The sequence below is a fragment of the Gossypium hirsutum genome, chromosome A11, assembly GCF_007990345.1.
Source record: "Gossypium hirsutum isolate 1008001.06 chromosome A11, Gossypium_hirsutum_v2.1, whole genome shotgun sequence".
NCBI classification, from domain to species: domain Eukaryota; kingdom Viridiplantae; phylum Streptophyta; class Magnoliopsida; order Malvales; family Malvaceae; genus Gossypium; species Gossypium hirsutum.
The window spans coordinates 13,234,063-13,301,747 of record NC_053434.1 but is presented as its reverse complement, the minus strand read 5'-3'; the positions used below and the strand labels follow the sequence as shown (position 1 = coordinate 13,301,747).

The following is a 67,685-nucleotide window of genomic DNA, read 5'->3' as shown; positions in this document are numbered from 1 at the left end:
TTTTTTTTAATGTTCAATTTCTAATGGTGTTGAAAAACGCATTTCAAAACTTCATTTTCATAAACTGAGCCCATAAATAAAAAATAGGAATATTTACGAAGTTCATATGAAAATATGAAAATGATCGGTTAAGTAAATTATCCGAGAAAATAGTTAATTAAAACTCATGGACTAAATTGTAAAAGTTCAACCGCTATTAAGTTTTTAATTTAGAAAAATGCTTGGGGACTTATATAGCTATAACACCCCTCGTCCGACCCGATCATCGAGTCCAAGCTATAAGATGCCATATTTGTTGTCAGAGTAACTACAGTCAAAATCAAAGTAAAAAATCATTCACACGTGCAATTAAGTGTCAACCACATTCAAATAATGTTAAACAATCAATTTCAAGTCTAAATCAAGCTTACGAAAGCTCTTTTGTCAATCCAAGCACGAAATAGGACCAAATTGCAAGGTTTTAGAAATTCAAGGCCAACATCGTGAAGCCGCCAAAACAGTATGTCACATCACAACCTCAGGCTACTTGACATCATGACATCACTTACTATCAGCCAACGTTGCAACAAGAAAGGTTGATCGTCAAGACGTGGCCCATATTTTTGGCAAAAATAGACCATTTGATACCTATTTTAAAGCTTCCAACAACAACCCTTCAATAAGTTCACAAATCACCACATTTACTTGATTGAAAACTTACCAAATCATGCTAAACAAGCTTAGAACATCTTACATGATAAACAACACTTGTTCATCAATTAAACCTAAACATTTCTATGTTATTTCAACCTAATAATAAAGTCATGAAATTTCCAAACTATACTTATGCCATACCATTTTGAAACTTACCTTTCCACTTCATTTGTTTAAACTTGTGAACCTTATGCACATATATGGCATAAAAGCCTTAGATTTAGCCATCAACCATAAAAATTAAGCAACATTTTACAAGCATGTTTTAAGTTACAAATGTTTAAATGCATTTCCATTTCATACACCAATCAAACAAGCTACCATTTCTATCGCGTTTTATACAATTCCATATGTCATTCTTGTAGTTATAGAACATCACATCTTCTGCATAGGAGCACATATATGTCAACACCATAGACAATCCAATTTATCAATTAAATATAATAGGTAGTGATTAAAACAAACTTGCCACAAGTAAACACATTCACGTACTAAACTACACTTTGTCACCTATATTTTATATATATGCCACAACCTTTGACTCAAAATGACCAAATAACTACCGATTTGGGGATAGTGTGAGCTTCGAGATAATCCGATTTGATGTGTTCTGCAAGGTGATGATCTACAAGAAGAAGGGAAAACAAACTAGGTAAGCATATAAAATGCTTAGGAAGTTCATAAGCATTAAACAAAACTTACCTTATCATTCAATAAAATACAACAAGCTACCACAATTTGACATGGTTTGGCTAGGCATGACAAACCACAACATCAACAATGTGAGTTTTAACATATAATCAAACCATATGATATCTCAATTATTTATCATGTCAATTCATATGATTTTAAACAACTAATCTCAAAACCCATTCAATCAAGGAATGATTCAATCACATACATTTCAAAATCATGATTCCAATACATTGTTCAATTCAAAATTTTTATATTTGAACATTAAGTTCATTTTATCTCATTTCAATTTCTCGTTTCATAAAAACTATTTCACCTAATGAACCCTAGTAAACGGACTCGAATACACAAGTATCTACACCACACCAGTTGCTCATCCAAGTTAAATATGTATTTATGTCAAGTCACTCGTTTGAGCTAAACCTTTAAAAACGATATTAGGTTAATCGTCCAAGCTAAACTTGTGTCATATATATATGAGAATCCGCAACATATGTTGGACTTCAGTAACATCTGTAATCAATTTCATACAAGCACACACAAGACCCTATTGGCATGCCAGTCATATTCTAACATTTACTAAATTCACACGGGCATCTATCACACATATTAACATTACTTTTCAATTTAGTCCAAAACTCAACTTTTGAACCAATTCACAACCAAACACATATAATTACAAATCAAATACACAACAACCTATAAATAAATACCATATAAACTTGTCTGGAAAAAACATTAAATAAGTTGAACCTTCATGGACTAATTGATAATTTTGACTTTTCATTGATTATCTATCGTTTGATTCAAGTCTTGATCTATACAATTAATCCATTCAACCTGGTACATGTGTTAGCTAAATCAAGTTTCCATGATCTTAAAAACATAAATATTACAAGAAAAGGACTTGAAATTGCTTATCAATCAATAGTCAAATACTTTGAGTTCAAAAATGATTTTTTCCTTTAAGTTTTAAGCTCAAACGGTGGATAAGAAGAAATAATGATGAAAAATTTGCACTAAATCACCTTTTTATGCTTAGATTAAAAGTTAATTAACCTTAATTAATCAATTAAACCTTAATCACAATTAATCAAAATTAATGGAAGTTAAATCATCATCTACTATTTGATGTAACAAAATGGTTTTTTTGTCATTTTCAGCCTTTAGCTAAATAAAAACTTATAGTTATAAGACTTTTACAATTTAGCCTCTGCATACTAAATAAGCAATTAATAGACAAAATTGAAGGACCAAACATTAATATTCTTTTATATCAACTCTTTAATATTCATATTTAATATTTACAGACTCAATTTACAAAGATGGCGTTCCAAAACTATATTTTTTGGTACCACTGAAAATTGAGCTATTACAATAACAATTGTTCAAAGGACCAAAATGATAATTTAACCATTATTCAATATGAGATAGCGGATGAATATTATTTTCCCACATAGTTTAATTAATAATAAGACTAATATAATACAACATTAATTAAGTTAATTAAACCAGACTAATTAAAGTATAAATGCCAAATAGTGGAAGATAAAAGCATTTTATCATTTTCCTCGTTCCTTTCTCATCCTCCATTGAAGAAGAAAAGAAATAAAACTTTCAAACTTTCAACCATTAATCAAATAAGGTCCCCAAGCCATTTTTTTAATTTTATGGAAATTGAATCATGGGAGCTTGATCTAGCTTAGCCCGTGTATCAATTTATTTAATTGTTAAGTTTTTAGCAAGTTTCCATTATAGATAAATTAATAAATTAGGCTTGAAATTGATAGATATTAAACTTAAATCATGATAATGACTAAATTGTAAAGTTAAATAAGCTTGTTGAATAACTTTCTAATATTGGGGACTAAATTGAATAAATTAAAAATATAACATGAAATTATACTATGAATAGAAAGTATAGGATCCCTAATGAATAAATGTGAAATCGAATTTGGACTCGAAGCTAGATATAAAAAAATGCATATCCCGAGTATCTAGACTAAATTGAATGAAATGCAAAATATGTGTGGTTATGCATTTGAATGTGAATTGGATAAAATTCGATATGGTTTTATTTATTGAATTATCAAACGAAGCTAAAGAAGACGTCGGGCTGTCACGAGGAAAAGGAAAAGCAAGAGTCATTAACGAGTGAAGAGAGAATTCAGTTTGCACTTTTATGATTCTATATCATTATATTTATATGCACATACATATTGAATGCATGATTGACTATCTAGGTAAGCTTATGTTTGTCGTATGAATTGATTTGTATTGAATGATATTGAATATCGAGAAATTTAGATTGAATTGAATATAGTATAAAAGAGTACGATATAATTGATAAATGATTTGTAATACAAAATGATGATGAATTTGGTATGAATTATGTTATGTTGTATTGGATATATATATATTGATGATGAGATGAATTGAGAATGATGTTATATGAAATAGATTATAGAACGTAAACGGAACATTGGTATCCTATTAACTGTTCGGGTAGATTCAGATATAATTGACATGTCGTAGGATTAGATTGTGTGCGAGTTTTATTCTGGTTATACCAATGAGCATTGGCTGTATATTACTTTGAATGTTCCAATAAATGTTGGGCACACCTTTTTCTTCGGTTATAATGATGATTGTTGGACGCAATTTATATACTTCAAGCATTCCAATGAGACACCGGGTGCTAGATTGTTGTGTTGGTTGGATGATCCGTGTATCCATCCCGAGTCCAAGTCAAGTCAATAGGAAAGTAGGAATTCGATATATAATATTGGATCGAAAGAATATGTAACACCCCTTACCTTTATTCGACACTGAAACAAGGTACGAGGCATTACCGGGCTTAAACTCAAACAAACATTCGAAACCGAGACATGAATTTCCACTCAACTTTAAAATTTTTCAAAATATTCATATTGTCCCTTAAACGAGCCTACGAGGCCCAAAACATGCTCTGGAAGCGGTTCGGGACTAAACTGAGAACTTTAGAAAACTTCCCAACATTTAGAAAATTTTTCATCAAAACATGGGTCACACGCCCGTGTGGCTTGGGACACGTCCGTATGGGTAGGCCATGTAACACCCCCTAACCCCAAACCGTCGCCGAAACAGGGTTACGAGACATTACCGGATATATCAGACAACTTATGGATATTTCACAATTATTATAACATTCATAGTATAATTGAAGAATTATGTCCCTATAATGGACTTTTGAAGCCCAACACAAGTATTAAAAGTAGAATGGAACGGGACTTGTTCGAGTATTCCGAGATTTTTTTTTACAAAAAAAATTCGACAGTATTTCTTCTTATTTTTACATAAAGCCCCCTGCAAATTCAAACCGGAAACCAACTAATCCAAAACCAATGGCACAATCAAAACAATTTAAACCTAAATATATCTAAATCATAACCAATTCATTAACATAGTCATTTAATAACTAAACATTCATAATATTAATCCAAATTAACTAATAACTTCACTCATTTTTCATTCCAACTTAATACCAAATTATATAATATAATATTTACCATTTTATCAAACTAATAACAAAATATGGTATACCTTTCTTATAACTAACATTACAAGCATATCTATATAACTTATACAACACCTGGTACATGCCACTTTCAATTAAGAAAGAAAACATCACCAAAAATTTGCTGGAGTCGGGATCGTTCAGATGCTGACCAGGATACTAGACTCCTATTAACCTGCGCACGGAAACAACCGCACGCTGAGTATTCCATACTCAGTGGTATTACCATAATTCAAATTATAATAGCAATAAAGAATTTTAATTACCAAACATGTAACTATCTAATTTCACAAATATCAATTCATTCTTAAACTTTTATTAATTAATAATAACAATACAATTTTTAACTATTTTTCAATTTCCATCACATATTACATGTAACAATTTCAATCACTACATGAACATTAAGTCAATACCTTTCATTTTCAATCTAATTTCAATCCATTATTCAACTTTTTCGTTTCTTTCAATATTTCAATAAAATAATCAATCAATTTATTTTAAATTTCTCATTTTAGATGTTCACCCTATTAACAAACCTGGACTTTGACGGATACACAGATTCCAACCCAACACACTATTATGGCACATTGTACCTAAAACAGTACATAGCACCTAATCAGTATACGACACATAAAGTGCCTAAAACGACACACGAGGTGCCTGATACGACACACGAGGTGCCTGAAATACGACACATAAAGTGCCTAATCGGTAAAGCCGGCAAATCCCGTACATTTTCAGATCCTATGGCATGCCAACTATATCCGACTTAGCCCGACTAGTTAATAGGGTATTTTAATCCTCAATTCACTTTCATTTCCAATTCAAGATCACTTCTCAATTACAATTTCACATTCGACTCAAATATCAATACTTATCTTATAACTCACTTATTAAATATAGAATTTATATAAAACATATAATAAAAAGTAATTTGAATTATAGTAATACAAACCGTGAATTTCTCGTTTTAATCCTCAATAGCTTTCTCCTTTCCTTTGTGCGCCGATGTCTTGGGTTATTTGTTGACTACGAAAATAATAATAATTTATAATCATCAATACAACACAATTCAATTTAATCCATGAGCCTAAACATGCAAATTTAACCATTTTTATACATATAATTCCACTATTTACTTATATGTTCATTCAAAGCTGTCTACTTGAGTCATTGTTACTAAATCATTTATATCCTGAGCTAGAAAACTCCAAATTAAGATCCACTAATTTTCCCTTTCTTTCTTTTATTTTCTTCTTTCCTTCCCCTGTTCGAATGCTTTCTGTTCTCTTTTCTCTATTCTTTTTGTTTCTTTTCTTTATTCTATTTCTTTTATTTACTTTAGTTACTAATAATATATAATAATTTATTTATTTATTTATTTTACCATCCACTTGTCAAAATCATACTTTATTACCAAGTAAAATATTAGATTTTTACTCCTTTTGCCGCATCATCTTCCCAAATAGGCTTAATTGCCTATTTGGCCCTTATTATTTCCTATTAATTTATAATTAGACTTTTACACCTTATTCAATTTAGTCATTTTTACTAATTACTCTAAATTAAGCTAAATTCACCTAATTTAAACCTAATTAAACACATCGCTAAACTCATAAATATTTCTAGTAATTATTTTTAAACTCGATTTACTAAGACGGAGGCCCGTTAATGTTCTTTTCTGATGCCCGTGAATTTTGGGTCATTACAGGCCATGTGGTCACACGCGCCTATGTCTCTAACCCGTGTAAGTCTCTGTTTATGACATCATCAACAAATTAAAGTCATACGGGCAAGTCACACGTGTAACACCCACTAACCCCGTCCAATCGCCGGAACAGGATTATGGAGTATTACCGATCATTATAGTACATTTACACGTAAAACAAGAATAATATTGTACATCAAATACATCTTAATATACGTTTAATGGGTCCTCGGTACTCAATAAGTACATTTAAAGCAAACCGAGGCTTGATCGAAAGTTTAGAAAAATTTTCGTGAAATTTCAAAGTTTCCTCCTATGAATAGTACCACACGCCCATCTGGTCTAGGGGGACACGCCGTGTGCCCCTTTCAACATGCCCGTGGGAACCCCTCGCATCGTTCATACGGCCAGGGCACGCCCGTGCCCTCTACCTATGGAACTCTCTGTCAATTTACTCATGGCTAACTAATTTCATAAGGCCAAGACACACGCCCTTGTGCTTAACCCGTGTGGATTTATTTTTGATTCGAAACAAGTGCAGTTTTCACACGGCCATGGCACATGCCCGTGGTGTATGGCCATGTCTCTCACACGGCTGAGACACACAACCGTGTCCCTACCTGTGTAGCAACGCCTGAGCATTCTGTTTTGGATATTTTTAGGTGCAAGGGACACATGGCCTAACAACATGCTCGTATGTTAGACGTGTGTCTCACATGGTCTGGTCACACGCCCGTGTGCCAGGTCGTGTGGACTCAAAATGACCCTTTTATGATAAACTTACTGTCCCTGCAAAACTTAAGCTTCAAGCTAGTAATTTTCTTAACTTTCAACATTAAATCATCCAACCGATGTACCCTTATTGGTACCACAATTTATATCAAATATACTAGATCACCACAACAATTAAACATACTTAGATTTAACTTCAAACATATATATATTCCATACATAGTCCAACAACTTTAATACCATTTACTATAACTATCATGTATAAAACAACAACTTAATAGCCTAGGTACATGCCATTTTACCAAAAAGAAAGGTACTTCACCGCTTTGAGTCCAAGATTCGCTTGGATGTTGAATCCATAACTCTTTAGTACCTAATCCTACGCACGAAAAACAAAACCGTACGCTGAGTATACACTCAGTGGTATTTCTATAAACTAGCACTTAAATCATTAATAAACGGTTTATACATTTAAACCCTAAGTCTTTACTTTCATGGTTTTAACGGTTCGTTTACTCATCTTTATCTCTTAGCCTTTAAATGTCATTAAATAATTCTATACACATTTCGTATCATTCTATACTTTTCAATAATCATACATCAGTAGTTATTTATATTCACTAACAATCAACATTCAGTCGTAATCATATAATCGGTAACAGTCAGTCTTCAGTACCTTCATTTACCCCTATTAACATAACTCAGACCTGGACGGATACACGGATCCTACCCACACACTGGGATAGTATATAGTGTTTCATCGGCTGAAGCCAAAATACACCGTAAGGGTAACAGTAACAGTAACGGTACACAGAGTACCTTATCGGAACAAATCCGGAACAATAACAGTGGTCGACACTTATAGTGTCTCATCAACACACAGTCGGAATATCCCTGAACACTTCCAATCCTATGGCATGCCAACTATATCCGACTAGCCCGACTCTGTTAATAGGGTTTACATAGCTCGATAATAGATATACTTACCTTTACTTTCATTCATTATACATTTTTGGAAGTCACATTAATAAATATGCAATAAGTTTAGTTTATAGAAATACAAACCGTAATTTTCGAGTTTATTCGATATCCTCGTTCACTTTCTCCTTTCCCTTCTTCGATAATGTTTCCGGTGCTACGTTAGCTACATAAAAGTTAACATTTAAAATTATCAATGTATGTTATTTAATAACACATTCTTTATTTTCCATGTAACTTTCACATAAATTCCAATTTGGTCTTATCACCATAACCATTCTTTCTCTTCAAAATTAATCTTTTATTTTCAATTAATACCTACTATAAGTAAGTTTCAGCTCTTAGTATTCAATATAAAACATAAATTCTGATTTTCTTTCAATTTAATCCCTACTATGTCAAAACTTATTTCTCTTTTTACAAATTAATCCTTCTCATACTTCTAACTTAAATTCATATAAATTAAACTCATAATTCTTAAATTTATCCAACTTAATTAACATTTAACAATTCACTAACTTTCTAATTTTCAACATAATTCATATAAAACCTTGTCGTAGGATTTCAAAAACATCAAAATTGCAAGAAAAGAAGATTAAATTGACTTACCAATCAAGCTTGAAACTTCAAAGCCATAATTTTCACTTTTATTTTTCTTTCCGTTTTTCTTTCTTTCTTTCCCTGCTATTTGTGCCTTCTTTCTTTCTTTTTATGTTTTATTTATTTTATTTTATTTATTTAATTAATATTTTATAATTATATAATATAATATAATATACTTATAATATAAGTAATTACCTAATAATCATACACTTGTATCATTTATTTTAATTCCACATGTATTTCACTATTACCACACAATTGTCACCTTATAGTCTAATTCCTACTTTAGTCCATTAGCTTTTCTTTAGTCTATAATTAAACCTTTATTCTTTATGCAATCTAGTCCCTTTTTCCTAATTAATCTTAATTCAAACTAATTCACTAAATTAGACTCTAATTGATCACTCAACTATCATTCGTAAATATTTTTAATAAATATTTACGAATTCGTTTTACGGAAATAATGACTTAAACCTTCAGTTTTCAATGACCGTAATTGTCGGGTCGTTACAACATGCCTATGTGCTTAGGCCGTGTGGGTGATTTAATTTTCATAATTTTTCCTAAAATAGGTGTAGACTTCACACGCCCTGGGCACACGCCCATGTCATTCACACGGCTGAGACAACAACTGTGTCTTTGCCCGTGTGGCCAATTCGAAGCTAAAATTCAAAATATAGAGGACACACGGTCGGATCACACACCCATAGGGCAAGCCGTGTGTCACACACTGCCTAGACACACGCCCGTGTGTCTACCCTTGTGAACAAAAATAAGGCTATTTACCAAGCAATTTTGCCACCTTTACTTGCACCAACCTACACCACAACGAGCAACACAAGTCCAAGTATATTATTACAACCAATTCAGCCACAACAAGATATCAATGTATCATTTACATGCAACCATCTACCACATACAAACATCACCTACTTATCAATTCAATCCATGCAAATTCACACATCCTTGAAAACATCATCATATGCATATATATATATTTAAGCCAATATTAGCCAATTTCAATGGCCATTTACAAAATGAAATATCAAATAACATAAGACAACACTTTTGGCCAAATCAATTATGACACATAGCAAAAAGACCAAGTCCCTATACATGCTATAACATAAAATATTAAAGTCATTGGTACCCAAAGTATTAAGTTGATAGTGTGAATGGATCTCCGACGGTCTTCGATCCCTAAGCAAGCTTGGCGGCACTGAAAGATAAGGGAAAAAGAAAGGGGGTAAGCTTTAAAGCTTAGTAAGTTCCTATGCAAATAATAGGCATCATAAACACACTTTAACATATATTTAACATAAAGTAAATTAACATAAATGTCATTGTGAATTCATAATCAAGCTTAGCATAGATGATATTAAAACCTTAACATCGTAACTTACTCAATCAAACCTTACCAAGGGTTCATCACATATCGAGCTCATCGAGCATGAGTTTTGTGTACATACCTGTACCAACTTGCAACATACCATTGTCTTTCACAACATGCCATAATCATTCATAACTTTAACATGATCGTTAAGTTACCTGTTGAACCACTTGGAATACTAAAGGATACTCGGGAAATCTCACACACATAGAATCATACCAATGTCATATCCCAGGTATGGTTTTACATGGGATCTTATATCAATGCCAATAGCCCAGCTATGGTCTTACACGAAATCTCATATCGATGTCATATCCCAGATATGGTATTATACGTAATCTCAACTAACCTTAATGTCATGACATTTGTATCCTATCTATTCCTGAGGTTCAACTAGGATATTTCTCACTTGTCGAAACTTTGTCAAATTCATTCAAAGAGCAAATCACAATTCATACAACAATAAAAAAATTAAAGAATAAATAATAATGCATTATTTACATACGAACTTACCTCGGTACAAAAATAGGAGAAATGGATTTAACCGTCAAACACCTTATTCTTTCCCAATCATGGTCCGAACTTCGTTTTTCTTGATTTATAATAGAAAATTTAGCTTATTTATTATTCACATTATTCAATTCAATCCATAAATCATACTATGGAAAAATTACACTTTTGCCCCTAAACTTTGACATATTTACATTTTTATCCCTAGGCTCGTAAAATGAAATGTATCCATTTTCTTTGTTACCCAAGCCTAGCCGAACCATATCCATGCTCATATCAGCCGACATTTTTAATCAAATCAGGTTTTTACTACCCATTTTATAACCTTTCACAAATAGGTCCCTTTTTCGGTATTTTCATGAAAAATCACTTAGTAAAAGTTGTTTATTACACATCAAACTTTCATTTTCTACCATTAAACATCAAAACACATGCATGTCACACTTTGGTAAATTTTTAAACATGAACCCTACTTCAAAATAATGGTAGAAATAGGTAAATCGGGTTACGAGGACTTTAAAAATGTAAAGAACATTAAAAACGGGGCTATAATGCACTTACTATCAAGCTTGAAAGTTGAAAAAAACCCTAGCTATGGTGAGCTTGAGATTTTCAGCCAAGGTAGGAGAAGATGGACACAATTTTGACTTGATTTTCCCTTTTTATTCTTTTATTTACCAAATGACCAAAATGCCCTTTTTGCCTTTTCTTGAAATTTTATCTCTCCATGTCCATTATTGTCCACTAACTTAAAAAATTTTCTAATTACCATCTAAGGACCTCTAATTTAAAGTCTTATAGCAATTGGACACCTTTAACATGTAGAACTCAACTTTTGCACTTTTTACAATTTAGTCCTTTTGACTAAATTGAGTTCCCAAATGTCATAATTTTCGAAATAAATTTTCACGAAATCATTTTGTGAAAATTTATATCATAAAAATATAATAAAAAATTTTACTGCGTCAGATTCGTGGTCTCGAAACTGTTCCGACTAGCCCCAAAATCGGGCTATTACAGAATATGATAAAATGGTACCATAGGTACATATATGTAAACATGATTTACGACAGCATGTGAAAGGTTATGCAGACTGATTTATACAAGCACAGATGATTTATCTGAAAATAGAACAAATCGATAGATTCGAGAATTAAATGAAATGAGGTAAAGAAATAAAAATTTGGTATGTCATGAAATGAATGTATCGACATCTTATTGTTGAATGGTATGACATGACATGATAAGTTTTAATGTTAATGTTCAAGGATTTGGTATACAAAATGGTTATTTGCATACATCACATGTTAATGGAAACTCTTGGTATGAATTGAATATGATTTGATAAATTGTTGAATTTAATTGATTGTATTCATTTGGTTATTGTTAATGTTACATTGACTTGAATCATGAAACTACTACTGAGGTTTATCGCTTAACATACGATTTGTTCATTCCATGTGTAGGTTTAGGTGGATCTCGAAGCCTCGAGAACTAATTCAGTATCCAAACTACAACCCTTGACTCAACAATGTTTGTATAGTCCCTTTTCGTTTTAATATATGGCACGTACCTAGATTTTGAGTTAGTTTTGCATAATATGTGATCATGTTGATATTTAAATGTAGAAGTGGTTGGTTTTGTGTAACTAAAATTGGTATGATAGTTGAAATGAATGAAATGTTGTATATCTTGTAGCATATATATGTATTTGTATCAAATGCTTCTCTGGTATGCAGATTGAAGTTAAATGTTGATTTGGTTGAAAGTTCAATTAAGGTTTAAATAGATTTTTGGTAAATAGATGATCGTGTCGCGACGTCAAACCCTTAATGTCGTGATGAGAAATTGACAGTGAGTTGTGTCGCAACCTAGAACCTTCGGAATCACAACATCAACCCAATACTTTAAAAATTTTATAATTTGATCATTATTCGACCTTGAGTCATCTAAAGAGCTTCTGTAAGCTTGTATAAGATCTGTAATGTTTGTATAATATGTCGTAACCATGTTTTGAACTTAATAATATGTATTAATTGTTAAATTGAACTTTAATTTGATCATAGTGTGACATCTTGTAGCTCGGACCTAGTTATCGAGTCGGATATGAGGTGTTACAATAGATTTTTTTATGCGTTATAAATTATATAATATATAAAAATAACATGGAACATTGTAAACTTTAAAAGAAAATAGGTTAGGCATTGAATGTTCAAGCCCGAGCTCGGTCCATATTTTAAACGATCTTAATTTTTTGTTGAAATATATTTTACAAGCCTAATATTTTTGCCCAAACCATATAAAATTAGAATTATTGTTAAAAATTTCTAAAATATCCATTAGCTATACCTTACGAGGCAAATTAATTGCTAACCCTTTTAAATAATATATCACTTCATCACTTCATTATAAGGTAATGGAAATTAATGGATGAATTAATAAAATGTAACAACATGATAAAGTATGTTATTATTATGTAATTTTTAAAGTTGGATTATCAAAATATGTTGTTAATCATAGTTTAAGGATAATTTATGCAGTTTACCCCATAATTTAATTATTTAAATTTCGCTAAGTTAAAAAAATTAACTATTACTGAATTCACGACACACTCGCAATATAGGTAAAAAAAATTATGTAACAAATATATTTATTAAAAAATCACATCAAAATCAACTAATGTGTTGGTTATAATTGTAAAGTTCATTGTTTATCATGCATGATGTTTCAAATTCAAATGTCATTATAATTAAATTTTTATTGATTTATTATATAAAAAAGACAAAAAAAATCCTAATAGAAATATAACTTAAATTTGTATATTAGAGTATATTTTAAAATTTTCATAATTGGATTGTTAGAGTATATTTTAATAATTTTATAATTGAGTCGGAGTCCAGATGACTTGTGGCACCAATTCAATAAAACAAATAAAAATTATATTCTTTCTAGTTTTTTTGTTTATAAACATTTTTAATTTTTTTTAGTTAATTCTAAAAGCATAGACCAAAAGGCAAAATGCACTGGTTGTAATATTTTTATCACGCTATAATATATACTATTTTTTAAATTTCTGACTGAGTTGATATTGTTATTCTCAATCGGGTCATCAACTCAGTTAGGAAAATGACAAAAATATTCTTTTGCAATTAAAATAAATTATATTATTTCAGAGCATTTTAGTTTTTTTATAAAAAGAATAAAAACATACATATGATAAGATTTGAACCTGAACTAATTGTATTAGTAGATGCTTTAATTTATCACTTAGCTAAAGCTTTATTTTGAGATTTTTATACATTTTAATTTTATTATACACACTTTATTACTTTCATCAATTATATATATATTTTATATTTTATATTTATGGTTTTCACATGGATACGTGTATGATAGAGTTTCTAATATTACTTGATTATTTTGTTAAAAATTTCATGAAAAGCTTTGTGAAAAAATCTTCATCACCAACCTTATAATGGGTTAATAGTTTTACTCTTGTATCTTCTTCAAAGTTTAAACATCTAAATTGTATTCAACAAAATTTTTAGAGAATTGAGTTGAGAGAGGCGAGTATATATCACGTTAGTAAAATTAACAAATATTAGTATTTTATCTATTTTAAGTAATTTGATAAACTATACAAATTTAAAGATTAAAAAAATAAAAATTTAAATTAAAGATTAAAGTAAATTTTTAAAATAAAATTGAAGGTTGAAGTAAATAATTATAACTTTTTAAAATGTCTGTCGTGGATCAAAGTCAAACATCTAATGTGAAACAAATGTTACAAAATTAAACAACTTGAGATTAATAGACTTAAAACAACATATATTCCTAACATGATTTTACAAGCTTAGAGAATACGAAAATCTAGCTTTTCTTTTTACGTAATAATCTTAAAAATAGTAAGGAATCGTGATTTGTGGAGGAATGAAGAGCTTTTTTAGTCCCAACACCAAAATCCGCCTCTAAGAAGAGACCAAAATGGAGATGTGACTGATTTGGGAGAAGAGATTTGAAATTCGAATGTTATGATTTTTGGAGGGAGAATGGATGGTTTGTTTCATCAAATGAACGTTGGAGGTTTTTATACGGCGGCCTGGGAGTGGGCCCATCCTGTCTCCCCCTGCCCTTGCCGCTATTCCTCTTCCATTTTATCACCGTAAAAAGCAACCATATAAACAGTTATTTCTAGGCTTTTCAGCGCTACCCAAATTGTTCCCCGAAGCTTCACCACCCATATGATCTAGGCCGCTCCTTGTCTCGATATTCTCACGTGCCTCTTTCCCCATTTAATTGTCTCCCTGCAATGGCCAAAATCACCTTCCTTAACTAATGCCAAACTCATTTTTCTCTAAATTAATCAAAATCAAGATTTTGAATTCTACTTGGATGATAATAAATAAAAGGGCCCAATCAAAAATTGGCAAACTGTCTTACTTTAGTGTGTCTAGTCAATTCTTTTGCAGGTGAAAACATGGATGGAGTAACTCGCCTTATAAATATATTTCTTGGGTTAAATAATAGCAATTTTTCTTTAAAAAAATTAATTGCACCAAATATCTTAAAATTATGTTTTTTATTGTAAATTGGTCTTCAAATTTTTAAATTAATTATATCTTCGAACTATTAATATTATATTAATAAAGTCTTTTCATTATTAAAATTGTTAATTTAACCGTTAAAATAAGTTATCAAATCTTATGTGACATAATTTAAAATAATCTTTTTAAAAGATTAATGTTGTATTAAAATTTAATTTTAAGATTTTTTGAAACTTTTACTAAAAACTATCAGTCTCCTCTCTCTCTCTATCAATTTTACTTTATTTTTAATTTTTAATTTAAAAAGTTACGCCACAATATTTTATTTTTTCTTTAAAATTTCTATTTTTAATGAGAGTAATAGTTTAAGGATATTTGATACAATTAACTCTTTTTTAAATAATATTTTGAATTCAAATTCTATAAATAAATAAATAATATTAAGAATTTAATTTAGTTAAACCTTAATTCAGATTGAGGTCTAAACAAGTTTAGACTTATATTATCCAAAAAAAATATATAACTATAAGCATCTTCATCGGAAATAAAAAAAGTAATTTCAAATTATATAAAAAACAAGAAAATAATAAGCCTTAGATTCCAGTTTCTAGACAAAAAAAAAGAAAGAATAGGAGTCCTTTAATCACGCCAATAACATGAAAAGGACTTTTTGGAATGAGTATCCTTGGAAAATGCATTCATTCCATTTCTCCTTTCAAAATACATTATTTAATTCTGTTTATATAAAAATATTGTTTAGTGCTACTTAATATTATAATTAATTGGTATTTTGTGTGACAGCTCGGACTGCCTTCATCCTCTTAAATGCCTAACCACCTCTTTCAAGATTTCTATTCACAAATAGTTGGGACATTCAAAATTTTTAGTTACAACCATTAAAAAATATGTTTGGTCCAAAATTTATGTATTAATAGATTAATATGTAGATCAAAGATATGAAACAAGTAAAAGGATGAAAATGGACATTTGGTTATTTCCAAATCATACTGTTAATTAATTGATGCATGAAACACATTTAAATTTATATTATATAGTGCCTATTCTAGCGAATTAATCCAATATTAATTAAATTTAGATTATGTATATGAGTAAAAATATAGATATATTTATAAAAAATTAAATTAGGCTTTTGTTTGAAATGGTGGAGAAAAAATTGTTAAAAATTATAGTGATTTAGATTTAAATTTTATTTTACCTTTTTTTATGTAAAAAAATAAAAATACCTTTAAATTAATATAATTTATTTTGTAAATAAATGATATTTTTAAAAATATTAAATACGATAAACATTAAATGATATTTTTTAAACAATAAATGTTAATTTTATTCAGATTTAGCTTTATTTATTCCTTTAATAGTATATGGACTAATTGGATTCAGTCCCTATAATATAAGGATTTATCTTATACATTCTCCATTATTTAAGTCATTAGTTGAATTTTTGTCACGAGTATAATGGGCATTGATTGAGTTCAATCAAGAAATCATGTTTTTACAAAATAAATTATATTGCTATAAGGATATTGACGTCACAAATTAAGTAGATACTGATTTAATTAAAAAATTATTCAAAAGTTCAATTTTTTTTACAAAATAAATAAGTTGTATTATTATAAGAGTATTTTTGTTTTTATATTTTATATAAAATTTATAAAAACTAATTTATGATAAGATTTGAATTTAAAATATCATGAATTTTAAATTTTACGTTTTCAATTAAAGGTTTATTTATTTTTTAATTTTAACTTTTAACACATTGGATAATTTTTTTTGGAGTTAAAATTAAAATTATATAATAAGTATATTTATAAAAATTAATATAAATAACTTTAAATGATAAAGTACAAATGTTAATAAAAATTATAAGGGTTTGAGTTTAAATATTAATATATGTATTTATATATTTATTTTTTATATTGTAGATATAAAATAAAAAAATACCTTTAAAATAATATAATTCTCTTTACAAAATAAAAAATTATTTTGATCATTATGTAATTGAGTTAGCGTCAACGGACTCATGCTATCACTCATTAAAAGAGTTTAATGTTGGTAAAATATGAGCAAAATTTTAAAAAATGATAAATTACACCACAAATCACTTTAAAATAGCGTCATTCTCATTTTGTCATTAATTTTTCTGTAATTTAGTCACTCTAATTAAGATAATTGTTGGAATTGATCATTACCGTTAAAAATTGCATTAATCCACTAATAGATTGCTGACATGATTTTTTTTTACTTTTGATTAAAGCTATGAACCTCTCTGTAATTATTTCAAAATACTTGATTTTTTGTTTATTTAGTGACAGTGATTGATAGTTCTTATGTTGCAAATAATCCAAAGAACAAGTAATTTAGTTAAAAGTAAAAAAATGCCATATTAATGAAAATTTTAATGGCAGTCACAAATTTAAATAATTATTTTAATTAAAGTGGTTACTTTAACACAAAAAAAACTTTAGAGTGACCAAAATACAAATGATATTATTTTAGAGTGATATTTAATGCAAAATAATCCTTTAAAAAAAATTGACAAATATGTCCGGTTTCGATGGATGCGTTCTCGTAATATTATTTCAATCAGAAGGCCAAACACAAAATATCACAGTAGATAAGTTAAAATTCATAAAAAATGTTTAAAAACAAGTGTCCATTACTAGGGAAACGTTAAATTTTCAGTCCCTGTAATCTTCTCATATTTTAAATTTAATCCTATGAATTTAATATCTCTACTATTTTAATTTAATACTTTAAATCTAATTGATAACAATATAAAAAAATAATTAAATTATATTATTAGGTATTTTTATAATAAATAATAGTTATATGATCAATTTAAAATCATTTGAAAAAATATCATTTAATTTTTTTATAACCCTAGAAAAAAATTGAAAACTTTATAAATTTAAAATTTATCATTTTTATTTATTTATTTGGTATTTAATGTCTGAAACACGACTATTAATTTTTTTAATTTAAAAATGCTACAAAATTTAATTTAATGTTATTTTTTTTATCATTTTTTTATAAATAAAATGATTTAGAAAGTTGAAAGAGTAAAGAGATGAATGACTGGATTAAAAGTAGGAGAATATTTTAAATGTATAAAAAGTATAGGGACTGAGACAAGAATTAGGAAAAGAACTTAAAAACCCATTGCCTTTTTAAAAAAAAATAAAAACCTTCAGACTCGAAAAACTCACTTGAGTTCAACACAACAAGAGAAGACTCCACACAGAATTTAAAGCCTCGTGACCATCGAAGAGAGAGAGAGAACCAAGGGCATTACAGATAATGACTAGTTTAGTAATGGTGACAAAAGGGGGTGGTTGTGGTGGTGGCGGTGGGAAGGGAGGAGCTAAAGGAGGAGTTAAGAGCCGCGAGGAAGAGCAGCAGAACCAGATATCTGTTCTGGCGTTGCTTTCAGCTGCTTTGAGGAAATCCATGCTGTCTTGCCGTGTTGATTCCCGGGATGAAGTAATCTCTTCCACCCTTCAACATATGGAAATCGGGTGGCCAACCAACGTAAGACACATTACCCATGTTACCTTTGATCGTTTCAATGGCTTCTTGGGTCTTCCCGTCGAGTTCCAAGTTGAAATCCCCAGTCGGGTTCCAAGTGCCAGGTTAATTCCCTTTGCTGTTTCTCTTTTTGTTACTTGGTTTCAGTTTTTTTTTAATTTTCTTTTGGGTTAAAGATTTCAACTGGGTTTTGGTCCTTTTTTAAACTGTTTTAAAGTCCAAATGTTTGTGTTCTTGTGCAGTTTAGATCTCGAAGAGTGAAAACGGTACATTTCTAAAAAAATGGAAAATTTTGAAGAATTAAGCTTTTGATTTTGAAAACCATAACCCAGAAAATTCAAAATCTTTGACTTTCTCAAGCTCTGTTCAGTTTGAGAACTTAAAAACGTTGCTAAACTGGGTTTATACTTTCTTCTTTTCTCTTCCTTAAAGCTCTCTGCACTCTAGAAATGGCAGTAAAAATTGGAGTTCCATGGCGATTTCCAGTGAATTTCATGGAGTTTATTAGCATTAAAACAGATTTTGTGGTAATTTAGTTTTTGCAGCACCAACTGTCATTATTATTTAACCCTGTTTTCTGACGGGTGAAATAAATAATACCGTGTTCTTCATTAATATTTTTATTTCCAAAAACTTATTGCAAACCAATCTTCTTCGACAAGGTATTTGGGTGTTTAAAGAAGTTCCCTTTAATAGCTGTAACTCTAATTGATATCATTGAAGTTATTTTTTTTTTCTGTTAAGTTCATTGGATTCTTTGCTGTTTGTTGAAATGACACAATTTCCTGTTTATTGTTTTGCTCTGGTTAGTAAAAGTGGTCCTTTAATTGCAATTGTCCTTTTGTTTACAGTGCTAATGTGTTTGGGGTCTCAGCGGAATCAATGCAATGCTCATTCGATTCCAAAGGGAATAGCGTCCCCACTATACTGTTGTTGATGCAGGAGCGGCTTTATTCACAAGGGGGATTAAAGGTTTTTTAAAATTTCTATGCATATACATAGTCTGCACCCCTATGTATTCGATTTCGAAACTAAATGGTTTTCCACCTCGGTGTCTGGTGATCTGTTTTGTAGGCGGAGGGGATTTTCCGGATAAATCCTGAGAATGGCCAAGAGGAGCATGTAAGGGATCAACTTAACAAGGGCATTGTGCTGGATAATATCGATGTCCATTGTCTTGCAGGCCTTATAAAGGCCTGGTTTCGAGAGCTTCCTTCAGGTGTTCTCGATGGACTTTCCCCTGAGCAGGTTCTCCGATGCAATACGGAAGAAGAATCGGTCAACCTCGTGAAGCAGTTGAAGCCAACTGAAGCGGCACTGCTCAATTGGGCTGTTGGTCTTATGGCGGATGTTATGGAGGAAGAGGAATCAAACAAAATGAATGCGAGAAATATTGCTATGGTTTTTGCTCCGAATATGACTCGGGTATGGGGGCATTACTTTCCTTGAAACTGTAAGAATTATCCAAGTGTTAGATCAGTAGAGATGAACTTGCAATGTTTCTGAAGTTGTTGATAACTTATTATAATTTAGTTTAATAAAAAAAAAATGAAGCAAGCATTCTTAGTTTGATTTTCTGTTGAGCAGATGTCTGATCCATTGACGGCTCTGATGCATGCCGTTCAAGTGATGAACTTGCTCAAGACCTTGATCATCAAAACGCTACGGAAACGTGAAGAGACGGAAATGGGAGGGTATTCACCGATGTCGTCTCATTCATGTGACTGCCCTACAGATGAGGAGTTTGATAGTCAGCCAGAGATGGATACGAGTTGTGAACTGAGAGGGCCAACATCCGATTATGATAACACCCTTTACAGTAACTGTAGTGCAGATGAAGATGAAGATGAAGATGAAGATGAAGATTATGAAATCGAAGCTGAAGTCGAGTCATTGGGTGAAATAGAGGAATGCTTCGTAAGGCAACCGGATGAGCATAAGAACATCACACATAGTTTCTTGGAGGAAGCCGTGGACGAGTCACAGAGAGACGATTCAAGTCCAAGAAGTTGCTCGGTTTGCAGTATCGAGTCTGGTGTTTCCTTTACAGATAAAAAGAACAAGAGTTCTGCCTTGTGTATAGGTAATGGTGAGAACATTAGTGACACGGATATGGTAGACAAACTAGATGAGCCTGCAAAATCGGACACATCGTCTCTGTCTATTGCTGGCTGACCAATGATTCGGCCTCACATTATTTAGGACAATAGTTGCACATTTTGGGTTGTCACCTTTCAAATATGGTTCAGCAAGGGCTGAACCTGAACTTTGTAGTTGTATTTTTTGTTCTTTAATTTTATGTTTAATTAGGACCTCAAAACTGTTGGAACTACTCAACCAGTCTTAGGTAGATTCAGCTTTTAAATTCAGGGAGGGTGTAATTTTGAAATATGGTTGAATTGCAAAGCTAAGGCATCCATTTGAATTTTAAGAGTGCTGACCTGACCATGTGATTGATTTGTCTTATGTATTCTGCAAAGCTGAGTTTGCCATCTTATGCTTGGATTCATCCTTGAAAGTTATTTTTTAGATGCCATAACATTTATGGCGTTAAATCAGTTTTAAGAATATATTCTGATTAGTAATATATCAATAAATCATTTTTGGTACTAATAAAATTACACATCAACCCAGGGAACATAGCAATTATTATTATTATTTAAAAATGCATTCCGATATAAACTTTATTTAAAATGATTTAAAACAGGCAAGAGAACTACAAAAAGCACCACCCACCTCGACGCAAATAAATGAACATAGAGGGCAGCAGAAAGTGAAAATAAAGAATAATGACAATGACACGCCGGGAACTGAGGTATGGGTTTTTACTTCTTATTAATTTTAGTTCTAGTTCCAGCCAGTACTACTTATGGTATATCTTATTTATTTTATGTACATCATGTACATAGCATTTTTTTGAGAAATGGGAAAAAATGGATAAGGATGATAATTGATGGTGATTTAGGACCCACAACTTTAAACGAAAAATGAAAATTCAGGCCTCACCCTTACCCTCATGGTACAATATTTTTAATCACCACTTGGTACAAATCTAGATAACACTAATAAATTTTTATTTTCCTCTGTCACCTACAATTACAAGGGACTTCTTATTTCTTTTTTTAAATTAATAAATTAGATTTTCAAAATTACCTACTTTTAACTATAACATCACGCAGCATAAAAGAAACACCACAAAAAGGAGAGTAAAAAATGAGAAGAGCTTAGAAAATGTATGTTGATGAGGGAGAAATAATTAACAATAGCAGTAAACAAATTGGAAACAGTACATTTAGGGAACACTGTATCATGGATGTCCCCGTAAGATTATACTATCAACAAATCATTTTCAGGAAAAATCAATAAATTAATAATTAGTGCTTAAATGGAATTTAATGATACACAGAATACAAATCGTGTAGGGCACGGATTGCGCCATGAATCACAAGTTTCTGGGATTCTTTTTTTTTTTTTGATCCCATGAAGCAATTACAAGGATGGGTTGAAACCTATACAATCACAGGTTATCCTTAATCCATCCGAAATGCTGATACTGCAGTCAGTCGATATATCCAGGTTCCTTCGACTGCGTGTTCGTTGCCTTCCTTCCATGACTCACCTCCCGATCAATAAGGTTTGTTCTGTTTGTTGTCTCTCTTAAGCTGAACCTTCAGTTTCTTACCTCCTAATTGGCATCCATTCATCATGTTTATGGCATTTTGAGCAGCTGCCGGAGAGTCGTAACTTACAAATCCTGCAAAGACAGGGTTCTTGAGAGAGAAAACTCCTTAATGTTCATATCAGATCAAGAAATAAAAAGAAAATGCACTCACCGAAACATTTGCTAGCCTCCGTTGCTTTGTCAACGAAAACCTTTGCACTTAAAACCCTACCATATCCTTGAAAAGCGTTTGCCAATTCTTGATCTCCAAATTCTTGAGGTATGTGATAAATAAATAGGTTTGCACCAGGTGGACCTAGGTCAGAGCATAGACTAATTAATTAATAACATGCCGCCACCAAGAATCTAGTTTTAGAAAGACAATAAAATCAAGATGACTATAGATAGCAAACCTTCAATCTGACTTCCCGAGCTTGTACCGACACTGGAAGCTGATGAAGAGTTACTGCTTGTATTTGCTTGTGGTAGTGAACCAGGTGAACTGGTCAACGGATGGTGGCTAATAATTCCCCCAGGATATGCCATGGGGTACTGAACACCTTGCACGGCTGGGTAAGCTGAGCCAACATAACTTCCAGGAGGCACAGCATAATTTCTAGGTCCAGCCCTGGGAGCAAGGTCAGGTGTGATTCCTCGCAATGCACTTGCTTGATTTACTGGAGGAATCATGTTGTGAAATGCAGACTGATTCTGCATGGGTGGCATGCGGTCTTGCATAAGTCCATAACTTCCTGGAGCCTAATACATAATGAGATGATGAATCAAATTTAGATATAAAGTAAGAAACAAAAGCTCTGTCAGAACATCATGACTAAAAAAAAGCGCAAGACATCCCCCTCTTAGCCAAAAAGAGGAGGAAACAAAACCACTAATTATTCACGCTAAAGCTATGTTTGTTTTTTTTCTTTTTAAACACCTTCCGAAAAAATAGTTTCCTGAAAAGATTAAAATTATCTAGTGGTGGGATGATTAAGCCTTAAATGTCTTCCATAAGTTGCTTTCAGTTAAACAAACATAGCAAAAGCTGTATTTGATGCAAAACATTATCTTATATAGTAACTATATTTGTTACAAAAGCATTGCTTTTTTACAACCAACTATATTATATAATAGACTTAATAATAACCGATACCTAATTAAAATTTAAAATTGTAATTACATGTATGAGAGTAGATAATAGCATATTAAGCTAAAAGGGATAAATGAACTTAAGAAAAGTTTAAACATATTTATATTATTAAAATATTCATAATATCTTATTATAAAACATTTATTACTATATATTTATTATTAAATATTAATATAAAGGTTTTTCAATAAAACATCAATGTTTTTAGACCAGACCGGTGATTGACCGGCCAGGCCACCTGTTCGTTGATCCGACTGATTCAATTAAAAACTCATTAAATTTTTAGAAAATAAAAAAAATCAGTTCAACCGATCCTTACTAGTTCTCGGTCCAACTGGTTCAATACAATTCTCCGAACCAGTACTCCCAGTCCAATTGGTCCGGTTCAAACATCATTGATGTAAAACATTAAGAATACTAATTGAAATTTCAAAATATTATTAATAATAAAATTTATTATTAAACTAATATTTTCATATTAAGTATTTTTATTAAAATAATAATGAATATTAATTACATTAATTATTTATTATTAAGTATAAATATATATGTTTAATAATATAAAAATCATAATATTTGAGATCAAAATCTTAATATTGTAAAAAAATTTAAATTTAAAATTTTATTATTAACACAATAATATTTAACTAGATTAAAGTTAATTTTTATATAAAAATCATCTTACTCATAAGAGAGATCTTTTTTGGAAATTTTCTTATACTTTTCAAAAGGTGAAGACAAATTGTCAAGAAAAGAAAAATTATTTTTCATTTACCAGTATGTCATTTTTCAAAAAAAACACAAGAATGCAAAAAGCATTTTTTTAAGTCATTTTCCATAAAACAAAAACACCCATAATATGTGTTTTTGAAATTTTAAAATTGCTCCATACAGAAAAGGAAAAGCTACCTGATATCCATATCCATTGTATGGGGGAACATAACCCATTGGCAATGCTCCAAACAATGAAGGATGTTGTGAATCTACATTCAGTTTATTCAATGCTTGAAATTGGGCTTTTTGAGCCCTTCGTGCTAGTCTTTCCTTCTCTGTATCTGCCCATTTGACAACGAGAGGGACACTTGAACCCTAAAATAGCAGAAGATAAAGACCAAAATATAATACACCTTCATTCAAGAATAACTACCACACTACCAGACATGATAAGAAATGACTTAACTCATATTTGGAAGGCAATAGGTAAACATAAGTTTTTGCAATACTTCCATATGCGTATATGCATTTTGCAACCCACTAGGGTATAGAAGGATATTCAGATGTAAGCCTTATGGTATGCTTGATTCAATGGAAAAGTGGAAGGAAAATGAGTGCGCTTAGTAGGAAAAAGAAGAAGTAAAGAAAATAGGAAAGATAACATTTTGCGATAACAAATCATTCCAAATTATACTAATAAGAGGAGAGAAAATGAGAGAGAGGTAAGTTAAATGTGTATATTTACAAGATTATGCATTTCTCAAATTTTCCATTTTCTTTTCTCCCCTTTCTCAACTCTACCACGCAACCATAGAAGGAAACATTTTTTTTTCTTTTTTTTCATCTTTTCTACCACGCATATACTAATGGAAAATCTATTTTTCTCATCTAATTTTTCATCTTTCTAATTTTCTCTTCACCCTACCAAGAAAAGCCTTAGTGCATCTTGATTGCGATAAAATACGGGCTTCTAGTGAGAGACTATTTGCTTGACAACTGTAATACTAGATGCAACATGCAGTTAATCATAACAATGACATTCTTTTAGTGGATTGCAATATAATGAAGATATACAAAAATCATCTTTGCATCTTCAAATACCTTCCAGATTTATATGTGAACCTTAAGTGACTTGAGCTCCTAGAATAAGCTAATCAAGGACTGAGGGATAACTAAATTTTGATGTCATAACTTATTACTCCAAATGAAAAATGAGCATGTAAGATAGTTGATTAGTACATAAACATTAAAGTTCAATCGCATTGAAACATCTAATACCCGAAAGATACCATACAATAAAGGTTAGATACTAGGAAATCTGAACAATGTTTTGGGTAATTCATTGATTTTCAATAGCAGAAACATTAATGAATACAAACCTCCATTCTATGCTTTCCATTAACAGCCTGCAGCGCATCAAGGGCTTGTTCTTTAGTCTCAAATTTCAGAAAGGCACAGCCTGCAATAAAGAAACCAATACAACTACAATTCAAATATTGAAATAAACTTAAGATTGGGGTTTTATAGTTTATACAATTAAGCAAACACCTTCATCTTTAGAGGAAAGGACATCCAAGTTAAAAAAATAAGTACCTTTACTAGTTTGTTGAGAACCTCTTATAATTTGTAGGTCCTTTATGGTTCCATATGTAGAAAATAAATCAGCAACTTCAGCTTCTGAGACATTCTTCGGCAGCATGCCAACAAAAAGTTTGTGCTCTTGATCCCATCGGGCAGTAAAGGAAGACAATAATTCATAGTTTATTTAACAAATTGATTAAAAAACCATCAAATAAGAAGTGGAATTATAAGCAACTAGTTCACTGAAGTTACGTGTACCTAATCTTTCCAACTCGCCATCTGCATACTTCACTTGCAACGGACTAGATGCCTGAGTTATACCAAAAACAGAAACTGGGTTCTGATCAGGAAAACAATAAGACTGACAGGGTAAAAGACTCTCTGATACTCTCCACACAAATATATGACAGCAGACAGGTGATTGCAATAGATAACTTCGAATTGAATTGTCCCTGGACTTTTCATTAAAAATGCGAATGACAGGATTGAGACATCAAGTTATTAATCACTCTAAGTACTAGACCAAGAGATATGCTGTGTTGTATAAACAGGAATATCTTACATCACCACATCAGAATGTATGATGATTAATCACCCAAAAAAAGTACACATGACTTGCCACCATGTATTCCAACACTTAAGGGCATAAGTTAATCTATTCATACATGTAATCATCTTAAGATAGATTGATCAACAAACTTGCTTTCGTTTTCAATCAAATATGAAAGGTATTGACTGAAAATAATAGCAGGAGAGTGTTTAGTGTGATTTCTTACAAGTACAACTCCAACACCTATGTTTGCTTAATTATTAGGAATTGAGACAAATTCATGGTTGAAATCATTAAATAACCCTGTTCATTGCTCAAATTATGTTTTCTGGAACAATACCTAGTATAAAAAGCCCTAGCATCACTCTTTCACATGCTAATAAAATACGGAAAACTTCTCATTTTCGTTGCTTCTAAAACTCAAGATACCAATTTACTTCAAATGAGCTAGTATAAAAAATTATCAAAACTTACATTCTACAGTCTAGAACAACATTATCTGCATGTACCCTAATCAACATAACAGAGCAATTAAGGTAGTTTTAATGTATACTTGAGAACTATATTCTACATGTTGCAGGTTGTCAGTATCAGATACGGTACATGCCAAAGTCACAACTAATGCCCAAAATGCAGTAATAATTTTGAACGTTCCATAGTTCAATAGTAAAATAGGGTGCTACATTTGCAGATTAGCTAAAGGTGATGAAAATTCGCTAACTACGTCCAACTTCGGAAGTAGCATGTCGATCTTCACAAGAGCAACTAACAATGTGGCAACGAATCACTAAAACGCAAGCCAAAACAAGGAAAAATAAATTAAAAAAATTGAACTAACCCCAGGCAAAGTCTTCTTATTGTGACAGGCATTGACCGCCTTATCGGCCTCTTCTCTCGACGGGCATATAACAAAGCAACAACCTTAATCAACATTTAAAAAAACACGAAGAATACCTCAAAATTAGGGTTATAAACACCTCAAATCTCACTCCAAACTAAACGAATCAAACAAATCACCAAAAAAAAAACAACCGCTAAAGACAAAAGAGAAATGTGAGAGATTTGAAACTTGGAAACTAAATATTGAATTTGTTACGAAAAAAGAAAAAAAGGGAAGTGGAACCTCTAGAGGCACGAGTAGCCTTGTCTTTGATGATGTTGACTTCGTCGACCAAAGCGAACTCTTCGAAGATTGCAAGAACTTGAGCTTCCGTCATGTGCTTCGGCACTTGACCGACGAACAGCTTAACGCTCTCTTCGCTTGTCGTGTTCTTCTCCTGTTTTCCATCCGCCATCAATGCCTGCTCTTCTTCCTCTAATTTTTTCTCCTTTTTTTTTTTCCTTTAAATTTCTTTGGAGTCGTCTGGTGGGAAAAAATGGGTTTCTTGATGGCGAAGTTGGATCTTCAATGGATTTAATGTAATAAAAATGAGTGAAAAGTGGGGTTAGTGTTAGGATTTATTTACGATACTGCCCTCAAAGCTGTGCGAGCTCTGGGGTTTGAGCTGGATGTCCTTTGAAGAAACGCCACTAATGAATTACGTAATTACCCTTTCATTTTTTTTTTCTTCGTCTTATTTGACCATATTTATTAGTGATTCCCATCGGCTGTATTGCAATTTGAAAACCTTTATGATTCGCGAAAAAAGAGGACACTGAACTAAAAAAAAAAAATGAATATGATAGGGTGGGCAGTGGATCAAGTGGGGTAAGTTGAATTTATGAGTGTATGGTGACATCAAACCTAAGCCCCTGTCAATTTATAATCTTTTCTTAAATTTTCCGTCTAATGCTCACATGATATATACTGTCAATTTTAAAAATATACGGAGACTGTATAATATAATCTAAAATCATATTAGAAATAGGTAGAATCAGGTTGTGATTATAGGCTAGAAAATTTTTTGAATGTAAAACTGAAATTTTGGCCTCATGTTGAAAGTAGGAATTCTTTTGGAAATTGGTTTGATTTGATTCCTTGATTCTCCTTTCACATCCATTTCCGCTTTTATTTTATTGCAAACCAATTTCTGGAAAAAGAAAAGCAAGTAAAATGTTTTTGGAAATATCCCGTTCGTCAATCATCACGATACCAATAATATATATCACTTTTTTTCAACACCAAATTATTTGCGTCATAATAGCCTCTCTCCTTCTACATTTTAAAGTTTAGATTAATAAAATCCTTTTCGTACTGCTTGATTTATTCACCCAATAATATATATATTTTTAATTTTAGTGTAATGATAATTTTTTTCACTTTCATCATTATTTTTTATTATAAAAAAATTGATTTAATTGTTAATCATTTATACAAATTTAATAAAATACAAATATTACAAAATTCATATATTTAAGCCTCCTATTTTTGATAACTTCAAATGAAACTTGCGTTTAAGATACCTTGTGCCCATTTTTTATAGCAAGGAAAGTACGATATTGGGTTCCTATTAACTTTCCTCAATTTGTGCTTTAATATTTTCATATCAATCCTTATTTAAAACTCTGCTAGTATGAGTTAAGTAGAGAAAATAAAAAAGAGAAATGGAAATGGAAATGGAAAGGAGAGCGGTTGACCAAACCAAATCGTCAATTTTTAGGTAGAAAAAGGAGTACGGATACCGTTATAAGTTTCAGGAGGAGGAGGAGAAGGGTAAGAAAGTAAAAGCGAAGGGGAAGGTTATAACAGTAAATTGCCCTGAAAACCGAGGCCCAAAATTACGCCAGACTGTCCCTCTAACCCCGCCCTTCTTCCCCTGGCTCTGCTCGTGTTTCCCGTTTGCAACTTGCACACTGGGTAAACCTTTTTTTTTTCTTTTTCTTTCTAATTTCACCCTGGGCAAAGTATATTTACCGCTTGTAAAAACTAAAAACTATACAGACTGGATGGGGGAAAAAAGGTCCAAATTCATCGGTGACCTAATCACTTCAATTTATTGACTTAGAAAATTTCTAATATACAAATTTTGGTGATAAATGTTGACCAAGTGTTTGGAAGTATGTTGTAGTTGGACATAAGTTTCTCTAGGCACGTGTCTTGAATGTGATTAAACAGCATATTATCTTATTATAGAGCCTTTCGATAACATAACTTCTCCACTATTAATAAGGCAAGCTACTCATTGTTCTATTTTTTTGGGTAAAGTTGAAATCAAAATAATAATAGAATAAATTATCATATGATCAGTGATTACGCCTATAGTTTAAGTTTTCTTTTTTAGATATTTATTTTTGAAACAAAATTAATTTTTAGAGTGCACGTAAGAGTTTTAATTTCATGAAAAATTAAAAGAATTTTCCGGTCACTTTAATTATTTATTTAATTTTTTGTCATTTTTAATTATTGAATTTGTATTATTTGTCAAATTATTTCTAAAATAAATAAAAAAATTAAATATTTATTAACTTTGATGATGTTGTATATATGTGTATGTCATATTAATAATTAATAAAAAATTATTAATTGTTAACGTGGTAATTAATGTGCACGTCACATTAGTAAAAATTTAAAATAAACAACATAAATTTAATGATTAAAATAAACGAAAATTTAAATTAAGATTAAAATAATTTTTTTATAAAATTAAAGAATTAGATAAATTATTATGCTAAATTAAATTTAAAATCAAAATAAATAATAATTTTTAAATATATTCATTTTGATTTGGATGACTTTCTGTTAAGAGAGAAATAACTAAAAAAGGCATGAAAACTGTTTAAGAGTGGGACAGGTTTCTGGCATCCCATGTTGGACTAGTTCCAAGGTCAAAATGCCAGAAATGGAGTGATGGTGACTTGTGAGTTCTGCGTGAAGGTCGAATACCAAATAGATTTATCTTAACCAATAATAGCCCCCACTGACTTGCCATGCCATGCCATGCCACTCACTGGCGCAAATTATGAGCTACAGTCTTGTTTTTAAAATGAATGTCAAAAAGTTAGAGCCCCAAAAGGTTATACAAGTCTTACCCTTTGTTCACATCACGCATGGAATAGGATGAAATTTTGTCACAAACTATAATTTTATATTTATGATTATTTTTTGGAAAAGTTTTTCAGTAACGATAATAAAAAAAGGGAAACTTTTGTTAGAGGAGAAAACAACCCAATGGTGAATCGATTTCTTGGGTTAATTATGATTCATGTTTGAAATTTGAAAAGATCAAGAAAATAGATTTACCCCCGGGTTTGGTGATGAAGTCAATGGGGCCGGGTATGCGTGCATTTGAGGTTCATGCAAGGTGGCAGCAGCAAATTGAGAAATAATCATAGGGTGGATGTGAACAAAAAATAATTAAGGGATAAAAAGTAACATGTGTCAAAACCATTTTTATTTTGAAAAAATAGGGGATCGATTTTAAAAACGAATCATGGAGTCGCCACTAATCTTTTTTGAAGTGTAATCGGATTATCTTGAGATTGATTATTTTAACAAAACATTTGATTTATTAAACAATAATTTTAGGTCTACGAAAATCGAGAAAAAAGGCTCGGGAGTCGGTTACGCACAATGAAGGATTAGCACCCTCGTGACGCCCAAAATTGGTACCGTATTGATCAATTAATGTCCTAATATTGAAGATTTAGAAAAAAAATTAAAATACAATTCCTTTGAAAACGTTTAGATAACTTGAATTGGACATATCGAGATTCTCTCGTTCAGAAGGGATAAAATATCATATCCAGCACGATTAGACACGATTTTTCAAATTTCCAAACACAAAATATTGCCTCATTTCAATTTAAAAAATAGGGATGAAATTTCGAAAGGATATTCTGTATTTTAGTTGAATGAAAAATCGAAACCCAACAGATAGGGCACGATTTTTCAAACTTCCGAACACGAAACAATGCCTTGTTTTGAGAAAATTCAAATAAACAGTTATAAAAACTGAGTCAAAATATATTTGTTTGGTTTGTTTAGAGATACAATCGATATTGGACGAAAATTTTGAATCTAAAATCATACAAGCTTAATATTGAGCCTGAAATAAAAATACATAACAATAATATTACATGAATAATCAAAAGTAATAAGGACTTTCAAAAGAACAAATTAGAGTACATACAATGACAACATATCATATACTATATAAATTACACAAATAAAATGTAACAAGCTTTAAAATAAAATAGAAAAATAATAGGAAAGAAAGAAAATTTGGAAACATTGCCATACAAACCATACAAAAACTTTAAACAGGGAATAGACATAAAATTTAGAAATAAAAAATATATATATGTATATATTAAATAGCAATATACAAAAAAATTTTAAAGTAAATACTATAAAGTGGATAATTTACAGGAAAGTTTGAAAGATATTAAAAATAAAAATCAAAATAGACAATATATGTAATAACAACGCATAAATGCAATCTCAAAATAAATAATATATATATATTTAAAATGTTTAAAATAAGTGATATTCAAAGTAATATACATACGTTAACCTAAGTAAATAATATATGAAATGGATCGAAAAACCTAATATAAATAATATATATGTAGTAGTAATAATACTTGAAAGTGTTTAAAATAAAGAAATATGTACATGAGAATAAAATAAGAAACAATGTGAAATCGACAAAATAATTCAAAGTAATGAGTTAAAATAACACGTTTATTTTTTAAGAAAAATGAATAACTAAAACTTGATTGAAAGAAAAATGAAGTCAAAGGGATAATTTATAAATAAAACAAATTGCTAAAGTATAAAATTATATAAAAGAATTTTAAAACCAATAAATCATACAATAAATCAATGTAAAAATATGCAAAAAAGAAATAAAAACCTTAATAATATGTAATTTATTAAAACAGTATATAGTAAAATAATATATGGAAAAATGAATAATAAAAAAGAAAATTTAAATTATGAATTAAAAAACCTAATTTAAAAAGAATTAAAATCAGAAAGACAATTTGAAAAAAATAAAATATCGTGGGATCAAAATGTGAGGCGTATAAACTAACGGGGACTAAAAAACCAATAAACCAAACGCCCAAAATGAAACAGCGGACTAATTTGTAATGGCGCGCGAATTCCAGGGGCAATTTAAAAGAATCTAAAAAAACTTAAACATGGCTCAATTGAACGTTAGCGCGAAGAGGGGGGACTCAATGCACAAATCTCCCATTTTGAGCCAAAATGCGTGGGTCCAGCACCAAACGGTGCTGTTTCATTTGCCATTTAAAAAGACCAAAACAAATCTCTGCTAGGGTTTCAACCCAGCTTTGGGGAAGCCGCAATGGAAGGTCATCAACACTTCTATGCCTCCGTATCCGACGCCGATCACGACGTGAACCCAGGTAAGTCTCTTTCCCTTCAGTTTTTATTCTAAATCAATTTGTAAAAAAACACGAAAAAAAAAAGAGAATCGCATATTCGAAAAGAAAATTCTCGGAAAAGAGTGAAAAACAACCTCTTAAACTTGGATCTGATATTTGATTGCTATTCGTTTTCTCTTTGTATTCTTTTTCTCTCGTATTTGAAATAAAAAAACCAGTCCTCTACAATGAATTTTTGAAGGCTTTTTATAGCCATTTTACAACTGGTTTTCAACGTTTTTGTAGTCTGACATGGCGTGGTGGAGTAGCGCACGACGCGAAGGGGAGCGCGACGTGCGGTGCCTGGAGACCGACTTGGCTGTGGCGGTTGAAGCACTTAGGATTTCCTATTTTGGGGTTGGGTAGTTGGGCCTGATGGGTTTAGGGTTTGGGTAGTGATTTGGGTTTCTAACTTTTTTGTATTTTAGACTTAAAAATTGGACTGGTTTGGTCTCTTTTGTTTGTTTATTGTTTGTGGGTCTTGGGTCGGGCAATTTTGGCCCATTACAATGTGGTATAAATATAATAAAGAAAACTTTGTGATGATAGTATTGGAAAGTGATCTTAAAGTTTTTTTCATCAGAATAATATCATATAAGAAAACATAGGGATTTATAAAATCATGGATGTGGGCTACGCCATCGTCCTATTAAAAAAAGTCAAATGAAATGGTTGTACGTATATACCAGAAAATTTCACTTTGTGTGAAAGATGAGAAAAATAGTAAATGATCATCAATCCTATAAAAAAACCAAAAAGATTAAGAGCTCATTTGGATTGGTAATGCGTTTACTTATGATTAATGTAAAAATAATGGTGACGATAAAACTACTGTAGTGATACTATAGCGGTGAGATAAAGAAAAAAATTAAACGCATTGCACTAGAGGTAAACGTTTATCTAAAGAAACCCTTTGGATGAGTGGTACGTTTATTTGCGGTTAGTGTAAAAATAACGGTGACTGTGAAATTAAATACTGTAACATGAGATAAAAAGAAAACTGAATACACCGCGCTAAAAGTGAATGCTCATCCAAAAGGATTTTAAAGTCAAAAACATCAATGTGATGCCAAATCAAAAAAAGAAACTCAACATAGAAAAATAAATTCAGACGATACTACTAATCTTCCCATCAATTACCACAATTATAAGTAAACCATACTATTAGGAGAAAAAAATTGACAAAAAAATACACCAAATTTGGAAAATAAGGGAAAAGTAACGAGCAATGCTACAATAACCATTTTAGCCAAATTGAGACTCAATTCTAAATTTGATAAAAATATAATGTATTAATCTAGATTTAAAGGTGGGTTTGGATGGTGGTGTGTTTACTTACGGTTAGTGTAAAAATAGCGGTGACGGTGAGATTAGATACTGTAACGTATGACAAAAAGTAAGTTAAATACACTGTACCGTACGATGAATACCAAGTAGTCTATATCTCATTCTGTTTAAAATTTCGATGTGTTTCAACTGTTTTAATGTGTTCTGAACAATATCAATGCATATAAACTTGGTTGGTATGCAATTTTTAATTTTTTTTAATCTTAACCATTTTAATTTTTCTATGATTACATATGAAATTAAATTATAGTTACTAAATTGAGTTATTTAACTTAATTAATGATTTTAAAACTTTTTATTTACATGTAAATTCTTATATGGATGTAATTGAGATATATTCGCGCGCGTATATAAAAAATCAATTATTAAGAAACTACAACTTAGATTATAAATATACATATGCATGTGTGTGAAAATATTTAAAAAACATTGATAAACTCAAAATTGTATATCGAAATACACCGATACTAGTACATATCGATGTTAGGACAAAAAAAATACATCGATCAATATAGTATTGACTACCTTGATATGAGTTATCATTTTCATCATATTTTATTTAAAAAATCGTAAACATCCAAAAACATGCCATGCATCACATTCTTATTTATAATTTTCATTTTTTGATACAAACTAAGACAAATATGATAATTAAATTACCAACATGAGATAAAAAGAATAGATACTGAAATGAGAAGAAAATTATTGTTTAAGGATTAGTAATGGATCTTGACGTTAAGTTTTGAGAAATTTAATTAAAATTTTAGAAAAATTTAATTCAAAAATTAAAAACTTTTAAATAGCTTAATGAGAAATTTAAAAAACAGAAGTATAATTATAATTTTTATAAATTTTTTTAAAAAATTGAGAGGGATTAATTAAAAATTCTATAAATTTTAAAAAGTTCAATGAAATTAGAAAATTTTCTTAATGAAAATGTTTCAAAATTTTGGAGGCTAAGGTCTCCATGGGCCCTGGCTCCAATAATGATCCGCCTAAAAGAGGCAACAGTGCTATGACAAGAGGAATTTGTCTAAGTTCGCGTTGTGTACAGTCGTTATGGTACGACGTCGTCTTGCTTGTGCATCTTTGGTCTGTAAACTGTAGTATCGAACAAGCACTAACCGTTGGATTTGAGGACATTAGCCAATCGCTACCGTCAGATATATCATCACGGTTCCTGCAACTCACCATTACAACTCGTATATATTTATACAACTCCGTGCACTTATCGAAGTTTCTAGAATCGGGCAAAATCATAAAATCCCATTTCTGCTCCTCCTTCCCTCGTCTTCGAGCTAGGGTTCGGTCTGCTCACGATTGCAACCAGCTTCCATTCTGATATTTTCCCCTTTTTTTACTCACAGTCATGCCTCGGTATGGGTCTCTTTGTCAATTTATTCAATCATACAAGAAATTAACTTTCTCGCTACGAGAACATTTATATTAACATTCTATGAACATGTTCATTTGGATTGAAATTTGCAGGTATTACTGTGATTATTGCGACACTTATTTGACCCACGACTCTGTAAGTTCATTTTGTTAATTTATTTTTTTTATTATATTTATTTTTCTGTCTTCATCTGTCCATGCACTGTAGTCAGCTTATGTTTTGTCTCTAAAACAGATTTTTTGGTTAAATTGTCGAAAGTTTTATTATCTGGGTTGTTGCATTAGAAAAAATTGCTGATATTATTTTTGTGGGCTTATAAATTTCAGCCATCAGTTAGAAAACAACACAATGCAGGGTACAAACACAAGGTATTTATTAGAGAATTTTATCTTTATATTTGTTTGTTTATTTATCTTGTCAATTATACATTTTTGCGAATTCTGGAATTTTAGGCAAATGTTAGGACGTACTACCAGCAATTTGAGGAGCAACAAACCCAGAGCTTAATCGACCAAAGAATCAAGGAACATCTTGGCCAAGCTGCAGCTTTCCATCAGGTTGGAGCTGCTTTTAATCAACATCTAATGGCTCAGAGACCTCGACTTCCTATTCTTCCGAATCCTGTTATGCCTATTCCGAGGGGTGCACCTTTACCTATAAATCAACCAATGGTCCCTGGGATTAGGCCCCCTGTACTGCCAAGACCAGTTCCAGGTGCTCCAGGTGAGATTTCAGACATATCTGCTTACCAGTTCGAGGCACTGGCTTTTCTATTCTAGATCTCTATTGTATACACAGAGGATGGAAATTTAATATATATTTTTCATTTCTGGTGACATTGCCAGGTTATGTTCCTGTTCCAGGCATGCCACCAACGGTAGCACCACCTGGTGCTACTTCCTTCCCTGGTCAAATAAATGGCCTTCCACAACCTCCTACATTGGCTGCCCCATCAACTGTTTCTGTAACTGCAACAACACCCACTTCTTCTAATGCAGCGCCTACCATGGCAACACCAGCACTGTATCAGTCCAATCCTGCTGCCCCAGCGAGTGGAGGGTTTGACAATTTCAATGCCAATGCACAGCCTTCTGAAGCTAATCAGTAATTTGGTTAAACTGCCTGCTTTGCTTCCATATCTGAAGTAAGAACCTAAGTAAGCCCATGTATCTGTGCTATTGAATGTGAGGCTTTCCAATGAGTAAGGGTTCACGGTAACATTTTTCTTGAAGGATAGTTTGTTTATTAGACCCGAAGCATTGACTCATTTTGCTTTGATATTGTTTTTTGTTTCTTTTTGGGATGAATTTGTCCTTTGGGAACCTTATAAAGTTTGGAGATGAATATCTGGTCTCAAATGTTTTAGGCCAATGCAGAAGTTCAAAGTGGGCTTATCTTTTCACCATTTGGGATCAGCAGTGGTTGGTTGACACAATTTCTATTGCACCAAAATACTGTACATATGTCATCATTCTTCACTCTTTTTTTTTTCAATTTATATTTTTACTTATATTCTTTGTTATGTTAAAGTTCGCAATGTAAAACAAAGGATCAGCTGAAGATATCATGTGAGATCCTAAAAATATCATGAGTTTTTAAATATAAGTATTACTTTTTGATTGCATTATTCTCATAATGAGGGATCGTACTGTATATTTTATGAATCTAGGCCTAATGATTCTACCTTATTTTGTCTCTCTTTGATAACTTTTACCATTACCATACTCCATTTACAGGCAATCAGAGCCAGATGGCATTCTTCCGAGTCCGATGATAATATTTCACTCAGCTTTCGTATTGGGATTTTTACGTTTAAATTGCTTGAACTTTTTGGGTGCCGAATGGAGGATAGATTCGTACCACCATTAGTGTTTTTTTTAAAAAATAAAATATTAAGCTGAATTTTAGGTAGATTTTGATTGTAATGCAGTTGGAAGTTGCTGACAGCTTCTGTATGTGCTATTTGTGAAGAAATGAAGTATGTACTAGCTGCTCCATGATGATTTGTTTATCTATGCATCAGAAATATAATGCGGCAGTTGGAACTTGCATCTCATTCTACTGCATTTAGATATAATCTCATATTCTGTTCGGCCTAGATGTGAACCTATCTATCAAATTCAAAGGGCTCGAGACAAGGCACAGTTGAGTTCAGAACATGCAGTTTCAGTGGCATTTACGAGATTCCTTAGAAATTCTTATTCTAATCCTGATAATTTTCGAACCCTGTCCGTGAAACTTGGATGTTAAAATGATTTTGGAACTCTTAAGTTGGTAGGGTGGGAAGAAGGGATAAAAAAATATGGAAGATGAAAAATATAATTTCTTTTTTGTAAGTGTGCTTGGTTAATAGTTGGATTTTAAAAAAGAAAATAAAATATTTGAAAAATATATAATTTTGTTCTAACATATATTCTTTTATCATTTTTTTTATTCATCATTTCAATTTATTTTTATGTCATAAGATAAAAAATATTCTCTTCTGAAAGTTTATTTTTTTATTCTCTTCTATCATCTTTAATTTTTTCATTCAAACAAGTATATCTTAAGATCTCGTCTTCAAACAATTTCTTCGCTAAACGCAAACTTTTTTGCCTTCTTTGGTCAGTAGATGATGGACTCCTCTTGCTGAAGAAATCGGCTCTCCATGACCATACTGATGACTCTAATGGAGCTCCTGTTAGCATTGTATTTTCCATAATGAAATCGAAATTATCATTTTCTGGAAATCTAATTTTTTTTTAGATGATAGAAATTTAAACGAAAAGGTGACAAAACAATGAAGTGGAGCTTTCTAGGAGAAGAGATAAATAGGATTTATATAAATTAATTTTCATCTTATATCAATGAGGGTATTTGGTTTAGTGGTATAATTCTCCCTTAGGTGCGAGTTCAGTTCTTTTTACTCAAAATTTTTTCATAGAAGAATGAAATTTTGACTTATTTTACTCTATGGATCATAGGCAGGACCTCGTAATAAAAATAAAATGGGGAGTTCCGAGTAGAGCTGATCATGGGCCAGGCGGCCCGGCCCTGCCCGAAGGTCCGCCCGAAAAATAGGAGGGTTTGGGTAAAAATATAGGCCCGAAAAATAGGCTTGGGCAAAAAAATGAGGCCCGTTTAGAAAACGGGCCGGGCCTTGGGTAAGAGTTTTTTGGCCCGAGCCCGGCCCGAATTATATATTAATATATATTTTTTATTTTTTTAAATTATTTTAAATTTTTAATATAACTATTTTTTATTATATTGTTAATTTGTGTATTGTTTTAAGAATTGTTTTAGTATTATTTTTATTTGTTTTAATATTTATTTTTATGTTTTTAAATATATTTGATTTATTATATTTTTTAATTTTTTTATTTAATAAAATAAGAAAAAAATTAATACGGGCTGGGCCGGGCCGGGCTCGGGCTTAGTAATTTTATTTCGGGTCGGGCTTGGACAACATTTTAGGCCTATATTTCGGGCCGGGCCGGGGCCTAGTTGACGGGCCTAAAATTTTATCTTGGCCCGACCCGGCCTGGCCCGGCCCATGATCACCTCTAGTTCCGAGAATAGTTGGGCACCTAATCGGTAAAGCCCAAACAATCCTTCGTGAAGTTGAATTAATGTCAATGCAATGCTGTTGCTTATAAGCTGAGCTTCGATTGAAGCTTGTTTAATGTGAAAACTGTAGAAATATATAATTTGCAAACGATATTGAAAGGTGGAACTTCAAATACAACAAGGATTAGTACAATCTTTTATCATTCTGTGAGTTACATCCCTTTATTTTTTATAATAAAATTTTTGGGGTTAATTCTTTTGTCCAGTTAGCAGATGCTACCCACTTTGGCTTTTAATAAAAATTTCTTTATAATTTTTAAAACAGGAAGAAGTCAAAAGAAGCAAAAGAAAACATTTCAGTAATCCCATGACAATATTACCCTTGCAATTTGACCAACCATATCTATTTAATTACCAACGCCTCTTGGTTATAGTTTGCTCACCTTACTTTCCCCTTCGCTCTCAAACACCATAATTTCCCCTGATATAACCATGTTCAGGATTGGATCAAGGTTTGTTTCTTCATGTTTTCTTTTTCATTCGGAGTATTTGGTGTTCTTCTTCTTCTTTTGCGAATTCAAAGTCATTTTTTCAGTTACAGGTTCATATAAAAACGCAAACCCTGTTTATACAGCTCCTTCATTGGTTGGACTCTATGTTTTTAATATATATATATGTTATGCATATATGTGGAGGTAGAAGTGCAGCTTATGTTTTGTTTTGGTATTTTGAAAACAGAAAAAATGTGCTGGTGTGTAGAGCTTCTTCACTTGCTCCTACCATTTTAAACAGGGAACTATCTACACAAACTGGAAGGTATGGCAAAGGTTTCCAATCCTTATTCTTTTTACATTTTATTTTTATTACGATGATTGTTTGTTATATAATCTTTATAGCATTGCATTTCCATGTTTCAAAAAAAACCTTGAGGAGTTATCCAGACACAAGCTGTGGAAGATGCCACCACACCATGTCCTCCCAAAATCTATTAAAAAAATATATTTTTCTTATATTTCCAAAACTAAACAGATCACGTCAGAGCTTTGGAAGATACCCCATGAGACGATTAGGCAGCTTTTGTTTTTTATATACAAAATTCTCTCTTGTTGGTTTGTTAGTAAGAGGTTTGTCTTTGTTTTGTTCTTTTATAAGAGGTGTTTGTCACCCATCCTTTTTCTGCCATTTGTATATTTCAACCAAATCCCACCTGGATGCCACTAATCCTACCACTACTTTCCAAGATTATTCATACAAAAATGATACTAAAATCTTAATTGCTTCCCCTGCAACTATTTTCTTGTAATTACTTTGCCTTCATGTATGGGACCCTTTTCCAAACTAAAACATTCCCAAGGGAGGGAATAGCTGCACAAGTCATTGAGGAGAGACTGAATGCATAAAATTAATAGCTTGGTCCCTCAACACACACTCTCATGGTTTTATCCCTAACTCTGAGGAGAGATTGAATGCGATTCTTGACTCGCTATAGAGTAATGCGCCGTATAGATCCTTTATATGTTAGAGGTTTTAGATTCCATGTGCATTGCTCTGGGGCAATATCTTAGGCCACTCCCCCCAGTTTTTTTCTTTTTTTGATTTGTGTGATATCTGATGTTTTTAATTACACATAAAGTACTGTATTTAGTTTTTTTTCCCTGTAATCTGCTGTAATTAAAATATTTTCTTATCTATATATTGCTATCAAAGGAAGCTAGAACGCAAAGTAGCATTAATCACTGGGGCAGCAAGCGGCATTGGAAAGGCAACTGCGGAAAAATTCATCAGTAATGGTGCCAAAGTTGTCATTGCCGATATAGAACACCATCGCGGCCAAGAAACTGCGAAACAACTCGGACCCAATGCCACCTTTATTCCCTGTGATGTAACAAAAGAATCGGATATCTCTGATGCTGTTGATTTTGTAATCTCCCAACACATGCAATTGGATGTGATGTACAACAATGCCGGGGTACCTTGCTACACTACTCCAAGCATCGCTGACCTTGACCTTGCTGTTTTCAACCAAGTCATGGACATCAACGTGCGAGGAGTCTTGGCCGGAATCAAACATGCCTCACGTGTGATGATCCCTCGTAGAGCTGGCTCCATTCTCTGCACGGCTAGTGTCACAGGAATCATGGGCGGACTAGCTCAACATACTTATAGCATTTCCAAGTCTGCTGTTATAGGAATTGTCAAGTCCACGGCAGCAGAGCTATGCCGGTATGGAATCAGCATCAACTGCATATCACCTTTTGCGGTTCCTACTCCTTTTACAATAAACGAGATGAGCCGGATTTATCCACACATCGACGCCGAGCAGCTTGCAAGAATGATACATAAACTTGGTGTGCTAGGGGAAGCAGCATTGGAACCAAGTGATGTTGCCGATGCTGCAGTCTATCTTGCATCAGATGATGCAAAGTATGTTAGTGGGCATAATTTGGTGGTAGATGGAGGTTTTACATCATTTAAGAGATTGGAATTCCCTGCACCAGGTCAGGTGTTGTAACATTATCGCTACTCAAAGGATATAAAATAAGATTCAGCTATATATAACCATTTACAATAGAAACTACTTACACAGATCATATAATCATCCATAAGATGCATACAAAGCAAGGTACTTTATGTACCATATATATACATATTTGAGGAAATTAATGGGAACACCATAAAAACCAACAGAAGAAAAATACTGTCATTTTGAGCATTGGGTTACTGATTTCAGAATTGTTCTATTACTAGTTTTCTCATGAAGTCTTCAGGAGCTGCAAAGGATCATAAGGTTAGAAATAACGCAGTTATGCTGCTATTTCAGGCAATTTTAACCGGAAACGGGACAGGAGATGGAAGAAGAATGTAAAGTGCAATGTTGTAGAGGTAATTAAGGAAGATTATTATTATTACCTGAGCCACTGGTGAACAGCCTGAATTGGCCTAGAGCTTGCCTGACAAACATCTCAACACCACTCACAGTAGTGACTCCAACCTCTGCAGCTTCCTTCAAGAGTTGTGTGTTTCTCGGAGTGTAAACCACATCGAAAACCAAGTCATATCCTCTCAAAGCCTCCTGAAGAAAACATGAAAACATGAAGGATATGATGATGAATCATGAATGAATTTGAATTGTATAACGAAAAAGAGAGAAACACCTTTGAAACAGCACTTTGATGTGAATTTGGTTCCATTCCAATGGCAGATGCTTTTGCAAGGATCGCCCGTCTCCGGGCGGAACGTCTCTAAAGCTTCATACAGCAATGCTTCCCCAGAAACCTCATCAGCGAGGGCTTTTGCTCTCTCTGGACAAGAATCGTCATTAAAAGGATGTCAAAGCTCCACAGAAACAAAAAAAGGATTTGCATGAAGAGGAGACTGGTAATGTAATCTTTACTGTAATCGCGGTTGAAAATGATAATTCTGGCCCCTTTATATTTAGCACCAAAAGCTAGTGCCCTTCCTGCATCTCCTGCTCCAATCAAAACAAATGTTCTTCCGGATATCAAGGAAGAAGTACTATGGGGCACTCCTTTGCTGCTAACGTTCCTTTCTGTCCATGCCAAGGAAATATGAATAAGCGACCTTTATCGTAACTGATTATCTCCGAAGCTCTATAGGCCGTACAATGGCCAGTGAAGTATGAAAGATACAATGTATCATGTACCTGTTAGTGCATCCTCTATAGCAGAGATAGCAGCTTCACAGTCTGTGGTATAAACAATTAGCTTCCCATCCATGGCCTCCTTACTATAGTGTTCACTGCTCCTATAGACTGATTCACAAACGATGTTGCATGCCGTCAGAATCTCCATTGGGACCAAGACATACCATAGATCAGCATTTTACCCATTTGTTTACCACAAATCTAAAGCCAATACAATGAGAAAATTTTTTGGACCTTTGCTATTGGATGGACCTCATCACAGCACCTGATTGCTGCTTCCTTATATGGGATTCCAACACTGCAAAGTTCAAGAATTGGAAAATGTTACTTATATCATACAGATCTGTACTGCTGCTCTTCATAGGTTAACATTTGTATATACCTGAAACCTGCAAAGTCAGAGCCTGAATAGGTTTCAAAGAACTCCTCAATATCATCAACAAGCATAGGAACGTAAATTCCATTATATCCCATATGTCTGAAGGTAGGGTTGTAAAGAATAGGGCCTTTACTATGAGCAACTGGATTCGAGACGAGACCGAAAACTTTCGTATCCGCATTTGTATATTCGAGCTTATAAACTTGTCTAAGACTGACAAGAGAAGGCAATCCAGGGACTGGTTTTCCTCCGAGAGATCCATATACTAAAAAAGCACCGAATTTTGGTCCTAACAGTTGGCTTATCAGACCACTGCTGCCAACTGCCATAGCAATCAATGGCACCTGGTGAAAAAAAGATTCATAGGTTTCACTCACCATTGAAGAGAGCATTCCTTATTCTAGTATGTCATATTGAAGTTGAATGCTGAGTACCTGACAATGAGTGAGAACTGTAAAGATTGGTGCTAAATCTGTAATATAATCAACACAGATATCAAGTTTTATAACATCTGCTCCTGTGGCCTGCATGCATGCAATTATATCGACAAGCTTTTCTACTGAAGGTCTCCCATCATTTACATAGTTGGATACAATGATTCTGGTATTTGAACGGTTGTGCAAATATTCTGCCATATTCACCTCACAAGCTACCTGGAAAAAAGTTCCAATTCTGTCCACTCAATTGCATCGGAATTAAAACTTTCTTGTTCAACAAGTTATTACGCAACAAGATGGCTTATGGGTATATAATAAAATATTGAAATTTTATCATACGGTGCAGAACAAGCAATATGAATAGATGAATGATACCTCATAGTCCATTTCAACGAATTCAACATCTCAAGGTCCAGGATGATTTGAGCCTGTAACTCAAATGTTAAACTTCTTTATTTTTTTTCTTTAAGGTAAAAGGACCTCTTTACCCTCTCAATTTTGATATTGAGCAAATTGACTTCTCCAAAAAAATTAAAGTAATCTAATCTTTATCACAATTGACAAATAATTATATTTTTTATTGGTATAATAATAAATTTAGCTCTTAAAATTTATACATTCTATTAGTTTTGTTTTAGTTTAACAAATTTAACCCGTAACATTAAAACATTCTATCAATATTTACACAAAATATATAAAATATGAAAAATTAAATTTGACATTATACAAATCAAAATCAAATACAGAAAACACTAATATTATAAAATTGATAATAATCAATTTAATCTAACTTTTAAAAAAAAAATTAAGCAAGTCGATATCAAAATTAAGAGTGAGCAGTTATCCTTGATGTTGAATGCGTTGTCTGTTTCTAGAATTTGGAGGGTTCAATGGGAAAGCCATCTTATTTAATATATTAGTTTGGTGGCATGTCTCATTCAACCTTAACCTTGTCCTTATTTCTTTGATTATATGTTGAAATATGTCCAGACAAGTCTTAAACTTACCGTTCCGTCAGTTTCTTTACTTGAAGGGCCAAATTGCATGTGCTATAATCATGGAGTTTCCTTTTTCCTTTTTAAAAAATTTCAACTTATATTCTGAGGATGATAAGTAGAATGTATGCATGTAAATAATTATATGAAACTGACATATCATTTCCGTTTATATCAATTATTAAAAATTTTAACCGTTTTGTTTTTTTTTCGTAATCCTTAAAATTCCTATTTCCTCCCTTAGTTTTGAATTGCATACAGAGATTTCTTCTTTATTTTCTTAATATGGGTGCGTTTGAAAAGTAGAAAGGTAATTACACTCAACTTAAAAACATCCACAAACACATACATAATTACACTTAAATCTAATTATTAAGAGAGTTTGAAAATATTTTTAACAATTCACAATTTCTCTCAATTTTTTAGAGTTAGGATAATGGATTATATTAAACTGTGATTCTATGTCATGCCCATTCCTTTTCCAATACGAGAATGACAAATAAAATTTTTCTAACAGAAAATCAGGAGTAAAAATTTGATTTGTCATTCTTTTATTGAAAAGGGATAGGAATGAGTAGAATCATAGTTTCATACAATTTTTTTCTATATGGGTAGAGGAGGTGCTAGGCATTTACCACTAAATTAAAAAATTGTTATTCTTTTTTTTTAAATTATAATTTTTTTAACCTCAAGTTGTGATTTATTAGTTAGGTTTTCATGTTCTTCATAAATGGTTTGGATTAAAATTTTCGTTATACCAAAAAAAAAAGTTTTTAATTAATTGAATGGTACAAGTATATTTGGTTATTTTTAAAATTTAAAATTCAATTCTAGCTCTCCAAGATGGAAAGTTTATGGTTTAATCTTTAAAAATTTATAAAATTTTATATAAATATAATGAGAAAATTACATTTTAACTGTTTAAAAAAAATCTATAATTCAAATTTAGCTCTCTGTTTTCTTCCTGTAAAAGTATCATAAAGATCCATGTATTAAGAGTTAAATTGCATTTTACTCATTTTACTAAAAAATGGACATATTAGTCCCTGTACGATAAATTAAAAAGTAAATTGATCATTTTTGTTAAAAATTCATTCAATATTATTGTTAAAAATTCGTATAGTTGAAGGAATAACCAAACAATTAACGTGACACGTATCTCATACTGACGTACATAAATCAAATTTTAATAGTAAAAATGGATAAAATTTTTAACAAAAAAATTAATTTACTATTTAATCTAACGTATAAAATTAATTTACTCTAATAAAAATAGTGAAAAAAGTGAAATGTATTTCGAATTTCTATTATAAGAACTCGATAGTACTTTTAGCTGTTCTTCATTAGATTAGGTGATAACTTTTTATTGGTTAATTAAATATTTTATATATGGAGAAGCGCATATATTTCTTGCTGGTTTGTGTAGATATTAGAAAACCGCAACAAAGAGAGACACCATCCCATCGTGTGTTTGGATTTTTTGGGGTTTACATCTGGGGATATATATATATATATATAGGTAAAGAAGATTTAGTTACCTGAAGGAGACAATAGCAGGAAGAGTTTTTCGTTCAAGAAGTTGGTCAACTACTTGATGAGAATGGTAAGGGGCTGCCATGGACGTATGCAAAGTTCCACAACATCTGCACCTTCAGCCTTTGCTTTCTCCATGGACGTACGCCACTATTTCTTCCAAGCTTTCACATTCCAACGGGGTGCACACCACCACATCGTTCTTCACGTCCATCCCAGATGAAATAAAAAACTTGCTAGCTAGCTAGAATGTCAGTTATGGCGTGTCCCTAAAATAGGCTACTAAACTTTGTAGGTGGAGGGAGGGCGGAATGTGTTTGGCATGCACAAGCAGCGTTTTTGGGGAGAAGAAATGAAACCGAAAAATGAAATATAAGCAGTAAACAGTGAGCATGTGTCACTGTCATTCTTTTTTTTTGATGAAATGTGTCACTGTCATTCATTCATACATACATGGTCCCTTTTCCTTAACTCTGTGTGACTCGATTCCTTAGATCACGGAAGAACTTGCTAACCTGTCGGTGCTTGTGCTTTTTTCATTTATTAAGAAACAAGTATATATTATGCATTATCAATAAATTAAATTATGTGACACCAATAAAAATAAAATTGAATTTGAATAAATTTTTTTATCACATGTTAACATTTAATTAATTAATAGTATATATAGTTATACATCATTAATATATCAAATAGAAATATTAAATAGATTAAAATATAGGGGCTAAATTGTTGATATATGTTGATTTTTTAAATTGACATTTTAGGCGGTTTTTTTAAAATTAGGAAAATAGATCGTTTTTGGAGAAAATAAAAGTGTCTTGCTGGGCGCGCTTTCACACTCTCTTCTCGATTTTTTTAAATTTTTTTAAAGTTAGGGTTTTTGTTAGGAATTAGGCTTTAAGATTTTAGGAGTGAAACTGTGAAAGTTTAGGGGTTGAGAATGTGATAATGCATCTTAAGACAAATACATTTCTTAGGTCATGTCGGGATAGGACCATTATCTCAGAAACCCATCCTATGGAAGTCAGGTTTCGGGGTGACAATTCTTGGTATAGTCACGGGTCGAAGTCTAAGTGCAGGTCCCAATCAACGGTCGTGATGCAGTTATGGGTTCGAGTATAACCAAGGGCCAATTGACGGTCATTATGTGGTCACGAGTTCAAGCTTTTTGGAGACCCACAAATGTTGTTTTATATATACCATACATAAGATTGATGACATAATCATAGGAAAAAATGAAGGGTTTTCCAATGTAATCAACATATTTTTTTTTCTTTATTTCTAGACAACGGGTATCTTTAACCTTTCATTTTTATTCGAAGGCTGACATCGAGGTGGACATAAGAGGGCTTTTAGGTGGAGAGCAGATGTTTAAGCATAATAGAGGTTAAACTCGGGTCGACGCGGCAACGATTGTAGTTATTAATGGGTTGTTTAATAACGACAACAGTTGTTACCCCGAAAGGAGCATCAACTTTATTGCACCGCAACAGTTGCTACCCACTTGAGAGTTCTCCTACGTCTATGATAGTGCCGACCTTCGAATAAGAAGGAAGGTTAAAGATATTGACTGTGTGGAAATGAAAAAAAATTATGTCGATTATAACGGGAAGCCCTACAGTTTTTCCCTATGATTATGCCTTCAAACTTCTGTATGATATTATAAGGCAAAATCTCAAGGTATCCGAAAAGTTTGAGCTCATGCCAATATAATAACTGTCAGCTGGCTCCCCTGTTATACTTCGATCCATGACTTCTATAACACCCCTAACCCCCAACCCCCAACCGTCACCAGAATAAGGTCACGAGGCATTACCAGACTTATACACTATCATTTATACAAAACCGAGTCATAAAATTTGCATTCCAATTCAATTCTTTTCAAATTTCACCCTAAAGCCAGTAATATGGGCCTATAGGGCCCAATACATGCTTTAGAAGTGGTTCGGGACTAAACTAGAAATTTTAGAAATTTTTCCTTGGAGATAAGGGCACACGCCAGTGTGGCCTGGGACATGGCCGTGTGGCTAGTCCGTGGGGATCACATGGCCGTGTGGTCAGCCGGTGTGGAATTCTGACTTGCAATTTCTTAAGTATCAGAGGGGCATATGGCCTGGGCACACGCCCATGTGGCTAGGCCGTGTGGTACACTGATTTTTCACCATTTTAAAGCCATTTTCACACGATTTTGACACACGACCGTGCTTGAAACCCGTGTTCTTCACACGACCAATACACACGGGCATGTCTTTGTCCCATATACTATCCTGACTTCACATTTAAGGATGCAGGGGATACACGGTCATATCACATGCCCGTGGGCTTACCATGTGTCACACACGGCCTAGACAAACCCCCGTGTGTCTACCTGTGTGGACGAAAATAAGCCGTTTTAGGCCACTTTTCTCACCCTCTCATCCATTTCCTGCACTTAAACACAATTACACACTAATAGAATCCAACCAATCAACCATTTCAAGTCAAAACATGTATATTTCATTCTCAAACACAAAACATCACATTCAACTCACTTTGCATACTTAATCGTTCCTACAATTACATTATCAAATCAACCACTATACATGCCATATAAATTAAAAAGTTGTTTAACAAAATCTACCGGATTAAATCTGGATAGTGTGAACCTTGATGTAGATCCGATCCTCCGTTTGTATATAAATCAATCTACAAAACAAATAACATACACAAGTAAGCTTATAAAAAGCTTAGTAAGCTCATAGGCATAAAATATAAATCTTACCGAACATGGTACACAAACATATATATTTTAAGTTAACTAATTCATCCTGTAAATCAAAAATTCATTAATAAGCTCATTTGAATAATTTCCATGTTGCTATTCACAATTTAACTCCTTTGGGCCCATTTCTCATTCACTTCTATTGACAAATTAGGGAACAATAATGGAATTGAGTGCTTCACAATCATATTGCCATGGTAAAACCATGGACTTGCACATAATCACATATCACACGCCGAAGCCATAGCCCTGCCATGGTCTTACACAGATCACATAAACTACCGATGCCATATCCCAGATATGGTCTTATACGGAATCACATTATCACATTACACCGACGCTATAGCCCATTTATGGTCTTATACGGGAACACGTATCACATTGTACCGATGTCATAGCCCAGCTATGGTCTTATATGGGCGCACATATCACATCTCTTCCGTCAATTCATCATGGTCATAAAATGAAAGCACTCAAAACCATTGTTCCAACTAATTTGTACTTTTAGTTAAACATTATTTAGTAATTAATACAATTTGATGGTATTCGTCTACAATAAGATACCTTAGCAATCATAAGATTTTCATAATAAAATATTGAAATTTTCCATATGAACTTACCTGGGCTAATTTGCAAAAGTTGTAGAAATTCAGGGATTATTCTTGCAATTTCTCCTTTCCATGATTCACTTCGTTTTCTTGATTTATAAATATAAAATCATTCATTCATTAGCATCTATTTCATTTCTATTCTACTTCACAATTTATACCCTTTAATTTTTGAAATTACACTATTACCCCAAACTTTTCAATTTTTAAAATTTAGTCCCTACTCAAATTATTCATCAATTGAGCTAATTCTTCTCAATTAACACTTTATCAAGACATTATAAAATAATTCAAATCCTTTAACACTCAAAATTTCATCACAAAACCCTAATTTCAACAACTTTCACAATTAGATCCTAAAAATTGATTTCTATAAAAATCTCTTCATAAAATCATCATATAATAAAATTAAAACCTACATTCCATGATAAATCATCATAAACTTTCAGCACTTATTCATGGAAACTTTCAAAATTACCCATGAAATCAAAAACTAATGAATTAAACAAATGGACTTAGTTGTAAAAGTCTCAAAAACACAAAAATTACTAGAAATAATCAAGAATTGAGCTTACATGTAATACAAATATGAGAGACCAGCTTAAAAGAACCCTTCAATGGTGTTTTTTCTGGAGAGGATGAAGAAAAATGAAGAAAACTCTAGATTTACTTAATATATCATATTTTACAATTAAATTTTTTTACCCTATTTCCAATTTTGCCCCTTGTTCACACTTGATTTTTATTTTTCCTACACACTCATGCTATCAACCCATCTAATTTGGGTCTATTTACACTTTAAATCCTTCTATTATAATCACTTAAGCTATTTAATCATATTTTATAGTTTTGTACTTTATTCAATTCAGTCCTTTTTCTTCAATTAACTATCAAAATGGTAAAATTTCTTAACGAAACTTTAATACTAACTTATTAACACTCCAAAAATATTTTTCTAAATATTTATGGCTCGGTTTATAAATTTGAGGTCTCGATACCTCATTCTTATCTCATTTAACTATAAATTTCCTTTAATTCATAATTTCACTATTTAAAAATATTTTTAAAACCACATTTAAATTTTTCTTACTAATATCTAAATTCACATGTCGGATTTAGTGATCTCAAATCACTATTCTGACACCACTGAAATTTGGGCCGTTACAACTCTCCCCCCTTAGGAAATTTCGTCATCGAAATTTCGTACCTGAAACAAATACGGATATTATGATCTCATTGATTCCTCTGTTTCCCAGGTTACCTCCTCCAATCTATGTCAATGCCATAATACTTTTACTAACGGTACTCGTTTATTTCGTAGCTCTTTAACTTCTCGGGTTAGAATTTTCACTGGTTTCTCTGAATAAGTCATATCTGATTGTAGCTCTATCTCAGTATAAGGAATCACATGTGAAAGGTCTGATCTATACCGTCTTAACATAGATACATGAAATATATTATGAATTTTCTCAAGTTCTGAAGACAAGGCCAATCTATAAGCAACTGGACCAATCCTCTCAATGACCTCATACAGCTCGAAAAATCGTGGACTAAGCTTTCCTTTTCTACCAAACAGTAGAGCTTTCTTCTACGGGAAAACTTTCACGAACACACGATCGCCCACATTGAACTCTATATCTCTTCTTTCAAATCTGCATACGACTTCTGACGATCGGAAGCAGCTTTCAAACTTTCTCTAATAATCCAAACTTTCTCTTCAGTTTCTTGAATTAAATCCACTCCCACTAATTTCGATTCACTTAATTCTGACCAATATAATGGGGTTTTACACTTCCTTCCATACAGAGCTTCAAATGGTGCCATTTTGATACTATCTTGATAACTATTATTATAAGCAAGTTCAGCTAAAGGTAAATACCTTTCCCGGCTACCACTGAACTCGAGTATACAGCACCTCAACATATCTTCCAAAATCTGAATCACTCGCTCTGATTGCCCGTTGGTCTGAGGATGAAAAGCTGTACTAAATTTTAACTTAGTGCCTAAAACTTCCTGTAGTTTACTCCAAAATCTTGAAGTAAACCTGGATCTCGATCAGAAATAATTGACGTTGGCACTCCATGTAGTCTTACAATTTCTGACACATATAATTCTGCTAATTTTTCAAGCGAAAAATCTGTTCTAACCGGAATAAAATGCGTTGACTTAGTCAATCTGTCCACTATCACACAAATTGAATCTTTCTTCTTCGGAGTCACAAGCAACCCATATACAAAATCCATCGTCACATGTTCCCACTTCCATTCTGGAATCATTATAGGCTGTAACAAACTCGTAGGCACTTGATGTTCTGCTTTTACCTGCTGACAAATCAAGCATTTCGCTACAAATTCACAAATTTCTTGCTTCATACCAGGCCACCAATACATTTTCTTCAAATCACAATACATCTTCGTACTGCCCAGATGGATCGAGTACATGCTACTATGAGTTTCTGATAAAATGTCATTTTACAAATCTGGATTATTCGGAACACAAAGTCTATTGCGATAGTATAACATACCACTATCATCAATATAGTATTCTAAGTTCAAGTTGTCTTGAACCATCTGTCGTTTCAACACTAACTTTGGGTCTTCATCTTGCAACTCTCGAATTCGAGGAAAGAATACTGGTTTTGCCTTTAATTCTGCTACCACAGAACCATCTTCATTAACAGAAAAATGAGTATTTAATGCTCGAAGAGCAAATAATAACGATTTCTAACTAAGTGCATTTGCCACTACATTTTCCTTTCTCGGATGGTAGTCAATAACAAGATCGTAATCTTCCAATAGTTCTAGCCATCGTCTCTGTCTCAAGTTCAGCTCTTTCTGTGACATTAAATACTTCAGACTTTTATGATCTGTGTAACTACCCATATTTCACAGGCACCAGAAAAGTGAGTTTAGGGCTTCCGTCTTAGGAAAATGAGTTCGTAAATATTTATAAAATAAAATAATTACGAAGTTAGTTGCAAGTTGAATTAGATTTTGATTAAGTGAATTTATTTTTAATTAGAAGTAATTAGTAGAAAGGACTAAATTGAATAGAGCATAAAATTTAATCATAGAATAGAGAAAGGATAAATGATTAAATTAGTAATTAAACTAAATTAGTGACATGTGTAAGTTAGAAAATAAATACATCTGTATTTAAATTATTAGTACAAATGTATATAATATATAAATTTACTTATAAATTAAGTAAAAGATATTTACTTATTATTATTATTATTATATTTTATCAACTAATTGAGATAATGACAAATGTATGGTGATGAAATATTACATGTGTACATGTGTGTATAAATACACATGTAGTATTTTTATTTGTATTAATTAGAATATTTTATAATTAGTTATTAATTAAGTAGATAAAGAATAAATAAAATAAAGAAACAAAAGAAAAAGAGAAATAGTTACAGAGAAGAAACGAAATAGAAAGAAAGAAAGAAGAAAAGAAAAGAAAAAGGAGAAATTAGGGTTTGAAAGCTTGGAAGTTAAATTGGTAAGTCAATTAAGTCCATTTCTTAGTGATTTTGATGTTTTTGAAGTTCTAGAGTTGAATACTTTTGAATTTGTGTGAAAATATTGAAAGATGATAGACTTTTAAGTAGGGTTTATGTTGAACTAATGATGAAATTATGAGTTTAATTGATAGAAATTTTGATTTAAATTGATTAAAGGATTGAATTGTAAACAAGGTCATAAGTTTTGTATTGTAGGGACTCAATTGATAGAAATTTAAAATTATGGAAAAATGATGAAAGTTTGATGGTTATATTAAAGTTTTGATGGAAATTGAATAAGGAAATAATATGAATTATAAAAAGGAAGAAGATGAAAATAGTTAGGACAAATTTGGGATTTAGGTTAAAGTTGTATAGAAAGTTATTATTTTCTATAAAATAAGTGTGTTATTAATTAATTATAATTATGCTAATTTTTGTAGCAAACAAGGAAACCGAGACGTTGAATGCGAAAGGAAAGGAAAAAGTGATCGAGGAGTAGCTCGAGAAAATATCGGTTTGTACTACGTTAATTCAAGTTAGTTATTATTAAATGTTTACTTTCAATATATGTGCATGAAAAATGAAATTGAGGTAAGTAGTGAGATTTGAATTGAATTAGAATTGGATTTGATTGATGAATGTATACATGTGTGAAATTGAATTGTATAATGATTTGTGGTGAATTGGAAATTGTGATTGAATTGTTATTGTGATGGATTTCAATTCGAATGATTATGATCAACTGAAAGTGAAAGTGATATGAATATGTGATTTCGATACCCTATTAACTAGTCGGGCTAGGGTGGATATAGATGGCATGCCATAGGATAGGAAGTATTCAGGGATTCTTCGACCTCGAGTCGATGAGACACTTGGTGTTTCATATTTACTTCAGATAGATTCGATGAGGCGTTGGTCGCCACTTTGCTTCGGCTTAACCGATGAGACGTTGGTCGTCACTTAATTGCTTCGAACTATCCGATGAGGCGTTGGCCGCCACTCTAGTGTGTTTGGTTGGATTCGTGTATCCTCTAAAGTCCGAGTTATGTTAATAGGGGAAATATATGTGAAGAGAAAAATAAAATGAAATTGATAAATTGAATTATTGAATGAAATGAGAAAGTGATATTATAAGATGAAATGAGAAATACAATTTGAGTTATGAGATTGAAGGCATAAAACCAAGGTTCATGAATTATTCATATTAGAATGTGAAATGGATATTTATATGTGATTGAGAGATGAACCAAAGGTTCATGAATAGTTGGTAATCTTTTTGATGAAATATTGAATCAAATAATGAAAATGATACAATGGAAATATGATAACTTGGTATGAATTATATGTATGATTTGTTAATTATCTATGCATGTTTATGATATTTTATATTTGCTATAATTTGAATTATGGTAATACCATTGAGTATTTCCAATACTCAGTGTACGGTTTGTTTCCCTGTGCAGGTTAGGTAAAGTTGAAGTTCGGTACAACATCCGAATCAATCCCGACCTCAGCTTAATTTTTGGTGATAAATCTATCTTTTAGAAGTGTGACATGTATTAGGTTTTGTTTAGTCACCTTGTAAGTAATTTGTAACTTTTAAGAAGTATTTGAAATGAATAGATGAATGTTATTTGATCAAGATTTATAAGTCAATGTATTGGGCATGAATTAGGTGTGTTTGATATGTGATAATAGCTTTAAAATGGTGAAAAATCATGTTTTCACACGGCCAAGTCACATGGGCATGTGCCCAGGCCGTGTGGCAAAGTCAGAATTAGCCACAGGTTAGTCCCACGGCAGTGTGAGTAAAACAGATCTGCCTACGGGTTGGCCCCACGGCCATGGGAGCCCCACGGGCATGTTCCAGGCCACATGGGCATGTGCCCCTATTATCAAGGAAATGTTTCCAAAGTTCCCGATTTAATCCCAAAACACTTCCTAAGTATATTTTGGGCCTCGTAGGTCCATATTAGGGACTTAAAGGTAGAATTTGAGAAATTTTAAATTGAAATATAGATTTATGACTCGGTGTTGTTCGTTATTAGCGTCTAATTTTGGTAATGCCTCGTAACCCTGTTCCGGCGACGGGTTGGAGTTAAGGGGTGTTACAATTTGTATACACATAACATTTCTCCCCATATAGGTAGTGTCTCCAAATTTTTAAAGTAAAAACAATAGCAGCTAACTCAAGATCATGTGTAGGGTAGTTCTTCTCATGTAATTTCAATTGCTGAGAAGCATATGCTACAACTTTTCCTAATTGCATCAATACACAACCTAAACCATTCAAAGATGCATCACTATATACCACATACGGCACACCTGGTTTAGGTTGAGTTAACAATAGAGCCTCAGTCAACATTTTCTTCAACTGATCCAAACTTCGTTGAAACTCATCAGACCATACAATTTAACATTCTTCTGTAGTAACTGGGTCATCGGTGAAGCAATCATTGAAAAATCTTTCACAAATCGGCGGTAGTAACCGGCTAATCCAAGAAAACTTCATACTTCTGTAACATTCTTCGGAGTTTTCCAATTAATCACCGCTGACACCTTGATCGGATCTACTCATATACCATCAGCTGACACAATGTGACCCAAAAATCCCATTTCATGAAGCCAAAATTCACATTTGCTGAATTTTGCATATAACTGTTTTTCCTTGAAAATTTGTAGTACAATTCTCAAGTGCTGAGTATGCTCGGATTCTGTCTTTGAATAGATCAATATATCGTCAATAAACACAACCACAAATCTATCCATGTAAGACTAAAAATTTGATTCATTAAATCCATAAAAGTAGCAGGAGCATTTGTCAAACCAAATGACATAACTAAGAACTCATAATGACCATCTCGAGTTCTAAAAGCTGTTTTCGACACATCACATTCCTTTACCTTTAACTGATAATACCCAGATCTGAGATCTATTTTCGAAAACACCGCAGCATCCTTATGCTGATCAAATAAATCATTAATATGAGGCAAATGATATTTATTTTTAATCGTTACCTTATTCAACTGCCTGTAATCTATACACAACCTTAATGAACCGTCCTTCTTTTTCACAAATAAGACATGTGCACCCTATGGCGACATACTCGGTCTGATAAACCCTTTGTCCAACGACTCTTGTAACTATGTCTTTAACTCTTTTAATTCTGCTAGAGCCATTCTATACGGCGTTATTGATATGAGAGCTATTCCCAAAAGTACATCTATCACAAACTCAACCTCTTTATCGGGTGGTAAACCTGGTAATTCTTCAGGAAATACATCCATGAATTTATTCACAACCAGTAATTGCTATAACTTTGATTCAGAATTCTGAATATCAAGAATATAGGCTAAATATGCCTCATTTCCTTTGCGCAACAATTTCTGAGCAGAAATAAATGAAATCATTCTAACAGTATCACCCAAATTTCCAAACTCAACCAAAATAATGTCACCTGTTTGACATTTCAAACTGATTCGTTTTTCTCGACAATTCACTACTGCATCATGTTTCATTAACCAGTCTATGCCCAAGATAACATCAAATTCCCGGAAGGGTAACAACATCAAATCAACGGGGAATTGACGGCCCTTAACTTTCAGTAGACAGCTATGACATATTAGATTAACTACCACACTTTGGCCTAATAGATTTGTAACTTGTACATCATAATAAGTAGGCTCAACAAATAAATTCTTTTCAGATGCTAACATAGTACAAATATATAAATGCGTAAACCCAAGGTCTATTAAAGCATACACAGAAACATCATAAAGATAGAAAGTACCAGCAATTACATCTGGAGCTGTCGCTTCTTCTCTTGCTCGAATGACATAAGTACGAGCAGGGGCCCTAACTTCTGATCGACTAGCAGTATCTTTCATACCCGAACGAGTAGCCCCTGTAGCACTGTTCTGACCAGAGCGTCTTCTTTTTTGAGGATGAATTTTCTGTTTCTCCTTCTGTTCAACTTCTTCTACTTGTAGTTAGGGAAAGTCACGAATAAAATGATTAGTGACCCTATAACAAGCCCCTAACTTACTTCTACATTCACCGGGGTGACTTATTCCACAATGTTGGAATTTAGGCCTTTGGGTATACTACCCACGCTAACAGCAAGTCTGTTAGATGCCTTGTAATCAGATTGTCTTGGTCTACTCTTTCCCGATTTTTCCGGTACTGAATGGTTCGACTAAATTCCTCTTTAGATTTCTTTGCTGGTAAAGCAGAAAATGACTTAGATGCACTTCTTTTGAAAGATTCTTTGTTCCTTCTATCTCGTTACATCTTTCTATTATATACTTCTTTAAGTTTCTGAGCAGATCTGATAGAACAACGAATTCTTGTATTTCAGTGCCCCCTATCATTATTCTAATCTCATCATTTAGCCCTTCTTCAGATTTGATACACATTTCTTCCTCAGTAGGTACAATATCTCATGTATATTTGCTCAGATAAACAAATTCTCTTTCATATTCAGCCACTAACTTGTTTCCCTGTCGCAGGTCGAGAAATTCTCTTTTCTTATTATCAAAATATCTTCTACCAACATATTTCTTCTTAAATTCATTTTGAAAAAATTCCCAAGGGATTTTCTCAGCTGGTACCACAGCTTCTATTGTTTCCCTCCAGTTATAAGCTTCTTCTTTCAATAATGACACAGTACATATTAAGTAATCATCTGGTGAGCATGCCATTTGTTTAAAAACCCTCATTATACTTTGTAACCAATACTCAGCTTTGACAGGATCATCATCGGTTCTTCCCTGAAATTCTTCAGCCCATGTTTTTTGAGATTTTCAAATGGAGAACTTTTACTGGATTCCGTTGTTGAGGGAGGTGGAGGAGCAACCGGGGGTACTACTGCTGTTGAAATAGGTGGAAGAGGTTGCTAAGCCTAATTTCTTTCTCACACATTCTCATTATACCACTGATTCATAAATCCATAAATCATATTTTTGAGTTCTTGTTCCCGTATCAATGAAATTGGAACTTCACTACTTGTTTCTTGTTCAAAGATTTATACTCTGCTGTTAAGTTCTTTTTGCTCAATTTGTTCTGGTCTATCTGACATCTTTTCAAATCGAAGATAATCTATAATAAAAGCAAGGATTAGATCGGATCATACACATCACACTATTACAGATTTATATAGCATGTATTTTTAAGTACTGTACACATCACACACACTCCGAGAATCGACTAAACTGAAGCTCTGATACCATTAAATGTAACACCCCTAACCCGCAACCGTTATCAGAATAGGGTTACGAGACATTACCAAACTTATACACTATCATTTATTCAAAATCGTGTCATAAAATTTTCATTCCAATTTAATTCTTTTCAAATTTCACCCTAAAGTCCCTAATATGGGTCTACGGAGCCCAATATATGCTTTAGAAGTGGTTCGGAACTAAACTGGAAACTTTGAAAATTTTTCCTTGGAGATAGGGGCACACGCCAGTATGGCCAGTCCGTGGGGATCACGTGGCCGTGTGACCAGCTCGTGTGAAATTTTGACTTGCAGTTTTTTAAGTATCAGAAGGGCACACGGCCTGGGCACACGCCCATGTGGCTAGGCCGTGTGGTACACTGATTTTTCACCATTTTTAAGCTATTTTCACACGATTTTGACACACGACCGTGCTTGAAACCCATGTCATTCACACGACCAATACACACGGCCGTGTCTTAGTCCCCTGTACTATCCTGACTTCACATTTAAGGATGTAAGGGACACACGGTCATATCACACGCCCGTGGGCTTACCGTGTGTCACACACGGCGTAGACACATGCCCGCGTGTCTACCCTTGTGGACGAAAATAGGCCGTTTTAGGCCACTTTTCTCACCCTTTCATCCATTTCCTACACTTAAACACAATTACACACTAATAGAATCCAACCAATCAACCATTTCAAGCCGAAATATTTATATTTCATTCTCAAACACAAAACATCACATTCAACTTACTTTGCATACTTAATCGTTCCTACAATTACAATATCAAATCAACCCCTATACATGCCATATAAATTAAAAAGTTGTTTAACAAAATCTACCGGGGTAAGTCTGGATAGTGTGATCCTTGATGTAGATCCAATCCTCCGTTTGTATATAAATCAATCTACAAAACAAATAACATACACAAGTAAGCTTATAAAAGCTTAGTAAGCTCATAGGCATAAAATATAAATCTTACCGAACATGGTACACAAACATATATATTTTCAGTTAACTAATTCATCCTATAGATCACAAATTCATTAATAAGCTCATTTGAATAATTTCCATGTTGCTATTCACAATTTAACTCATTTGGGCCCATTTCTCATTCACTTCCATTGACAAATTAGGGAACAATAATGGAATTGAGTGCTTCACAATCACATTGCCATGGTAAAACCATGGACTTGCACATAGTAACATATCACACGCCGAAGCCATACCCCTGCCATGGTATTACATGGATCACATATACTACCGATGCCATATCCCAGGTATGGTCTTATACGGAATCACATTATCACATTACACCGACGCTATAGCCCATCTATAGTCTTATACGGGAACACGTATCACATTGTACCAATGTCATAGCCCAGCTATGGTATTATGCGGGCGCACATATCACATCTCTTCCGTCAATTCATCATGGTCATAAAATGAAAGCACTCAAAACCATTGTTCCAACTAATTTGTACTTTTAGTTAAACATTATTTAGTAATTAATACAATTTGATAGTATTCGTCTACAATAAGATACCTTAGCAATCATAAAATTTTCATAATAAAATATTGAACTTTGCCATATGAACTTACCCGGGCTAATTTGCAAAAGTTGTAGAAATTCAGGGATTATTCTTGCAATATCTCATTTCCATGATTCACTTCGTTTTCTTGATCTATAAATATAAAATCATTCCTTTATTAGCATCTATTTCAATTCTATTCCACTTCACAATTTATGCCCTTTAATTTTTGAAATTACACTATTACCCCAAACTTTTTATATTATTACAATTTAGTCCATACTCAAATTATTCATCAATTGAGCTAATTCTTCTCAAATAACACTTTATCAAGACATTATAAACTACTTCAAATTCTTTAACACTCAAAATTTCATCACAAAACCCTAATTTCAACAACTTTCACAATTAGATCCTAAAAATTGATTTCTATAAAAATCTCTTCATAAAATCATCATATAATAAAATTAAAACCTACATTCCATGAAAAATCATCATAAAATTTCAGCATTTATTCATGGAAACTTTCAAAATTACCCATGAAATCAAAAACTAATGAATTAAACAAATGGACTTAGTTGTAAAAGTCTCAAAAACACAAAAATTACTAGAAATAATCAAGAATTGAGCTTACATGTAATACAAATATGAGAGACCAGCTTAAAATAACCTTTCAATGGAGTTTTTTCTGGAGACTCATGTTGATTTTACAATTAAAACCTAATATATCATATTTTACAATTAAATTTTTTTACCCTATTTCCAATTTTGCCCTTTGTTCACACTTGATTTTTATTTTTCCTGCACACTCATGTTGTCAACCCATCTAATTTGGGTCTATTTACACTTTAAATCCTTCTATTATAATCAATTAAGCTATTTAATCATATTTTATTGTTTTGTACTTTATTCAATTCAGTCATTTTTCTTCAATTAACTATCAAAATGGTAAAATTTCTTAACAAAAATTTAATACTAACTTATTAACACTCCATAAATATTTTTAGAAATATTTATGGCTCGGTTTATAAATTTGAGGTCTTGATACCTCGTTTTTATCTCATTTAATCTATAAATTTTCTTTAATTCATAATTTCACTAATTTAAAAATATTTCTAAAACCACATTTAACTTTTTCTTACTAATATCTAAACTCATATGTCGGATTTAGTGATCTCAAATCACTATTTTGATACCACTGAAATTCGGGCCATTACAACTTCGTAACGGCTATTGATTAAGAACTCTACATAGGCTTCCACCCATGACCGTATAAAACAAAATCACCCCGAAACCCAACTTCTATAAGTTAGGTATTTGAGGAAATGGTCCTACCTTGGTAGAATATATGAAATATGTGTGTCTTGGAGTAATATCGCATCGCCGACGACTCAAGAATACCTCAAACCGAAAATTATTAGCGATGGAAACTTTTAACACTAAAGCGGGGAAGAAAATCGAGTGAGAGAAATATTGTAAAGTAGAGGGATGGAGGTTGGGAGAGATGATTGGTTTAGGGATAATAGATTACAGAGGGGGAACACCCTTTTTATAGACACGAAGGAGGGGCGAGATTGCAAAAGAAAAAAATTATTGTGGTCGAAAATGCGTCATAAGAGAGACGTTTTCATTGAATAGATGAAAGTTGCTGACCAACTTTCTTACCATTTTCACTAAAGGTCTTTTAAAAGTATCCTGACCTCGGGAATCTCAAGTAAGAATCAGGAGAAAAGTTGGGGATTCGAACCGGGAAAGAATTTCGAGCTTGAGCTATTTGATATGAAAAATGAGCTTGAGTTGGAAGCGGTCATATAATCTCACTACTCAAGCGGAAATGCGAAAATGGAATTATATGTCAAGTTTGCTGAAGCTGATGGAGCTAGTCCATCTTTGACCACTGTTGCAGCTAATGCGGGTTTCGAAGCAAAAGCAGAAGTAAAAATTCCTACTACATGGTTGTACGGTGGGTTCACTAGTTTGTTACAAAGCTCCTATTATGATGTCCCCGAATCATCAATTGGTAAAAATTCTTCGGTTTCAGGCACGGATTTCAACTTCGGTGACCACTATCAGTCAGGTTTTGAGCGTAACCCAAACCTCGACATCCGGGCTTGACATTCAGTTAGTGTTTGATTTCAACTTTGGTAGTTTTATATCTTGGGGCGAAAGAACTTATACCAAGAGGTTATCAACCTACACCAGTTGGCAATCTGGTGTAGATTTTATCGAGCACATGAGGTATAGAAGAACTGATGACTTACTCCCTATGATCAGGTCTGACAAGGGTATATCAAACCCTTTGATTAAAGATGACAATAAAGATGTAGTTGAGGAAAAAAATGCAGCCGAGGAAGAAGGGGTAGCAGATGCTGTTGACAAATCAGAGTTAGACCTTGATCCAAATTGAGAGTCTGATCTGGATGGTTTGGAAGTAACATTTTTTTCTGAATAAGAGTAGGTTCCAATTGAGCCAGGACCTTACAGTTTTGACAATGACGGTTCAGACAATGCTCTAGATCCAGATTCATGATTCAGGGCATATGAACCTTTGCTCCACATGACCAACACCAACTTCTTCACCGAGGGTGGTTTAGAGTTCTGACAGCTCCTGCAAAGAACACCTGGCCATGCAAGCTCATCGTCAAATGTCCAGGTATTGGAAGTTGGCATAGAGTACCCTAGCAAATTTTTTTTTCTTGCTGCACTGAAGTGATACAACTTCAAGAATGGTGTCAACTATCACACCAAAAAATCTCATTTGGAGAAATTCAAGGGAAAGTAAGCAATGCGTGACAGAAGGGGCAAATAGAAAATAATGACATCTTTTCAGAATAAAACGGGTGTAACACCCCTAACCCATTTTCGTCGTCGGATTAGGGTTATGAGCATTACAACCAATCAGAATATTTAATTACATCGCAAGTAGTAGTACAAGCTAACTAATATTATCATAACACACAAGGGCAGATTGTGCTAATCTAAGACTTGCATAGTAGTGCCTTACAAGGAGCAATATACGCTAATCTAATATTTCCATAATAATATCTTATACAATCAAATAACTAATCATGCTATGCAATGCTAAACTTGGTCTTCCACTGTCTATACTCTTGTCACTATTTATCCCTTCTTGAATGTTGAAAGTCAGATACATACAAGACTATTCCAATTATTAGCATAAGAGTATAGGTCCATACTCTAACTATTTATTTTCTTTATTTTCAATGATTTTAGTAAAATGCACTTAATTTAGGTTTGCTAATCCATTCCAATTCAAAGTAAAATTTACTCTTACAGCCTATATTTCGAGTCTACGGGCCTCTAAAAATAGTCTAAAAACATGTAGAGACCAATTTGGAACAATTTTGAAAGTTTAGAGTCATTTTTTAAAATTTCTAAAAGTAGGGACACACGACCATGTGACTCTCGGAGTTGGGACACACGGCTGTGTCCCAACTCGTGTCCTTCCCCGTGTAACTCACTGACTTGATACACATGCCCGTGTCTCAGCCCATGTGTGGCACATACCTGTGTGCACCTAAAAGTACTTTAAAACTTAAGTTTACCATTTCCTACTTGTTTGGACATTAAGCAACTCATTTACCATCATTTAAACTATTCAAAACACGATTAAACATACTCAAAATACACCTGAATCATCACCTAATATGCCTAACCAATGTACCCTCATTGGTACCATATTTTATATGTTCAAATACATCAACAACACATCAAGCATTCAAGATTTTCATTCATATCACATTTACCATGTTTGAACTAGCTTTCAACTTCTAAAGTTACCAAATTTGAAGCTAAGCACATACCGAGCATTATGCCAAGCTACCAAACTTTCAACTATCACATACCAAAAATAAAGTAGGCTAACATACCAACATAGCCTCAACCACAACCATATACACATTTAACCATCATTTAACTAGCAACTAAGATAAACACTTTATCAACAATATCAACAAAAGACTCCCTAGGTACATGCTATTACAAAATAAGATATCACCACACTTGAGCTCGGGTTTTCTTGTTTGATACTGAGTCGGTGCTACGTCAAAAAAATACCTAGCCTGCACATGGAAAACAAAAGGACATGCTGAGTATATCTCATTGATATTTCTATAATCCGAATAATATAAACTTGATATAAGTATTTAAAATGCAATATGCAACAAGTAAGCTATGTTCAAGAGTTTCAATTCAATAATATAATTTTGCTCATTCCTTATTCACATCTACTAAGATTTTCACATATTCAAACATATATTTATGGCATTTCATATAGCATTTGCATATTACAACTCATGTAATGGCATGATTCATCTATTTGTTCAAACTTGAATTTTTTTCAAGTTCCACATCTTATTTCATCATTTTATATCTCATTTCTCATAATTCAATCCATATTCACAACAATATACTATTACATATTTCATCTCTCATCATTGCCATTTCAATATTTTCTCATCTCATTTCCATTTCTCAACCATGTCATTTTAATATCAAACACAAAATTTATCATTTATTTTCCTTATTAACACGACTCGAACTCGGACTCGGATGGATACACAAATCTAACCAACACACCAATTTGACACCCAGTGCCTCATCGAATAAATCTGAAGTAATAATTGCGCTCAGCACTATATAAATTGACACCTAGTGTCTTATCGGTTAAGCTGAAACAAATTGGCACCCAATGCCTCATCGACTCGAGGTTGAAGTAATCTCTAAACTCTTCCTATGCTATGGCATGCCATCTATATTCGACTTAGCCCGATACAGTTAATAGGGTTTCATTTCAGTTTTCAATACAACCAATGTCTCAATTTCACATATATACATATTATCACATATAAACATATATTAGATTCAATCTTCATATTTTCAATAAATTCATAATATACCAAATCAATCCATTTCAATCGACTATGAATTCAATTCAATTTCAAAGTACAAAAGTACACACCTCAAATGCTTACCATATGCAACAATTCAAAATGCAATAATTTATAACTTAATTCAGATTATAGAAACATAAATTGTGAATTCTGAGCTATTTGACGCCGATTTTATCCTTCCCATTTTTACTCAAGGATTCCGGTATGATGTTAGATACAGAATAAAATAATTGAAATGCATTAATATTACACAATTCAATTTCACATTAAAATTTAATTTTCACACTATATTTTGCTTATTCTTCAATTTAGTCCCTAAATCGAGAGTAATTTTAACCTCCACATTTAAACTCAAATTTTTATTCTAATTTCACTTTAAGCTGAATTTAGCTTCCTATTTCCCAATTCGACCCCTTAATTTCAAATTTTTCACAATTTAATCCGTATTGCTCAAAATCAACAATTTATTTCACAATTTAGTCATTTTCCATTTTCAACTTAAAAATCTATCTATTTAATCCCTAATACTTAAACTATTCAACAATGTCAACATCTAAAATCTTGAACAATACTTAAATCACAACATCGGTCGGGTAGCTCTATGTAACACCCCTAACCCGTATCCGTCGCCGGAACATGGTTACAGAGCATTACCGGTGATTATAGAACATTTTTAGTTATTTTGAGTAAATTACTATTCATTGCCCGAGAATACTCATATTTTCCCTTGAATGGAGCCTCGAGGCCCATAACGAACATTAGAATCGAGTCGGGACTAAATTAGAATCTCTGAGAATTTTTCACAAAATTTTAATATTTTTCTTATGTACAGGGGTTACATGCCCGTGTGGGTTGGCCGTGTGGCTCACAAGGCCAAACGATACAGGTCACACGGCCGTGTCCATAACCCATGTAACTCTCTGACTTTCAAAACATGAATAAGTAGTTTTCACACGGCCAAGACACATGCCCGTGTGCTCAATTTTGAACACTCTGTTTCTTAAATTTAAGGTGCAGAGGACATATGGGCTGACCATATGCCCATATGCCAGGCCATGTGTCTATCCGTGTGGACGAAAATAGGTCATTTTAAGTCCACTTTTCTCACCGTCTACACAATTAAACTGCATATCACTCTCAAATATGCCAATATAACCCAAATCAAACAACCAATACCAACCAAAAATCAAGTTTTAAACCCAGTGCATTATCACACAATTCATTTGCATAACTTACCATGTAACTCCATTCATTGAATACTATTAGGAACTACCAAATATATGCACATAATCTAACATATATGTATAAAAGTCCCTTATAACCATGTTTCAAGATTTCTTTCTTTTCATTCATTCCTATACATGCCATATAAACCATAAGTTGCAAAAAAAAAAATCTACCGATGAAATCTAGATTGTAATGACCCAAAATTCATGGGCATCAGAAAAGTGCAATATCGGGCCTCCGTTTTAGTGAAATGAGTTTGTAAATAATTCTAAGAACAATTAATGATTCTAGTGGTGTGCCTAATTAGGTTCTAATTAGGTGAATTTAGCTTAATTTATAGTAATTAGGAAAATGGATTAAATTGAATTAAGGGTAAAAGTTTAATTATAGATTAATAAAAATAAAGGGGGATCCAATGGCAAATAAATCATTTCTCAATGGTTGAGGCTTCAAGTAGATTAAATTATTATTATTATTAAATAAATTAAAATGACGCCAAATGTGTGATGATAAAGATATACATGTGTAATTAAAAATAAGCATACAATTGTAAATTATAGATTTAATTTGCTTATTAATTAAGCATAAGATATTTATTATTTATTATTTATCATTAGAAAATTAAAAGATATTTATTAGATAAATAATTAAATTATGATATTTTTGTATAATAAACAAATTGAATACTAACAATTGTAATAAAAATATTGGTACATTTGTAATAAATAGATATATGTACACTTGTTATAAAATAATTTATTTACTTAATATCAAAGTAATAGATAATTAGATTAAATTATATTATTGTTAATTAAATAATTAAATTATAAGATTGTTGTGTGAAAAATAAAATAAATGATGACAATTGTATGGTATTGATGGTGTACATTTGTATATATGATTAAATACTTAATAGATATTTAGAATAAATATATTATAATATATGTTAAGTAAATAAATAAAATAAAGTATATATATATATAAGGTATAAAAGAATAAAACAAAAGAAAAAGAAAGGAGAAAGAACAGAGAGCATTCGAAACAGGGGAAAGGAAAGAAAGAAAGAAAAGAAAAAGGAAAAACTAAGGATTTGAAGCTTGAAGTTTAAATTGGTAAGTCAATTAAGTCATTTTTACTCAAATTTGATGTTTTAAAAGTTTTAAAACAAGGTTTTGATGAAATTAAGTTGATAGTTTGAGAGTTCATAGGTTTTCAAGTAGGGTTCATGTTGGACAAATTATGGAATTAGGGATTTAATTGAAAGAATTTCAAGTTAGAATTGATAAAGGGATTAAATTGTGAAGTAAGCTATAAGTTTTATGTTGTACGAACTAAATTGAGGAAAATTCGAAATCTAGAAAATATGCTGAAAAAGTAATAGTTAAATTTGAGTATGGATGAAATTTGAATAGAAATAGAGTGTGAATTGAATTAGAAAAGTAAGTAAAATTTGTTAGGATTCAATTGGGAATAAGGTAGGAATTGATTAGAAATTCAATTATTTATTATAATTGGTGTTGTAATTAATAGTATAATTATTTTAATTTTCGTAGCTAGCAAAGAACTCGAGGCATCAACACCGAAAGGAAAAGAAAAAGTTATCGAGGAGTAATCGAATAAATCCGGGTTTGTATTACTATAATTCAAATCTATTTATTACTA

General features: G+C 32.3%; 4 protein-coding genes, 1 long non-coding RNA gene and 1 pseudogene across 15 annotated transcripts; 4 read left to right on the top strand and 2 right to left on the bottom strand.

Moving 5' to 3' along the window:
* Window positions 1–18,573: 18,573 nt before the first annotated feature.
* On the top strand, window positions 18,574–21,387 carry LOC107924503 (rho GTPase-activating protein 2). Its single transcript, XM_016854986.2, has 4 exons — window positions 18,574–19,060; window positions 19,808–19,928; window positions 20,031–20,381; window positions 20,544–21,387. The coding sequence occupies exons 1-4, from the start codon at window positions 18,729–18,731 to the stop codon at window positions 21,129–21,131; spliced, it is 1,392 nt and encodes a 463-aa protein (XP_016710475.2). The 5' UTR covers window positions 18,574–18,728; the 3' UTR covers window positions 21,132–21,387.
* Window positions 21,388–22,302: 915 nt separating this feature from the next.
* Window positions 22,303–28,034, bottom strand: LOC107924718 (RNA-binding protein BRN1). The gene is made up of 9 exons (XM_016855291.2): window positions 27,736–28,034; window positions 27,451–27,533; window positions 26,321–26,372; window positions 26,075–26,200; window positions 25,861–25,940; window positions 24,677–24,856; window positions 23,031–23,376; window positions 22,790–22,933; window positions 22,303–22,710 (listed from the first exon to the last, which is right to left on the bottom strand). The coding sequence occupies exons 1-9, from the start codon at window positions 27,905–27,907 to the stop codon at window positions 22,583–22,585; spliced, it is 1,311 nt and encodes a 436-aa protein (XP_016710780.2). The 5' UTR covers window positions 27,908–28,034; the 3' UTR covers window positions 22,303–22,582.
* Window positions 28,035–32,452: 4,418 nt separating this feature from the next.
* Window positions 32,453–33,490, top strand: LOC121209758 (uncharacterized). Its single transcript, XR_005904858.1, has 2 exons — window positions 32,453–32,924; window positions 33,189–33,490. It is a non-coding gene; the product is annotated as an uncharacterized lncRNA (long non-coding RNA).
* A 1,996-nt stretch (window positions 33,491–35,486) lies between these two features.
* LOC107924596 (U1 small nuclear ribonucleoprotein C) lies at window positions 35,487–37,560 on the top strand. 11 transcript variants are annotated; one of them, XR_001691809.2, is made up of 7 exons: window positions 35,487–35,666; window positions 35,778–35,820; window positions 36,012–36,053; window positions 36,138–36,408; window positions 36,531–36,829; window positions 37,052–37,106; window positions 37,422–37,560. XR_001691809.2 is itself a non-coding variant. In XM_016855116.2 (6 exons), the coding sequence occupies exons 1-5, from the start codon at window positions 35,659–35,661 to the stop codon at window positions 36,791–36,793; spliced, it is 627 nt and encodes a 208-aa protein (XP_016710605.1). In that variant the 5' UTR covers window positions 35,487–35,658; the 3' UTR covers window positions 36,794–36,829; window positions 37,422–37,560. The 11 variants fall into 11 exon arrangements, 5 of the variants coding, with proteins under 5 accessions (XP_016710605.1, XP_016710603.1, XP_016710604.1 ...); XR_001691808.2 differs by having other exon boundaries at window positions 37,052–37,141; XR_001691807.2 differs by having other exon boundaries at window positions 36,531–36,841.
* A 1,719-nt stretch (window positions 37,561–39,279) lies between these two features.
* LOC107923154 (zerumbone synthase) lies at window positions 39,280–41,803 on the top strand. The gene is made up of 3 exons (XM_016853368.2): window positions 39,280–39,743; window positions 39,970–40,047; window positions 40,939–41,803. The coding sequence occupies exons 1-3, from the start codon at window positions 39,724–39,726 to the stop codon at window positions 41,741–41,743; spliced, it is 903 nt and encodes a 300-aa protein (XP_016708857.2). The 5' UTR covers window positions 39,280–39,723; the 3' UTR covers window positions 41,744–41,803.
* On the bottom strand, window positions 41,766–46,625 carry LOC107923153 (bifunctional 3-dehydroquinate dehydratase/shikimate dehydrogenase, chloroplastic-like; annotated as a pseudogene).
* Between the last annotated feature and the right edge of the window lie 21,060 nt (window positions 46,626–67,685).

What these genes read in the sequence shown, in the direction of transcription:
- LOC107924503 (XM_016854986.2), top strand. Translation starts at nt 18,729, where the DNA reads ATGACTAGTTTAGTAATGGTGACAAAAGGGGGTGGTTGTGGTGGTGGC. An exon ending in ATTCACAAGGGGGATTAAAG is followed by an intron (nt 19,929 to 20,030) that starts GTTTTTTAAAAT and finishes TCTGTTTTGTAG; the next exon opens with GCGGAGGGGATTTTCCGGAT. An exon ending in TTGCTCCGAATATGACTCGG is followed by an intron (nt 20,382 to 20,543) that starts GTATGGGGGCAT and finishes TCTGTTGAGCAG; the next exon opens with ATGTCTGATCCATTGACGGC.
- LOC107923154 (XM_016853368.2), top strand. Translation starts at nt 39,724, where the DNA reads ATGTTCAGGATTGGATCAAG. An exon ending in ATGTTCAGGATTGGATCAAG is followed by an intron (nt 39,744 to 39,969) that starts GTTTGTTTCTTC and finishes TTTTGAAAACAG; the next exon opens with AAAAAATGTGCTGGTGTGTA. An exon ending in CTATCTACACAAACTGGAAG is followed by an intron (nt 40,048 to 40,938) that starts GTATGGCAAAGG and finishes TTGCTATCAAAG; the next exon opens with GAAGCTAGAACGCAAAGTAG.
- LOC107924718 (XM_016855291.2), bottom strand. Translation starts at nt 27,907, where the DNA reads ATGGCGGATGGAAAACAGGAGAAGAACACGACAAGCGAAGAGAGCGTT. An exon ending in TTCTCAACAAACTAGTAAAG is followed by an intron (nt 25,941 to 26,074) that starts GTACTTATTTTT and finishes TCTTTATTGCAG; the next exon opens with GCTGTGCCTTTCTGAAATTT. An exon ending in ACAATGGATATGGATATCAG is followed by an intron (nt 23,377 to 24,676) that starts GTAGCTTTTCCT and finishes ATTATGTATTAG; the next exon opens with GCTCCAGGAAGTTATGGACT.
- LOC107924596 (XM_016855116.2), top strand. An exon ending in ATGCAGGGTACAAACACAAG is followed by an intron (nt 36,054 to 36,137) that starts GTATTTATTAGA and finishes CTGGAATTTTAG; the next exon opens with GCAAATGTTAGGACGTACTA. An exon ending in ACCAGTTCCAGGTGCTCCAG is followed by an intron (nt 36,409 to 36,530) that starts GTGAGATTTCAG and finishes TGACATTGCCAG; the next exon opens with GTTATGTTCCTGTTCCAGGC.